General features: G+C 44.1%; 1 protein-coding gene across 1 annotated transcript; it reads right to left on the bottom strand.

Moving 5' to 3' along the window:
* Window positions 1-31392: 31392 nt before the first annotated feature.
* On the bottom strand, window positions 31393-71216 carry LOC126481998 (proton-coupled amino acid transporter 1-like). Its single transcript, XM_050105964.1, has 8 exons — window positions 71139-71216; window positions 64293-64440; window positions 61238-61362; window positions 59651-59735; window positions 57433-57774; window positions 55018-55196; window positions 51530-51753; window positions 31393-31670 (listed from the first exon to the last, which is right to left on the bottom strand). The coding sequence occupies exons 1-8, from the start codon at window positions 71177-71179 to the stop codon at window positions 31393-31395; spliced, it is 1422 nt and encodes a 473-aa protein (XP_049961921.1). The 5' UTR covers window positions 71180-71216.
* Between the last annotated feature and the right edge of the window lie 873 nt (window positions 71217-72089).

Raw genomic sequence — 72089 nt, 5'->3', positions numbered from 1 at the left:
TCAGAAGCTTGAACGTGGTAGGGAAACTAGAAAATCTGAAAAGGGAAGTGCAAAGGCTCAATCTAGTTATAGTAGGGGTCAGTGAAGTGAAGTGGAAGGAAGACAAGGATTTCTGGTCAGATGAGTATTGGGTAATATCAACAGCAGCAGAAAATGGTATAACAGGTGTAGGATTCGTTATGAATAGGAAGGTAGGGCAGAGGGTGTGTTACTGTGAACAGTTCAGTGACCGCATTGTTCTAACCAGAATCGACAGCAGACCAACACCGACAACGATAGTTCAGGTATACATGCCGACGTCGCAAGCTGAAGATGAACAGATAGAGAAAGTGTATGAGGATATTGAGAGGGTAATGCAGTATGTAAAGGGGGACGAAAATCTAATAGTCATGGGCGACTGGAATGCAGTTGTAGGGGAAGGAGTAGAAGAAAAGGTTACAGGAGAATATGGGCTTGGGGCAAGGAATGAAAGAGGAGAAAGACTAATTGAGTTCTGTAACAAGTTTCAGCTAGTAATAGCGAATACCCTGTTCAAGAATCACAAGAGGAGGAGGTATACTTGGAAAAAGCCGGGAGATACGGGAAGATTTCAGTTAGATTACATCATGGTCAGACAGAGATTCCGAAATCAGATACTGGATTGTAAGGTGTATCCAGGAGCAGATATAGACTCAGATCACAATATAGTAGTGATGAAGAGTAGGCTGAAGTTCAAGACATTAGTCAGGAAGAATCAATACGCAAAGAAGTGGGATACGGAAGTACTAAGGAATGACGAGATACGTTTGAAGTTCCCTAACGCTATAGATACAGCAATAAGGAGTAGCGCAGTAGGCAGTACAGTTGCAGAGGAATGGACATCTCTAAAAAGGGCCATCACAGAAGTTGGGAAGGAAAACATAGGTACAAAGAAGGTAGCGGCGAAAAAACCATGGGTAACAGAAGAAATACTGATTGATGGAAGGAGGAAGTACAAACATGTTCCGGGAAAATCAGGAATGCATAAATACAAGTCGCTGAGGAATGAAATAAATAGGATGTGCAGGGAAGCTAAGACGAAATGGCAGCAGGAAAAATGTGAAGACATCGAAAAAGATATGATTGTCGGAAGGACAGACTCAGCATACAGGAAAGTCAAAACAACCTTTGGTGACATTAAAAGCAACGGTGGTAACATTAAGAGTACAACGGGAATTCCACTGTTAAATGCAGAGGAGAGAGCAGATTGGTGGAAAGAATACATTGAAAGCCTCTATGAGGGTGAAGATTTGTCTGATGTGATAGAAGAAGAAACAGGAGTCGATTTAGAAGAGATAGGGTATCCAGTAATAGAATCGGAATTTAAAAGAGCTTTGGAGTACTTACGGTCAAATAAGGCAGAAGGGATAGATAACATTCCATCAGAATTTCTAAAATCATTGGGGGAAGTGGCAACAAAACGACTATTCACGTTGGTGTGTAGAATGTATGAGTCTGGCGACATACCATCTGACTTTCGGAAAAGCAACATCCACACAATTCCGAAGATGGCAAGAGCTGACAAGTGCGAGAATTATCGCACAATCAGCTTAACAGCTCATGCATCGAAGCTGCTTACAAGAATAATATACAGAAGAATGGAAAAGAAAATTGAGAATGCGCTAGGTGACAATCAGTTTGGCGTTAGGAAAAGTTAAGGGACGAGAGAGGCAATTCTGACGTTACGGCTAATAATGGAAGCAAGGCTAAAGAAAAATCAAGACACTTTCATAGGATTTTTCGACCTGGAAAAAGCGTTCGACATTATAAAATGGTGCAAGCTGTTCAAGATTCTGATAAAAGTAGGGGTAAGCTATAGGGAGAGACGGGTCATATACAATATGTACAACAACCAAGAGGGAATAATAAGAGTGGACGATCAAGAACGAAGTGCTCGTATTAAGAAGGGTGTAAGACAAGGCTGTAGCCTTTCGCCCCTACTCTTCAATCTGTACATCGAGGAAGCAATGATGGAAATAAAAGAAAGGTTCAGGAGTGGAATTAAAGTACAGGGTGAAAGGATATCAATGATACGATTCGCTGATGACATTGCTATCCTGAGTGAAAGTGAAGAAGAATTAAATGATCTGCTGAACAGAATGAACAGTCTAATGAGTACACAGTATAGTTTGAGAGTAAATCGGAGAAAGACGACGATAATGAGAAGTAGTAGAAATGAGAACAGCGAGAAACTTAACATCAGGATTGATGGTCACGAAGTCAATGAAGTTAAGGAATTCTGCTACCTAGGCAGTAAAATAACCAACGACGGACGGAACAAGGAGGACATCAAAAGCAGACTGGCTATGGCAAAACAGGCGTTTCTGGCCAAGAGAAGTCTACTAATATCAAATACCGGCCTTAATTTGAGGAAGAAATTTCTGAGGATGTACGTCTGGAGTACAGCATTGTATGGTAGTGAAACATGGACTGCGGGAAACCGGAACGGAAGAGAATCGAAGCATTTGAGATGTGGTGCTATAGACGAATGTTGAAAATTAGGGGGACTGATAAGATAAGGAATGAGGAGGTACTACGCAGAATCGGAGAGGAAAAGAATATGTGGAAAACACTGATAAGGAGAAGGGACAGGATGATAGGACATCTGCTAAGACATGAGGGAATGACTTCCATGGTACTAGAGGGAGCTGTAGAGGGCAAAAACTGTAGAGGAAGACAGAGATTGGAATACGCCAAGCAAATAATTGAGGACGTAGGTTGCAAGTGCTACTCTGAGCTCTGAGATGAAGAGGTTAGCACAGGAAAGGAATTCGTGGCGGGCCGCATCAAACCAGTCAGTAGACTGACGACCAAAAAAAAAATGCTGTGTTTACATGGAATGGACTGGATCCTCTGGTCCAACTGCATCGATCATTGACTGCAAATGGTTACGTGCAGCTACTTGAAGACCATCTGCAGTCATTTATGGACTTCATGTTCCCAAACAACGATGGAATTTTTATGGATGACGAAATGCCCTGTCACAGGGCCACAGTAGTTCGTGACTGGTTTGAAGAACATTATGGACAGTTCGAGTGAATGATTTGGGCACCCAGATTGTCCGAGATGAATCCCTTCGAACATTTATGGGACATAATCGAAAGAGTAGTTTGTGCACAAAATCCTGCACCAGCAACACTGTCGCGATTGTGGATGGCTGCAGAGGCAGCATGGCTCTCCATCTATGCAGGGGACTTCCAGCGACTTGTTGAGCCGAGGTTCTACACTATGCTGGCCAAAAGAAAGACCGAAGCGATGTTTCACGGCGTCCCACGACTTTTGTCTCCTCAGTGTACGAACATTTAATAAAATGATGCAATTTGCTTTATTATTCATTGTATTTCCTGATCCTTACTTGTATTCAACTGTTATTTTACTTGTATCGTTACTATCATATTGGATTTTGTGCTCAGTTCCTGTACTTGCAGAAAATAATTATGAATGAAGGATGTAGCTACCTTTTTGCAAGTAAAAACATTATTGTTTTGCTTCAACATCTAAACATTTTTCACCACAGTTGTGGCACTTCAAGTGTTTTTTTTTCTTTCTTTTATTTTTTTGAAATGCATACATCCAGTTTATACTTGTGTCAGGAAATACATTACGTCAGCGTTTGTTGATATTTAAATTACATATGAACCTTAACTTTTATTTTACATTGCGTGTATACTGTGGGTGCCAACCAAAATCATAAGTGGCTTTCTGAATAACATATTCCTTAATCACTCTGAAAACAAAATCTTTGAAGAAATAATAAAACTAAAAGAGTAGAAAGCAATATAATGGAACCACTTTAGTGATAATACAATTTGCTTGATAGATGGAACACATGACTGGATACTACAGTTTTAAGACACATCAATACTACTCACCCAAAAACACAGTTCATCCTTGAAACTGAAACAGACATAAATATAAATTTCCTAGACGTCACAAAAGAAAAACAGGAAACATAGTTCTCACGATACAGAAGACCTACATCAACCAGTACAGTTACTCACAACAGGGCAAACTATATGACAGTCTATAAGCATGCTAGCTTCAGCTATATCCTACACAGATTGAACAGAATTCCAATAGACAAAATAGCTACATACAAGAACTAAACACAGTCAGGCAGACTGGCACAGAAAATGCGTGCAATGTAAACACTTGTCGAACTATCTATGAAATAAAAACGAAACTAACACCAAACACATAAAACAATATTACAACACAACACGCCAGCAACAACCACACAACAGAAAACACTCCAGGCACACAAGATGAAGAAACCACAAGAAAACAAGAAAACGTGGCTCACCCTGACATTGAGTGTGGCATACAAACCAAGCAACACATTGCAGAAAATATTTAAAATACCCAGCATCACCACAGATCACTTCAACAAAGCATGCATACACATCAGCTAATCTTGAAAGATTGTGATGCAGTACACATTGGACAGACACTGAAATTTCACAATGATATACTCAGAACATTTAAGAGCACTAAGGAGTGACAACGTACATTCCACATTGCAGACTACCTTTTTAAAAATAACCATCACAATTATTGCATAGAAACAGACCTCTAAATCCTAAAATGCAGTAATCATCTGTACAATTGTTTCACAATAGAACCATGTTACCACATCTAAAAAGTTACCACACAGGGCAAAAAAGTTACCAGTGACCATTCAGTACTATGTAACAAAACATTATTCAACACTCTAAACGAACTACCAGACCAAACAAATAAAACACACTCCGCATACACACACACACACACACACACACACACACACACACACACACACACACACACACACAAATGAATACAAACGGAACAGATACAACGTTCGCAGATGTCAAACCACAACAAAAGAAATGGCTATTGGAAGTGCATCGGAATCATAAATTTGTGCAGTGAAATGTGTGTCCAAGCCACAGCAACATAGGAAGGGCAGTATTCATAAACGCACAGGACAAAAGTGAGAAACACTGTCTAAATACGAAATAAAATTCATTAATAGAAAACTATATCAAATAGTTCTCCATACCTCAGCTTCACAAAATTTTTACCTATATCCACAAGTGAGTTCAACTACACTAAAATAACAAAAACAGTTTGACATCCATAAAATAAGCTGTCGCAGCTTAGGACTAGCAAAATAATATTATGCAATGGTAAGACGAAAAATGGACGTATACCACAATTTTACCTGAACATACATTTAAAGACTGGATTATAAACAAAAATTAAGTAGCATCCCTTTTGTTTGCAGATGACGTGGTTTACTAATTTAGACTGATGGCTGTTTTCATGTGGCAGCTACAGGACACACTCATTGTAAAAAAGGGTAAAGTTTATAAATATTTCAAATAACAACAAAATCCTATGTGACATATTCCGTAACCTAAGCATAATCTGGATGTAGGTATTTCAGAAACACAAAAGAAAAAGAAACCACTGATGATACTGTAAGTGTGATGAAACATGTTTGGGTGTTAAAGCAAAACAATAATTTGTATACTTGTGAAAACGTGGACCTCATCGTTAATTCATTATTTAACCTTGCTATTTATTCATGAGAATACTGCTCTAGTATTACTGATACCTCATTAGTGAAGTATAAATATGCTGATGGACAAGGTATACTTCATTTGTAATCTGGCAGCTAAGTTTATACAGGGTGTTACAAAAAGGTATGGCCAAACTTTCAGGAAACCTTCCTCACACACAAAAAAAGAAAAGATGTTATGTGGACATGTGTCCGGAAACGCTTAATTTCTATGTTAGAGCTCATTTTAGTTTGTTCTTCCACCTACGCTCAATGGAGCATGTTATCATGATTTCATACGGGATACTCTACCTGTGCTGCTAGAACATGTGCCTTTACATGTACGACACAACATGTGGTTCATGCACGATAGAGGTCCTGCACATTTCAGTCGAAGTGTTCGTACACTTCTCAACAACATATTCGGTGACCAATGGATTGGTAGAGGCGAACCAATTCCATGGCCTCCACGCTCTCCTGACCTCAACCCTCTTGACTTTCATTTATGGGGGCATTTGAAAGCTCTTGTCTACGCAACCCCGGTACCAAATGTAGAGACTCTTCGTGCTCGTATTGTGGACGGCTGTGTTACAATACGCCATTCTTCAGGGCTGCATCAGCGCATCAGGGATTCCATGAGATGGAGGGTGGATGCATGTATCCTCGCTAACGGAGGACATTTTGAACATGTCCTGTAGCAAAGTGTTTGAAGTCACGCTGGTACGCTCTGTTACTGTGTGTTTCCATTCCATGATGAATGTGATTTGAAGAGAAGTAATAAAATGAGCTCTAACATGGGAAGTAAGCGTTTCCAGACACATGTCCACATAACATATTTTCTTTATTTGTGTGTGAGGAATGTTTCCTGAAAGTTTGGCCATACCTTTTTGTAGCACCCTGTATATGAATAATAAGTACTTACATTGTTATGCAGTATTATCAAAATTTGACATTTTTTTCTTTTTATAGTATTACCTGCATGTGTGTAAGAGAGAATATAGATGTTTTGTATGAAATATGTAGAGGACTTTACCTTATTATAGGTATTCCAAGAAGATATTCATGTCTTTGTAAAAAAAAACTGCAGTTTCTCATCCATCCCATTGACTTACTAATATTTTCCCCATAGTGGACACCATGTTTATCATTCAAATTTATGAAAATCAGCATAGTTCGTCATACACACCTTTCTCAAAAGTTTGTAATGTTTTGAAAGGAATTTTTTTTAAATCTTACCTTACTATTTACTGAAGTAATAAGGAGTGAAGATAATACGGTTTTAGAAGCTTTTGTTGTTGTGGTATACTCGAAACCACACAGGCATGTGCAATGCCACTACACATTTCTCACACTCATATCATGTCTCACTCTTCTTCCTTGCATTTCACACTACACTGTTTCTGAAGGATGTTTTTCTTGATAGGACTGGGTGTATAAATCTAACAAAATTTGCTCAGTTTGTTGCTTGCATTATAACAGGGGGAAATTACTGGTTGGACCATCCATATATAGTGTAGTCTGGTCTTTTGTGTCCTCAGCCAGTTGCAGTCTCATCTGATTGCAACAAAATTGTTTTCCTATCACTTTATTCTGTAGAACATATGAATGTAAAAGTCCAGTGTGTATCAGGTAATGGAAAATTTTCTGATATGCATTGGCATATCTCCTCATGAGAGGGAAAGATGGTAGCTGTTGGTGATGTCTCTCAAGTGCATTCGTTGAATTATTGTCCTGTGTAACTGTTTGGTACTTCTGGACTGGTGTTTTTGTTTTTCTATCGGTGTTTCCTGTTGCTATCGTACTGACATCTGTATGCATAGTGAACGTAATATTTACATCTTTTTTATCCATCCACTTCAGAGCGAAGGGCTTGTGTGAAAATAACACAAGCGTCTCTCCTTTTTTTTAGCTTTGATTTTTGCAGCTGATCTAACATATTTCACTATGTGGATCAAACTGTCCCTAATGCATTTATTGTCATTTCATTGAGCCTTGCCAACACTAATTGGTGAGGTGTACTAGTTGGCAACATATACTGTACGACCATTGTACAAATAGGGTTGCATGAGGCCCATAACAACAACTTCAGTAATCGGAATTTCTTAGTTGCTTGGTTCAGGTTTTTTCCTTGTATAAATATCAAATCCTGAGCAATTACCCACTATTTGACGTAAGAACTTTATTCCAAAACTTGAATTTTTATGGGGGATTGCATTCGATGTAGCAGAGTCTACCTCTTAATTTCACGAGGCATTCGTCAATTACAATTGCAATATCTTCTTCAGGATAATAGAAGACTTTGCAAATCTTGTTTGAGATGACTAGTAATAGGTTGCAACTTGTCCAGACGGTTTTCAGAATCGGAGTTTCCATTAACTACAAAATGAAGGAACATAGAAATATATAAAATATATCTGGCATGATGTCAGAAAAGAAAGGAGTATGAACTAATTTTTTATGGACTGATATGACAGAATTTTGGCTTCTCCACTGCGCCATAAGAATACATAAAGAAAGTTGTGCTTCGGTTTCATCATAAGTAGTAGGAAACCAAGCAATGTTTGATTTAGAAGTAGAATATTTTTATAACAATCTGTTGCTGCTAATTTAATTGTTTCTGCTGCTACATACTCCCAGAAAGACATATGAACCATTTTTCTGTACATATCTAAGGGGATTAGTTGTTGATGGATTTGTCTTTGAACCCTAGGGCTGATTCCACTAGAACTACAAATTGAAGTTTTGGAAGATTCATCCTGATTTATTCCCCATTTCCATTTTTCTACCATGTGGCCTTTAGCAAGATTGGCACCTGTTGCTGCAAAGTCACTGTCACTGTCTGTTTCATTTGGTTTACTGTCATTAGTATCATTTACCTCACTGTCTTCATTATCAGGACTATCAGAAGTATAACTTTCAGAAACAGCACTAACAGTTTTATTCAACAGACTTTCGATTTTCTCATCTGAGAAAAACTTTACCCCATGGCATTTCTCGCTATTACACAGCAGGTGAAAAACCCTGAAAATGATTGCTTATAAGTCGAAAAATATCAAAAGAATTCGAGCGTGTTTTACAACACTGAACAGATTGATTTCTCAGCTTTCCAATGGTATATGACGTGTTATTCTATCTACTGAAGATAAGAAGAAACACTAAGAGCTCAGCCCATCTCACAGCTAGCAGTGCAATAACAGACATGAAACCTGCAGCCAGCTGTATAAATCAAAGAGTTAATGACTGGTAAAAAAAATGTTTTATTCCAATGAATCCTGTGGCCTCTAAACTTAGGGCTCAGCCAAAGATTTACAAAAAAGGCATTCCTGTAAGACCAACTTTAAATACCACTGATAGTCTTAAGTGTTACCTCAGTTAGAAATTACACCAGATGATTAACGAAAACTATTTTTCCTCAATAACTTGAAGTTAAAGAATACATGTAAGTACACTGATACTATCAAAAATGTGTAGAGTACATTCTCGATGGAGCCAGATTTTTCTCCTTAGATGATACAAATCTTTATGAAAATGTACCAGTAAGCAAAACTGCTGAATTAGAAAGAAATTAATTTCACATAAAAGTATTCCCATTATTATGATTATTCACCTCGGAGAGAGTCTTAATATCTTACTATTTCACAACTACTTTACAAGCAACCACATGGGTTGGTCATGGGTTGTTGTCTAGCAGGTACTCCAGCTAACGTTTTCACGGATTTTGTATAGTAATGAAAAATAATGTATAAAGACTGTATAATAATGAACAATGGTTCAGATGTAGTAGATATATCACAAAAGAATGTAAATGACAATAACTTTGATAAATGGCAATAATGCTGCACACACAAAATTTATACAGCATATTGGGTAACATACATTCAAACCTAAAGTTAACATTATAAATTGAAGAAGATGGGAATATTAACTTCCTTGACTTCACAGTTTCCAGAAAGCATAATAAAGATTCCTTCAATGTTTTTAGAAAACCTATGTACCCTATTATAAGTCTCTAAAGTTTGTGTTATGTGTAGCCCAGGCCATTAGTATACGCATAGTTTTGGTTAGAGGGTCCCGGGCAAACAAGGGCTTCAGCCACAAAGGGTGCAGGCCGAACACAGGAAGAACGTAGATACAGGAACCATAGGTGTAACACATGTAAACTGTCGTAGCTGTGTTGGGAAAGTACCAGATCTCCAAGCGCTAATAGAAAACACTGATGCTCAAATCGTTATAAGCACTAAAAGCTGGCTAAAGCCGGATATAAGCTCAGCTGAAATTTTTGCAAAGAACCTAACGGTGTTCCGAAAGGATAGGCTAAACAGAGTTAACGGTGGCGTGTTTGTTGCAGTTGGAAGTAGTTTATCTCGTGGCGAAATTGAAGTAGATAGTTCTTGTGAGTGAGTATGGGCAGAGGTCATTGTTGGCAACCGGAAGAAAATAATTGGATCCTTTTACCGACCTCCCAATTCAGAAGATAGAGTTGACGAAAGGTTCAAAGAAAACTTGAGTTTGCTTTCAAACTCGTACCCGACTCCCACGATTATAGTTGGTGGTGACTTTAACTTACCCTCGATATGTTGGCGAAAATACGTGTTTAATTCCGGAGGAATGCATAAAACATCATTTGAAATTGAGCTAAACGCATTCTCTGAAACTTATTTCGAACATTTAGTTCATTAGTCCACGCGAATAGTAAACGGTTGTGAAAACACACTTGATCTCTTAGCAACAAATAATCCTGAGTTGATAACGAGCATCAAAACGGGCAAAGGGATTAGTGAACAAAGGGTTGTAGTAGTGAGACTAAATATTGTAACCCCTAAATCTTACAAAAATAAACGAAAAATATACCTATTAAAAAAACAGATAAAAATTCAGTTGACGCCTTCCTGAGAGACAATCTCCACTTCTTACAAATTAATGATATAAACATAGATCAGATGCGCCTTTAATTCAGAGCAATAGGATCAGCTGCAATTGAGAGATTTATACAAAATAAATTAACAAACGACGGAGCTGATCCTCCTTCGTACACTAAACGGGTCACAGCACTGTTGCAGAAACAACGAAACAAAGATGTCAAATTTAAACAGACGCAAAATCACCAAAATTGGCGATCTTTTATAGAAGCTCGAAATTTAGTGCGGACTTCAATGCGAGACGTCTATAACAGTTTCCACAACGAAACTTTTTCTCGAAATCTGACGAAATCCAAAGAGATTCTGGTCGTATGTGAAGCATGTTAGTGGCAAGAAACGATCAGTGCCTTCTCTGCACGATAGCAATGGAGGTACTATCGAAGACAGTGCTGCCAAAGCAGAATTACTAAACACAGCCTTCCTAGATGCCTTCACAAAAGACGACAAAGCAAATATTCCAGAATTCGAATCAAGAACAGCTTCCAACATGTGTAACGTAGAAGTAAATATCCTCAGAGTAGTGAAGCAGCTTAAATCACTTAATAAAAGCAGGTCTTCTCGTCCAGAATGTATACCAATTAGGTTCCCTTCGGAGTATGCTGATGGATTAGCTCCGTACATGACAATCATATAAAACCGTTTGCTCGACGAAAAATCCGTACTCAAAGACTGGAAAGTTGCACAGGTCACACCAATATTCAAGAAAGGTATTAGGAATAATCCACTTAATTACGGGCCCATAGAATTAACGTCGATACACAGCAGGATTCTGGAACATATATTGTGTTCGAACATTATGAATTTCCTCGACGAAAACGGTCTATTGACAAATAGTCAACATGAGTTTACAAAACATCCTTCTTGTGAAACAACTAGCTCTTTATTCGCATGAAACGTTGAGTGCCCTTGACAAGGGATTTCAGATCGATTCCGTATTTCTTCATTTACAGAAGGCTTTTGACACTGTACCACACAAGCAGCTTGTACTGAAATTGCTTGCTTACGGAATATCGTCCCAGTTACGTGACTCAATTTGCGACTTCCTGTCATTAGTAATCGACGGAAAGTCATCGAGTAAAACAAAAGTGATTTCTGGCGTTCCCCAAGGTAGCGTCGTAGGCCCATTGCTGTTCCTTGTCTATATAAACGATTTGGGAGACAATCTGAGAAGCCGTCTTAGGTTGCTTAGGTTGTTTGCAGATGACGCTGTCGTTTATCGACTAACAGTCATCAGAAGATCAAAACAAATAGCAAAAATATTTATAAAAGATATCTGAATGGTGCAAAAACTGGCAGCTGACCCTAAATAACGATAAGTGTGAGGTCATCCCCACGAGTGCTGAAAGGAACTCAAACTTCGGTTACACAATGAATCAGTCTAATCTAAAATCTGTGAATTCAACTAAATACCGAGGTATTACAACTAAAAACGACTTAAATTGGAAGGAACACACAGAAAATGTTGTGGGGGAAGGCTAACCGAAGACTGCGTTTTACTGGCGGGACACCTAGAAAATGTAACAGATCTACTAAAGGAAAGGCGTCTTCCGTTTCGGCGGAATATTCTCACCAAGTTCCTATCACCAACTTTCTTCTCCAAATGCGAAAATATTTTGTTGACACCGACCTACATACGGAGAAGCAATCACCACTATAAAATAGGGAAAATCAGAGCTCGTACTGAAAGATATAGGTGTTCGTTCTTTCCGCATTCTATACGAGATTGAAATAACAATTGTGAACGTGGTTCGATGAACCCTCTGTCAGGTACTTAAATGTGATTTGCAGAGTATCAATGTAGATGTAGATTTAATTTTTGTGATCAGTTATACCAAAGGTTTATGTCATCTGTGGCGTAGTGTCGATTCAGTTACATCAACGTTTTATGTCATCTGCATCACAGGATTTACATCTGTAACCTGAGGCCTAGGTCTGTTGCATTTATGTTTTATTGGTGACCAGTAATCCATGTCTATATTGTATACTATTGTCTTTGCTTGTATGATTACTTGCAATACTTATGGCACAGATTTACGTTTTATAATCTGTTATACTTAATGTTTACATCTTGTACATCAACTGCAGCCTGAGGCCTAAGTTTTCGCTGCATGTTTTATTGTTCACCTGTAATTATTTTAGCTTATACAATTTTGCTAATATGTTTCATTGTTCTTGTAATTATAAAAATCACGTTGTCTTACATAAACAGTGTTAAACCTGTTTCTATCATTCGACGATTATGTTACTTTGAACTTGTAACCTTGATTTTACAATGTATATCCACTGATTCTTAATCAAAATATAGATTTACATTATTTAAGTTTATAATTGTCTTTTGTATTATATAAAACCTAGCATTCAACCACACTTAGAAAGACAACCAGTGTCTTTAACATGTATGCTGAAAAATGGGTTTCAATATGCTTATTAATTTGTCCTATATACAAGTCAGTACTACTAGTAATTTTTATTTATTGACTGTGTTTCGTATTGGTTCAATGATAAATTACGTGTAATAGCGACCGGATGATGTAACTTATTGTCACTATACAGTATGGTCGTTATGAATGCTTTGCGATAAGATTACCCTTGATATTGCATCATAAATATGGAATTACGTCATTGCATCAGATGGGTGACAAGTTCACTCACTGTAAATGATACTTACAAATGTCTTTTATATGCCCTTTGTGTAAGGGACAGTAAAATGAAGTTAAGACAAATGATAGGAAAGTAAGTAAATTTCAAAAATTATCGCTATGACTATTAATACATTTGTCACACTGAGGGACAAGATGGTCAATGCTTTCATGGAAAACGTTTGCTGTCGTCTACACACCTATAATTGTGCCCAGCATGCACATCATCATCTGAAGTAAATGGATAGTCACAGAAGTTTTTCTACTGGACTCCAGAAATATCGAAATGTCATGAGGAGAGATTGTGACTGTGCCAAGACTGTGTAATGGGCTTTCAAATGAAATTTTTGCAGCGTAGCTGGAAAACTTTGCAGCATGTACGAACAAAGGGTTTCATGGTGATTGATTTGCTTCAGATGAAGAGGTACACGTCTGGGCAAAAATCATGGTTCTGTAAGCCACAGCAAACATTTTTTCAGGGATCCATTGAACACCTTGTGGCACAGCAGGAAAACTGTAATAACCTTCGGATATTTTACTCTAGTGATTTTAGGTTGTATGTCTATAATGGCTTTTACCTGTAAGTTCTCAGCAGTTTAAGCATCTTGTTATGTACTGGATTTTTCCTGCTTGTTATTTATGACATAGCCAAATTATGTGTATTTTACATATCACTATGTAACTGTTGTATCTGGTATGCTGAGAAGACATTTTAGATCAGTACGCACTTTTTACGCATGTGATATACTTCTTCATAAAAACTGACTGGGATTTAATGTTTGCAGTGTAATTCTTACTTTGTCATCTGAATAGCTGTAGAATCTGTTCTTACTAGTGTAGGATCAACATAAGACAAGTTGTGGTGACAATTTATGTACACAATACTCTTAGGTCATAAATCAAAGATGTAACTGAGTACTGTTGCAATGGTTTTGTTTTATATAGAAATTTTGGATATGAGACAGAAAGGTTAAGCTTCGATAGGTAATAGCGGGCACGGAGGGGGGGGGGGGGCGTAGGGGTGGCTTCTTAACTTTTGCATTGCTAATCACTTTTCAAGAAATATGAGATCAGTTACGATCTTAAATACGAGCTTAACTGTTTCCCTAATCATGAGCTCAGCTTCATATTACCTCCCAGACAAAATACCCCTAAATACATGTAATATTACCGGAGAAAAAAAACATTAACGACTTTTACCTGTCGACACCTCTCTGCAGTATGATCTGAGTAGTTTGACATACTCTCTGTAGACAGATTATGTGCTCTGCTTTTCTCTAATATTTTAGTTTATTTTTGTGTATTGTTATTGACACTGCACATTTCATTTAGTAACCATTTGGTATTTTTCTTTCCGCATTTCATTTGTGATTTTTGTGTTATTTTGTCTTTCAAATTTTTTTTTCTTTTGCTACAATAATGGTCAAACTGCGTACGACCACTAACAGTAAATCGCTATGTTCTAGTGCTACAAGAACTGTTTCTGAGCAAAATTCAGGTACTGACAGTAACTTAATTTCCGAAATTTCTACTTGCAATTTAGTCACGAACATTAGTGCAATAATGCAGCAAGCGCCTGCATCCACTCCCCCCCCCCCCCCCCAAAAAAAAAAGTTAATTTTCAGTACAGTTATGCAACCGATTACTGATTACAACATTTTTGTCAATGCCGACATTAAGTTGTCTCAGGACAGCTCAAAACAGATTTTAGACAAAAAATAAAAAAGAAACCAAGGATGTGACAAACGACTCAAACACACTTTTATATGGGTTTGCACACTGTTAATGTGCAAATCGAAGAGAGAGCAAATGACCAGTCAGATTGAAAATATCAAGTCACAGAACGACAGACGGTAGTTGGCGAAAAATCACAAAACATTACAGACGTTCATGAAGAGGCCAAAACTTTATTGATTACCATGATGAATAAGAAAGTTCGAAACGTTTTGATCACTTAGGTCCACCTAAAGACGCAACTGCAGTCCCAACAGATCAAGCACATTCAAGCCGACGTGCATAATGTTAAAGAGCAATTTCTCACAGCACAATCTGAAATTGAGGACGTAGCCAATAACGTTGCACAAATTGATATACATACTAAAGTCAATTCCAACTCAACAGAACCGGCAAATTTTGGAGAATTTGGTGGATTAAAAATGTGCAAAACCCGACGAAAATCAATCAACTGAGAACGACAGACTTAAGCAGGAGATATGCAACATAAATTCTGAGATTGCAAACATTAACAGGATGCTTGCTTCTAATTTTTTGTACAACCGTTTTCCAAACTTGTTCGACGATATACACGCCTCACAGCAACATCAAAAATTAGGCCCATCAAACGTGAGAGTGGCTTTTAACATCGGCTACTCTCAACTTGATTTCAACAGACCAGTATCTGGTAATTCACCGAAACATGACGGCTTTGGCTCCAAACTCTTCATCTCAATTCCTAAGTTCAAAGTTTTACGGAATAGTGCAAATGATTTACACCCATACGATTAGATGCATCAATTTACTTATTCCTTACCATCTCAACAGCCGGTAAGTTAATAAGTGGAATTAATATGTAGCCATTTACGAGGCGAACTAGACATTAAAATGCCACTAATTGCACGACAGGCTGGAAGAATTTCGAAACGATTTTCTAGATACATATTGGTCACACAACACAACTTAAGGTCAAGCATAAGCTTCATTGTTTACCACATTTCTGTGGGTCACAATTTGCTACCATTACACATTTTTTCAATACATGGTACAGTAAAACCAAAGCTTAACGGATTCGTATAGTCCATCCGAGCTTATACAATTTTGTATTTCAAAACTGCCGAAATCTTGACGCACTCCTTTACCTACTTATCACCAAAAATATAAAAAATGCTTTTCAGGATGTCTTATAGCTTCTCGAACTTAATGATTTCCATGATTCACAGTGAATAAATTTTTCTTCACGTAATTATCAAAACTGACTTCATAGCCGTAACTGGAGACAGCAAAATTCTGTTTACAATTCTGATCATCGCCATGTTAACAATGGCAGAATTACAATAATCAGAATCTCTGTGATGACCAGTTTTCAGGTAACATAGGTCAAGACTGGAATCATGAGGACTATCAGGATCAGCAGGCTCCCCCGCGATCTTTTTCACAGCCGAATAGTTTTTGCAACAATTTTCGCAACAGAATAGTTTTTGCAACAATTTTCGCAGCAGAATAGTTTTTGCAACAATTTTAGGAACAGAAACAGCAACTGGCCAAGTAACATACAACAACCGTAACATCGCGAATAGTACAACAGACAGCAAAATTTTAATCACCAAAACAGGGGTATTTTAACTGTAGGACAAATTATGACGGATGATGACAATTATGGCAATCACCAAAATTTCGCCTTAAATGAACGATCTCGTTTCCATCCACCACAACAATATTCCAACTGTTCTGAACCACAAGCTTTTCACTGAATTCTCTTTTTTCCCTTGGTGATCACCAACACTTGTTTTTCTATTTCTTCTGATGTTTAGCACTTGTTTAGGTTCGCAGTTTTCTTAGCAGAATGTCTTTAACCATTTTGCATTTTTTCTGTGATATCTATAAGTATCATCAATACATTTATAACACAATGTCATTTTAAGTATGTTTTCTATAAAACGACCAATTATGCTTTTGTACTGTTTCTTGCACTTATATGATACCACTTTACTGTTGCAGGTTACCAAACGTTATTAATAAGACACTGAATTTAGTTTTTCCTGTGCACAATATAATTCAGTGTCAACAGATAAGAGAGATGTACAAGGATGTATGAAAATCAATAATTATCGGTACCGTTGTGGACCATAAAGAAGAAAGGAATAACTGCAGGCAGTTTTTGACTACGTTGGTGATGAGTTACAGTGGTTTTAGCCCTTTTGTGTTGAACTGTAATGAAATATGAAGAGAAGTCTATATTTTCTGGTGATTAATTGCACTAGGATGGTGACATTTGATTACTTGCAATACATAATAGTTGACTATGGATGGCGGAGTTTTCGTCCGATAATGGCTCATACGTGCTCGATTGGAGACAGGTCTGGTGATCGGGCACGCCAAAGCAACTTGTGGACACACTGTAGAGCATTTTGGGTACAAGAGTTGCGTGTGGGCAAGCGTTATCCTGTTGGCAAAATGTCCGCTGGAATGATGTTCCTGAATAGCAGCACAACAGGTCAAATCACCCGAGTGACAAATTTGCAGTCAGGGTTCGTGGGATAAGTACGAGAGTGCTCCAGCTGTCACACGAAACCGCATCCAGACCTGAACTTCAGGTGTAGGTCTAATGTGTTCAGCACACAGAGTCCAAGCTATAGAGCGTCTGGCTCGATGCTGTCTTTGAAGTAAACTATTTTTTATACATTTCAGTGGGTCACTATGGTGTAAACTGCTGCTCAAATTGCTGCTTCAGATATAGTACTAAGCGCCAGAGCCATACGCCTAACACGCTAGTCTTCGCTGACCGTAGGTGCGTCCGTCCAGAGGCCGGTCTTCTTGCGACCGTACAGCCTCGTGACCACAGCTGTCAGCAATCATGTGCAGTGGCTACATTTCTGCCAAGTCTTTCTGTAATACTGCAGAAGGAACATCGAGCTAGTTGTAGCCCTATTTCACGATCCAGTTCGAACTCATTGAGGTGGTGTTAATAGTGTATCTGTCACCTTAAAGACATTCATGACTAACAGCAACTCACCACGTCCAGTTCCTAAGGTAGCTAACGCTCACGACCGTTACAGCGTGCCCTGTGAGCAAACCTGATTTGCGTCCTCTTAGTGGGGCTACTAGCGCCACTCTTGTGCGACTGGCGCTAAATGTGTAGAGACATTTTTCAGGTATAGAAACACGCCTAGCAACCCAACTTTCGCATACGTCTCACAAATCTTTTTTTTTTTTCCGTCAGTGCAGGCATATATTTTCCCTGGGGAGAATTCTTACCCACTAAATTCATCAATGAGTGCGTTCACCAGGCAACGAAATAACGCCAGTGGGCCGTCACTGCCAGAGTGTCGTCTCCCACACAATACACCACCTTGAGATGGGATAAAGTATGCCACCACGAGCCGTTACCGGGAACACCTCACCTCAGGCTTCCAGTGATTTTTTGGCTAGCTAATTGGAAGAATGAATTTCAGTGTTGTTGATTATTCCAGTTAAACCGAGATTCAGAAGTATCCACTGTGTGCTTCAGATCACTTGCATTCTGAAGATCATACTTTTCATGGCAAGAATCTACTTTTAATATTAACTACTAGCGGTCTCAGGGTGAAATGGTTCCCTATTGGCTGTGCGGTATCACAATGTTTCAGTCCTGATGGTAAAAGCTGTACTGTGACTACCGCTTTTAGGAAGACGCTTGGTTGATTCAGACATTTGTCAGATAGCTACCAGGCTCTTGGCTCTGACTCTTCTAGCGATCTCTACTCGCAGCGTCACAAAATGGCTGTCGCACACAATCTGCAACTACACCCGCTGCGACAAATAAATCGTTAAATTAAAACTGTTTCCCCGTCATTGAAACTTCTTGTGCGGTCGATCTTTTGCTTCGAGCAAGAAGTAAACGTTGCAAACATATTTACTGGGTTCATCCAATAACAAATCATTGCCAATTGCTGCTTCAGATACAGTAATACGCGCCAGAGCCATACGCCGAACACGATAGTGTTATGTCAATATTTATGGGAGCAATCTGAGAAAAAAACTTATCAAAAAAACTTCTCAGCTTATGCTCTATTACATGAATGCCAAACAGCAGTTTTGACGAATTGGTGGGAAATAATAGGTCCGTGAATAATATATTACACGATGTAGAGAAAGTAAATACCACCAAAGAATGTTTGTTAGGGACTAAGTGAAGAATAGTATGATAAACTATTCTTTTTTCATGCATCGACCTAACTTCTTGTGATACATAGTAAGTAAAGATATTAGCAACCTATTTAATGTAGTAAAATACAATATTACTGATTCGCATTAATGTTTAATTATATTACTGGTTTGTCAGATCGAACATATCACTCCCACTTGCGGAAGACTGTGACAAAGCTGACCGGAAATTCACTGTAAAATTTCTGGAACGATCCATACCCTGCGAATGCAGATTTAGAATATAACTTTGATCATGCGTGTAGCAATTTTGACCAGGAGCTAGTTCATAATGACGAGATGATTCTGGATAAACTGGTTGCGAATTGAAATATCTTGCGCTCTGCATGATGTTTAAAATTACAATTTTTGCGTAATGTTTTGGCTATTCATTTAGTTTTCCTAACATTGGAACCAACATTAGTGCAAAATTTATATCTTCATTGTGGGTTTTCACAGTGTATGATGAAAGGATGAGGTGCGGCCCCCCTACTACGTACCCTCCGACTCAACATTGCAATATTGCAAAGTTTTGGCTGATTTCGTTGTCTAGGGGCTGGGATACATAGTTGCCACATTACAAGGCAAATACTGCTGAGTCTACAGTATACAAAATGAATAGACACATGAATGGAATGGTTGAAGGTTCTGATCACTCAGAAACTGCGAATTTTGAACGTAATATAGACACTGTAACAGTATCAGACGCCAGGTGTGGCGTAAGACACCAAATGTAGTGGATGGGTTCCAGGAGGTGCCACATTAAAACTCTGCAAGAACTTTCCAAACGATTTATTCGTTTCCACTACAGTGCTTCAATCACCTCGGTGCACAGCACAGGCCCTGCAATGCTGATGCCGCTGCCCCAGTGACCCGTGCGAAGCAACGCTGTGTCGTGCCGGCCTTTTTCACCAGCTGCCGTTCCGATTACGTCAGGATGGCTGCGCCAGCAGCTGACTCAGTGACCACTGTTCTCGTCTCCGCGGTGCTCCGCTGGGAGCCGTAGGCTGGCCCCATTGCTTTTTCCTTGGCTGGTGTAGCTGGGAATGCGGCGACAATGACCGCCCGCAATCCGAACCTGTGGCCCCGTCTCTAGAGTCTCCGGCGTGTGTCGGGAGCCGAGATGACTGCCCGCAGTAGCGAGCTGAAGAGTGGCCCGCTCTGGCTGGCTGCAGACCCCGCGTCGGCCTCAGACGGTCGAACCAACTACCCTCCGTCGAGTGGGACGTTGTCGCCCAATCTGTTGCTGCATGTATCCCGGTGGAGTGACACGGCTCACCGTCCAGGAGAGCTGCCACACTTGAATGATTCTCGTTAGATAACAACGCCTCTGGTTCGCTAACGCATCGCTTCGCGTCACATACGCACCACGCCCTCGTTGCGCCAGTGGGCCTCTTCTGTTTATACCTTGCGCCATGCGAACCGCTGCGTTTACTCTTTTCAGCGGTTCGACGGCTTTGTGGCCTCCATTCCACTTCGCAACGGCGGGTCAGCGTAACTTACTGCAATCCAACCCGCACTTTGCTGTAAGTTGTGCTCAGAATATCGCACAAAACTAACTTCCCCTATCCTAAACGGTGGTGCCGCTACTACATTTATAAGTGAAAGAATGCAATTTAATAGAATCTGCATGTTCTATCCTAACGACTCTAAATGAATACAACATTGGTAGTACTTTTGACAATGCGGTGTATTTCTGGCAACCACTTATTGGTGTTAATGGTCCTGCAATTAAATAAAATATAAGTTAACAGGGAAAAAAAGGATTCCTACTGCACATAATTAGTTATGAGCGATAACGTAGCTCGCGAGATATTCACTTCTAAACACACACTACGTGTTCACTGTAGAAGCCACAGAAATCTCACGAGTGCACAGGTCGGCACTCTGAAGTATTTCTATCTCTCGCGAACACGCGCAAACCGCTCCACATTCTCCGATTCTCTCCCAAGACCGTGCGTCCCTCGCGCCGTACCGTCCCGGCACTTCCCGTGTCCTGTGCCGTACTCTCCCTCCACTCACTTCGGCAGTTGCCTTCCTTAGTAACGAGCGCTGTGATTGGCTAGAGCGCTCCCTCCATGTCTCCAAGCAAATTTACACTCACAAACGTATTGGAACACATTCGAAATAACGGATTTACATTTAAATAACTTGAAATTAAATAAATATTTCTACGGTTGGACCATAAACACGCTCAAACACACATAATTAAATACATAAATCAAACATATATGCAAGGAATAGAAATAAAGGTAGACTAGTAGCCTAATGCCTCTGTGCTTTCTAAAACACAGTAAATATGTAACCACTTTCTTCATGAATAGTATATCTCGGATATAAACAAAGACGAATAAATGTATTTATAAGCGTGCTGCTAACATTGTTTCGTGTCACTGGAGTACCTACGGGCTGACGCCATCTGTAGTAATCAGCCACTTCGACCTCCAATAACTCACGTACTATTCAAGTTACATGCCTGTAATTTATATTAATTTAGGTTTACACGTCGATCGAGGAAATCTGAAGAACCGTTTAGATTTTGGAAATTCGTTGCTAGGTTTTACTTCTATAATTTACCGTCAGATATTAGCCTGTATACTAATGTATTGAAAATTGATTACACCATCAGAATCGTCAAGCAAATAATAGTAATGTACATGTTTCTTTTTACGGTATCACGAGTCATCTGGCTACTATTAATTTCTATACAAACTCTGAAATATCTGCCATTAAGGTTTCACAAAGTCCGCCATCTTTGGCACTCTTGGCATAGAAATCTCCTTCGACACAAAGCACCGTCCTCATCACCAAGAAATTCCCAGCCACGCCACGCTTGGACCCCGGCTAACGTTCGGCACCACGTGGTCCAGCGACTGTGCGGCATCACGCGGTTGTTAACGAGCCACGGGTTTGACGAGCGTCGTGTGCGGCCTCACCGACTCCGAACAGAGTATTTCCAGGGCGCCACAACTCGCCCCTTACCTCGTATCACTGACTTCGTAGCTCTGTTTCGCTTTTAATATGTCCAATAATGATGCTTCATATGACGTTACAGTATTATGCTTTCTTTCTTTTTGCTGGGCAGTAAAGATGTGGTCTGTTGGTCAACAGAACTGGTATTGGCATATTGATCATGATGGGTGTATTTACCTCAATAAGCCCTTGTTCTTGATTTTCATTGCGGGAAACGTTGCTGCTACTTTCTATACACTTTAGAACTGGCACCAAAATAACTGTAAATTGAAATCCTTTCTTCGGTTTTTTTCTCACTTTTTCCCTGATACTGTTTTCTGTTGACTCTTAGAAAGCAGTTCTTTAAATTTGTCCACTTTTTCCGAACCTCTGTTCTTGAACCAATAGTAAAATATTAATTGTAATTATTATGTCTGTATGAAAAACTTAATATTTTAACTATTCGATTTTGTAAGCTGATTTGCGGCTTTATTTCCAGGTACCTTGCGAAAAAAAAAAAAGTTTTAATGTAATGCCCTTTTAGTAGCTTTTGGGCGCCAATACTACTGGAAGCCTTGCAACATACTTGTGCACAATTTTGGAAACGTGTACAATCACTTCATACATCTGCCAAAATCGGAGAGGGTTGGGGGGCTATTGCGACATTATTTTATCAATTTGCTTAACTGCGTTGGTGCAATTGACGGCAAACGCATCAGACTGCAGAAGCCTTTTATCTCTCGACCTCTGTTTTTCCAGTTATTTGTATTTTCAATTGTATTGCTTACTATAGCTCATACTGACTACTGCTTCACATGAACTGTTGAAGGGTCTTAGGTGATACAAACATCCCGAAGACTTCAGCACTTGGTGATAAGTTAAATGCGGCTGATGTAAATATCCCTCGAGCAAAATCTATGCTTGATGATGAAACTGGGAAGCCAATACCTTTAGTCATCGTTGGTGATGAAGCACTTTCTCAGTCAAAACATAATGAGCCCCTGATCTAGAAAGAACTTGTCCACGAAACGAAGTGTGCAATTACAGAATAAGCCGTGGTCGAAGGTTGTTTGAATGCCCCTTTTGGCATTTGGACAATGGTGCATCTGATGCCGTCCCTCGGATGTACAAAGTTAGCAGACGAAATTGTAAAATCATGTTTATTGCACAACAGTCAGGAGGAAAGATGGAGTACGCGTTGGAAATTAATGCTTTGGATGTCTATAGTTTAACAGGAATTAACACTTCATATTCTCCCTAATTTTGCTGTTCCTGAAGTTATATCTCTCAGTAGATTTCATATTTTTATACACAAAAATTAACGCAGAATTGCCCGAGATATAAATAAATCCTGGTCAGTGTAGTAATGATCAAGTCTGCATAAAATCAAAACACAGGCCTAGCACACTATTGTCTTTCTAGCGATGTTCTTTGTTTTTTTTTTGTGGTTTTAGGGCGCACAACTTCAGTGGTCATTAGCGCCCTGACTACTCTAAGAATGCACCGCGAAGCACAAGTTGACAACAACAACTAAAAGGGAAAACACAATAAAAGACAGACTGACAGGCATAGGACTAAAAAACATCATCAAATGTCCTTAGCGAGGTTTGTCAAATTGATAAAACAAAGAACACGAGCAGCTGCTCGTGGGTCATCCGCTAAAATGGCATCTAAAGTATTAGGCAGGTTAAGATCGAGGCGCAGTGTGTTAAGATCTGGACAGGACATTAAAATGTGTCTAACCGTCAGCAAGTGCCCACATGGGCAGAACGGCGCCGGCGCCGCCGTCAGCAGATGGCGATGGCTGAACTGGCAGTGTCCAATTCGTAACCTTGCTAAAACGACCTCCTCCCGCCGAGAAGGGCGTGAGGAGGACGTCCAAGCCACGGGAAGAGGTTTTAAGGCCCGAAGCTTGTTGTCGGTAAGTGCAGCCCAATCGGCATGCCACAGCGACACAACGCGCCGACAAATGACCCTGCTAAAATCGGACGAAGGGACACAACAAGAAGCTGTCCGAGGCTGGAGGACCGCAGCCTTGGCCGCGGCATCTGCAGCTTCGTTCCCAGGGATACCGACATGGCCAGGAACCCACATAAAGCTAACAGGCGTACCGACGTCCACCAGCTGCTGAAGAGAGCGTTGGATCCGGTGTACGAAAGGGTGAACCGGGTACGGATCACTGAGGCTCTGGATGGCGCTCAGGGAATCTGAGCAGATGATATAAGCAGAATGTCGGTGGCGGCAGATGTAAAGAACAGCCTGGTAGAGGGCAAAGAGCTCAGCTGTGAAGACCGAACAATGGCCATGGAGCCGGTATTGGAAACTTTGTGCCCCAACAATAAAGGAACACCCGACCCCGTCATTGGTCTTAGAGCCATCTGTATAAATGAAAGTCATGTCGATGAACTTCGAACGAAGTTCCAAAAAACGGGAGTGGTAGACCGAACCGGGGGTGACCTCTTTTGGGAGCGAGCTGAGGTCGAGGTGAACGCGGACCTGAGCCTGGAGCCAAGGTGGCGTGCGGCTCTCGCCCACTCGAAAGGTTGCAGGGAGTGAAAAATGAAGGTGTTGAAGGAGGCGACGAAAGCGAACTCCAGGGGGTAGCAAGGCAGAGACATACAACCCGTATTGAAGGTCAAGAGAGTCGTCAAAAAAGGAACGATAAGACGGATGGTCGGGCAATGACAGTAGCCGACAGGCATACCGACAAAGCAGTATATCGCGCCGGTAGGTGAGTGGCAATTCGCCAGCGTCAGCATGAAGACTCTCTACGGGACTGGTATAAAATGCTCCGATCGCAAGTCGTAAACCCCGATGTTGTATGGAGTTGAGGCGGCGTAAGATGGATGGCCGTGCAGAGGAGTATACGAAGCTCCCATAATCCAGCTTGGAGCGGACGATCGACCGATATAGACGAAGTAGGACGGTTTGATCCGCTCCCCACGACATACCACTGAGAACACGGAGGACATTTAAAGAACGGGTACAACGGGCGGCCAAATATGACACATGTGGAGACCAGCTAAGTTTACTGTCAAAGGTAAGGCCTAAAAATTTGATTGTCTCCACGATTGGGAGAGCAACGGGACCGAGTCGTAAGGACGGTGGGAGAAACTCTTTGTAGCGCCAGAAGTTAATACAGACCGTCTTCTCGGCAGAAAAACTGAAGCCATTGGCGACACTCCAGGAGTAAAGACGGTCAAGAGAACGCTGAAGACAGCGCTCCAGGACACGTGTACACTGCGCGCTGCAGTAGATGGTAAAATCGTCCACGAAAAGGGAGCCTGATACATCAGCTGAGAGGCAATCCATTATTGGATTGATCGCAATGGCGAAGAGAGCGACGCTCAAAACTGAGCCCTGTGGCACCCCATTCTCCTGGCGAAAGGTGTCTGACAGGACAGATCCCACACGTACCCGAAACTGTCGATCCAGTAAAAAGGAACGAATAAAAAGAGGGAGGCGACCGCGAAGGCCCCATGTATGCATGGTGCTGAGAATGCCCGCCCTCCAACAGGTGTCATAAGCCTTCTCCAAATCAAAGAACACAGCCGCGGTCGGGCGCTTCCGCAAGAAGTTATTCATAATGAAGGTCGACAAGGTAACCAGATTGTCAACAGCAGAGCGGCGCCTACGAAATCCACATTGTACATTGGTAAGTAGGCGTCGAGACTCGAGCAGCCAAACCAAACGAGAGTTAACCATTCGCTCCATCACTTTACAGACACAGCTGGTAAGCGAGATGGGTCGATAACTGGAAGGCAAGTGCTTGTCCTTCCCCGGTTTAGGAATCGGGACAACAGTAGACTCGCGCCAGCATGCGGGAACATGTCCCTCAATCCAGATGCGATTGTATGTACGAAGAAGAAAACCTTTACCCGCAGGAGAAAGGTTCTTCAGCATCTGAATATGAATAGAATCAGGCCCTGGAGCGGAGGACCGTGATCGGCCAAGTGCGGTTTCGAGTTCCCGCATGGTGAATGGGGCATTATAACTTTCACAATTCGAGGAGCGGAAGTCAGGTGGCCTAGCCTCCTCTGCCTGTTTGCGGGGGAGGAAGGCAGGGTGGTAATGAGCGGAGCTCGAAACCTCGGCGAAAAAGCGGCCGAAGGCATTGGAGACAGCCTCAGGGGCCACAAGGACTTCATTCGCGACCTTCAAGCCAGAAACTGGGGAGTGGACCTTAGTGCCAGATAGCCGGCGCAGGCTACCCCAGACAACAGAAGAAGGAGTAAACTGTTGAAGGTGCTTGTGAAAGCAGCCCAGCTGGCTTTCTTGCTTTCTTTAATAATACGACGACACTGAGCACGTAATCGTTTATAAGTAATACAATTCGCCACTGTAGGGTGGCGTTTAAAGGTGCGTAAAGCACGTCGACGAGCACGTAAAGCGTCTCTACATGCTGCAGTCCACCAGGGGACCGGTACGCGACGTGGAGAAGAAGTAGAGTGAGGGATGGAATATTCAGCAGCAGCGAGAATGACTTCCGTGAGGTGTGCGACCTGACGATCGCAGCTTGTGAAGGTTTGATCCTGAAAGGTCGCCCTGGAAGAGAAGAGCCTCCAGTCTGTCTTGGAGATGGCCCAACTAGAGGAGCACGGAGAGGGAGTACGCTGCAGGAGATGGATAACACACGGGAAGTGGTCGCTCGAATATGTATCAGCAAGTGCATACCACTCAAACCGGCGTGCAAGTTGGGGAGTACATATAGAGAGGTCTAAATGGGAATAGGTGTGAGATGTGTCCGAAAGAAAAGTAGGGGCGCCAGTATTGAGGCAGACAAGATTGAGCTGGGTGAAAAGGTCTGCTAACAAGGAGCCCCTCGGGCAGGATGCTGGAGAGCCCCAAAGGGGATGGTGGGCATTGAAGTCTCCAGTTAACAAAAATGGTGCAGGTAGCTGAGCAATAAGTTGCGTCATGTCTGCCCTGGTAACGGCAGATGACGATGGAGCGTAAACGGTACAAAAGGAAAACGTAAAAGTGGGGAGAGTAATGCGGATGGCAACTGCCTGCAGGCCGGTGTGCAACGTGATGGGATCGTAGTAAATATCATCCCGGACCAGCAACATAACCCCTCCATGAGCTGGGATACCTACCACAGGGGGTAGGTCAAAACGCACAGAGGTGTAGTGTGCCAAGGCAATTTGATCGCATGGGCGTAGCTTCGTTTCCTGGAGGGCTACGACGAGCGGACGATGCAAGCGGAGCAGCAACTTCAAGTCCTCTCGGTTGGAGCGAATGCTGCGAATATTCCAGTGAATAAGTGCCATCGTAAGAAAAGGAAGATGATAGAAGTGGTCACCTCGAAGGCCGCTTAGGGCCTGGCTTCAAGCGAGCACTGCCGCCGCTATCAGGAGGCGGACAGTCATCGTCCATGGGGTCTATAGGGTCATCGGCCATCTCGGGAGGATGGCCGGGAGGGGGAGCTTCCTCCGCCGGTGAACGGCCAGATGTTCGGCTACCAGCGGTGCGGCCAGGCGAAACGGATGACGGCCTGGGGCGGCAACCGCTGGGTGGCGCAGGAGAAGAAAGGCGCCGCGGCGGAGAAGGAGAACTGTGCTTCCTATGCGCCTTTTTAGAAGGACGTTTGGTGGAAGTACCGGTCGAAGGCTGGGAGGTCGAAGTACGTAGGAAGTCTGCACGGGATGGTTCCTTCTTGAAGGCCCGTGCATCTGACTTCGGGGTCTTCGACTTAGCAGAAACTGAGGAAGTGGCTGGTGTCTGTGGGGTGACGGGAGGAAGAGGAGACGTCGACAGCGCGATCTTAGCACTGGCCGAACGGACGACCGTGGTGCTGAAGGTCAGATCGCATGTCTGGGTTGCTACCTCCCGGGTAGTCCGAGGAGAGGCGAGGACAGTGCTGTATTTCCCCGCTGGGAGCAGCGTGGGCTTCCTACTAGCCAATAGCTTGCGAGCAGCCGAGGTGGACACTTTCTCTTTGACTCGAATTTCCTGGATACAGCGTTCTTCCTTATAGACAGGACAGTCGCGGGAGGATGCGGCATGGTCACCCTGACAGTTCACACAACGAGGAGACGGAGGTCGACAGTCACCCTCATGGGCATCCCTGCCACAAGTGACACATTTAGCCGCATTGGAGCAAGACTGTCGAGTGTGATTGAAACGCTGACACTGGTAGCAGCGCGTAGGTGTCGGGACATAGGGGCGAACAGAAATAACCTCGTAGCCCGCCTTGATGCGCGATGGCAGCTTAACACTATCGAAGGTCAAGAAAAGTGTCCGGGTCGGTACAAGGTCATTGTTGACCTTTTTCATGACCCGATGGACAGCCGTCACACCCAGCTCAGCGAGGAAAGATTGAAGCTCCTCGTCAGTCAATCCGTCGAGGGAGCTACTATAGACTACACCACGAGACGAATTCAAAGTGCGGTGGGCCTCCACCCGGACAGGGAACGTGTACAAGAGTGTGGCCCGAAGCAGTTTTTGCGCCTGAAAGGCACTCTCAGTTTCTAGTAATAAGGTACCGTTACGCAACCTGGTACAAGATTTGACAGATCCGGCTATGGCATCTACGCCCTTCTGAATGACGAAAGGGTTGACAGAGGAAAAATCCTTTCCGTCCTCAGATCGAGAAACTACGAGGAACTGTGGGGCAGGCGGTAGTACTTTTGTCACTGTTGGCTGGTCACGTTTCCGTTTTTGGGTCGAAGTCGAAAGCGATGGAGTAGAATCCATTGCGGAGGAATCCCCCATGATTGCCAGCGTCTCCGATGGCGCGCTCCTTCCTTGTGGGGACCCTCTCAGAGGGCACTCCCGCCTTAGGTGAATGTTTACACCTCAGGTCACACCTCCCGAGAAACAGACGGAGGGACCAATCGGCATGGTCAGAAGGTATCAGCTCAGGCAATCACCCCTCCCCGGGCCTGGCCTTTACCAGGGGGTCCGCGCGTGCGTTACATGTCTACCCAGGGCGGGGACTTACGCGTTACCCCGTCACCGGCTACGCGTGCGAACGCGTGGGTCGGCCTTCAGACACGCACAGGGAGGAAGGAAGAAGAGGAAAAAGAAGAGAGAGAGGGAGAAAGAGGACAGACTGTCTCAAACGCCGAGGCGGAGACCAGAGAAGGCAAGGAGAAGAAGGCAATGAGAAGGAAAGGAGAAAAAGGCAATGAGAAGGAAAGGAGAAAAAGGCAATGAGAAGGAAAGGAGAAAAAGGCAATGAGAAGGAAAGGAGAAAAAGGCAATGAGAAGGAAAGGAGAAAAAGGCAATGAGAAGGCAAGGAGAAAAAGGCAATGAGAAGGCAAGGAGAAAAAGGCAATGAGAAGGCAAGGAGAAAAAGGCAATGAGAAGGCAAGGAGAAAAAGGCAATGAGAAGGCAAGGAGAAAAAGGCAATGAGAAGGCAAGGAGAAAAAGGCAATGAGAAGGCAAGGAGAAAAAGGCAATGAGAAGGCAAGGAGAAAAAGGCAATGAGAAGGCAAGGAGAAGTCAAGGGAAAGAGTAAGGAAGACAGTGAAGTGGAAAAGAGCAAGGAAAGGAACCAACAAAAGGAAGGAAGAAACGAGAAGTGAAAAACCAAAGAGACCACGATTATAGGCCGTGAAACCGTCCGTCTCCGGACGCAGGCGCTAACTATCCCCGTGAGGGGGATGGACTCCTTTTAGTCGCCTCTTACGACAGGCAGGAATACCTCGGACCTATTCTAATCCCCGGACCCGCAGGGGGTGCGATGTTCTTTGTTTTTTCCATTGCAGAATACAATTTTTTTGCTACGACAGTGATAAACCATTGATTGAGCAATAGCCGCGCGTTTATCAGCTTCACTAAAAAAGGAACTTTTTCACTTTCAACTCTTCACATGTTAACTAAGTAACCACCTGAGAATAGCCGAAGTTAAGACTAATGTTCTCTCTGAAGTACTTAGCATAACATTTATAGCTAAGTCCTGATTCAGGACGTTTCTCCGGTAACACATAATGCCAATCTGTAGCGAGAAAGATGTGCTGATGTACTGGAAAGGAGTCTGTGGTCATGTACTGGTTTCCACCGTTTTTGTTTTTCTAAACGTCTCTTATCTTGACATTTACCTTTAAGAACAAGGCTCTGTAACCTTCGTACTCTTTTTCCCATTTATTTGCAGTAAGTGAGGAAAGCTTTTCTGCAGACTTCAATACGTCTAGCATTAACTGTCACAAGAAAACGTAACCGGTACAGTTGTTTTACGATGACATTGTGTCCTGGTGATATTAATCTAATTACACATTTACATTTAACAAGACTAGAAAAGATGTCTTTTCGTCGTCTGTATTGTAATTTTACAATTTTGTGAGCGTACTAAGTTGTTCCTTCTCTGAAATCCTGTTAAAGCATCATCTTCGGCTCCCAAAAGAAAATAAGGACAAACGTTAGTGTGATTGTATGAATAATAAACTCACATTTTCTTAAGTTCTATTGTAACATACCCGCGAAGCTCCCGGGTTGCTTGATGCTTGTTGCATTTCTACAATAATTACATGTTTGAAAACATTACATTTATTTTCATTACTACTCCTCTACCCTCTTACTTTTTCGGCATCTGAAGCTTGTAGTAGAAATCCCCTCCATTTTGACGAACTGTAGGTACAGGAACTACTTCTAGGAGCGTTTATTATAGAAAAGGCTTTATTACGCGAATCAAGACCTTAAAGTGAAGCCTGGAACGATTTTGGCACTGACTCCATTATGATGGGTGGAATGAAGTCCATTCTATACAAAAATATGCTATTTCTTTGTACTTGTAGCAAGCATTACAGATACTTTAACAATGCGCTATAGTCCAGATGTCACCGTATTTTTTTTTATGGGATGCTAAGACCATCTTAATAGGCTTAAGCTACAATTTGTTCAGTGCGTAACGTGACATTTCTGTTACACCGTACAATTTCACCTCAGTAATGACATGTTTTAATTTTTGCTGTAAGATTTTTATCTTCAGATTTTAACTTAATAGGTATGACGATAGAACTTAGTACCCAAATTTGTGTGCAACTTTTGTAATTGCTTCCAAATAATTTAATTTGGTAAAAAACAATTTCGTAATACAGATTTGTAAATTTTGCCAAACACTTCACGAACTTGCGACACCCGAGTTTCTGAATGTTTTCGAAACATTAAAAGCAACTTATTTTATGTATCAAATAGATGTTATGGATTATGTATCACTTGTTTACAGGGCATGAATGAAAAGCCTTAAACTTAGAAATAAAGTCAATAACACTGAGTTAACTATGAGCTATGTAAAAATGCTTACATAAAAATTGAGGAGATTAAGCCTTTACGCTTTTAGCGTACCACAAAAAAATGATTATCTTATACCAATATTTTTTTACAATTTTCAGCTTTAAACGTTAGATCAATTTGAAATACTGATAGCTGCAGTTTTACACAATGAAACTTCCATAGCTGAAATATTTCATCGTTATCAATTACTCAGTAACTGCATTTAATGATACAGGTTCTTGACTTAACTCATTCAAGCTAACGTAGGTACCAGTAACTAAGCCTAGAAGACCAATAATGACTATAATCACGTGCAAGGCCATTCGCGACCATACCGTCGGTTCTCTTATGTTCTGAGATATTTCCTCCCAGTATGTGATCGCATGAATAATCGTTGGGAGTATAAGCCCGAGCATTGACAGGCACACTGCGCCAACCAGTGAAATTGCTGGACCCAGTCTCGGTACTATAAGTGGCAAACAGGCTGAAAGAAAAATGCGAATATTAGGTTTTCAATTCAGTTCCACCCAGTAACTGGGTATTAATATTTGGGAAACTATTCTTCCTAAATGCGAACAGGAATATTACAGAGACAGATCACTATAAAATATCGTTTGACAATTCCATCTCGAATAGCTAACTATTTTGTCATTACATTGAAGAAAACTGAAGCACAATTGAAACTTTAGTTACCGTCTCCAGAGTATAGGGTAAGAGTGAGTGGTTGTTGGAGTTAGAGAGACCCAACTGTGAAGTCATCAGTTCCTTCATCCTTTATGTATCGAACCAGCATTAATCCTCGGAAGGAGGATACGAAAGGCAAATCCTGAGAAGCCTAACTGTAAGCAAGATACAATAAGGCAGAGATAAAAATCTAGAAGAAGTAGTTGGGGAGAGAGGAGTAAGGTGGGAGAGCCTCTATACCCAGAAGACATTTGGAAGTACCCAGAGCATGGTATGAAGGGAGAGACGCACCCTCTGCCACACAGCAGCGCCACCTCACAGTCTATTACCCAAAGGGAATGAGCAGCACAGAAAAGATGAAAGTTTAGGAACGATAAAACATTAAAAACTGCTAATACAAAACAAGGGAAATAAAAATGCAGGAAGGGTGGAGGCCAGGCCTGACCTCCAAGCAGAGGCCGCCATGGGACTCCTGGGCCAGAGCAAGCAAGTGGTGCCCCTCCAACCCCTAAGGGGGTCAATGAAGCCAAAGTGCTGTATCTTACAGATAGCAGAAACCACCTTCACAGACCGAACGTAAACCCAGGTCAGCCACTTCTGCATCTTCCAGTAGCACCAGATGTAGCGTGTAAGGAAGGTTGAGAGATCGCCGAAAAGCAGCCAAATTTGGGCAGCCTAGTAGGTTGCGGGCCACTGTCAGGCAGGAAACACACCTGCAGTAAGGTAGAAGCGCGAAGGGAAGACTGCCACATGATTATGGTGTCCTTTTTTGCCCTCTGTTGAGTCCAGAACGAACTCTTTTGAGTTCCAGACATCCAACAAACTGAGTAGAGTCGACGAAACGTCGATTTCTGGGTGCCTTCCATTTCTGGAATTGGCATCCTGGTATCCAACTTTGCCAAACGGTCTCCTTGTTCATTCCTGTTGCAAATTGGACCCCACAGTGGTGAATATGGTCCAGTGACCACAATGTTGAGGGCGATTCCGAATCCATAATCAAGAAGACACAGGTTCTGGCTTCATAAAGCGGTAGAAGGGTGTTATTGAGGCAACGAAGAGTGTTAATGCAACCAGCACCTTTGCTTAAGATGGTGAAGAAGGGGAAGCCACGTCAGCCAGTCATCAAAGACCAGATCCAAAAATCGTTAAGTCTCTATCACATTGAGCAATTTGCAGTCCAGGTAAAGTTCTGGTTATGGATGGACAGTATGATGGTGACAAGGGTATGACCCGAATCTTTGCGGTGGAACACAAACCCACGGATGAGCATCCCTGAGTGGCTTTGAAATGGCACTCTGCAGCCTGCTTCCAGTAACACCTACACTAAAGCAGCGATAATAAAAGCAAAACTCGTCAACATACAAGGAGGGTGTGATACTGAGGACCTCACAGCAGCTTCAAGACCGTTGATGGCCATTAAAAAAAGAGGGAGACCTAATACAGAGCCCTATTGCACTTAATTCTCTTGGCTATGAGGGTGTTACTGTAGGAAGCACCACTCTAACCACGTAAGCACTGTGCGACAGGACGTTTTACACAAAAATTGGAAGCAGTGAAAGGTCTGTTGTATTCCTTTCATGTTAATTTCTGAAATCTGTTTTCATTTACGGCATAAATTCCTCTTCTAAATTTACTGTGGCGTTTCTATCTGGGAGGAGACTGAGCAGTGAAACGTGTTACTTTTACACATAAACAAGAACGATCTGTCACAATACTACACTTTAAAACACAGCTTATATGTAATTCATGTCACACAGTCTCATACGGAACCTACATCCGCTTTCTTTTGTATGCTGTATATGATAAGATACTGTCATCCCCCTTCCCCTCCGTGTGAGAGGATGAATCAGCAAATTTATTTCTAGTTGCATGCTTGAGGGTAGCAGACAAGTCTGTCTGCTAGGTAACAGTAGGACCAACGTCGGAACAGGTAGCTACGCTTTCTAAAAGCAGAGAGGTTTCTATTCTTAGTATGGTCCTGTCCATCCCTTGTCATGTTGGTATAGGAAGCTGCCTCTCTGGTAACTTCTGTTTGTATTTGTGAGCCACCCTCAGGAAGGGACCACGTCAGTCTGTCCGCGGCGAGCGTCTGAAGTGGCAAGATCTCCGGCTAAGCTCGTGTCTTTTAAGTCCGTAGGACAAGGGCTTTCTTAAGATCAGCTTAACTGAAAATTTAATCACCTTTATTTCAGGTTTAGTTCTAAAATATCTAATGTTATCTTAAACTGCAACGCAGTTTAATTCGAGTGTGAAGTTCAGAATATATTCCGGTAGTTGCTTTGTCACTACTTTGTGAGTAAAGTGGAACCACGTGTTAATCAGTAACTCTAAGTTCATCAATCTTAAATGCGAATGTGCGTGAGATTATAACTTCTCGTCTTGACAATATTTTTCAATATAGCAACTTTTCTTTATGTTCAACCCACGTGGGGTCTACTTTGTGATACCAGTACCACATGCTTATACAATTGTTTGACCCATCAGTTTAATAGTAAGACGATAGTAATCAGTTCGAGGTTTTTTCTTTTGTAAATTGCTTTTCGATCTAATTTATTTTAATGATCAAAATTATTGTAGAGTTACACTCTTTGTGTAAACCAAGTTGACCACGTGATGCATGTGGTGTAATCATCAAAGTAGCCCTAAGCTATTCTTTTCGGGAAGATTTCACAGAGTTAGTATGAATTTAGTATACCAGTGTGTGGTAATTACATGACGGACAGGATTGTGCTACGAACGTAACTTCTTTGGGTGAAAATTGAATCGGTTGGTTGTGGTTTATTTCCTCTTGCATATGTTTCAACGTTCTTCGTGTGTTATTTTATGAATGCAGTGTTGTATGCAGTCTCCCAATCTTGGCTCCATATTTGATGTGTTCCGTAAGATTACAATCTCACATTTTCACAATCCTAAATAAGGCACCAGTTTAGTTATGAATCAAGTTTAAGATGCTGAAATTTCAATGATCAATGTTAAAATAAATTTCCATATATAAACTGATTTATTTCTTTTTATTTAAATTCTCTTATATATATATATATATATATATATATATATATATATATATATATATATATATATATATATATATATATATATATCACCGGTTGTCGTATGACTATTAAAAGATTATAATTAATGTTAGTCTGGTTGGGAATTTGGTAAGCTAGACTGGATACCTGGTGAAACAGTTGCGCAATGATGCAAGGTTAACTTCACCAGACAGCTCACAGCTTTTAACCCGCTTTTATTGACCATCAGCACCGTAATCAGAACAAATTAAAGCAACAACATTACAGCAGGTCCTCGAAAGCCGAGTCATGTAAGGTAGCTAAGCTTTTTGTAGGTTGAACACAGCAACATGGTATTTAAGTCTATAAAAAGCTGTCTCGACTTCAGACAAATCAAATTATAAGATGTGGAACAGCATTGGTGGAAACCGCCCTGGGACAAAGCTAGGTCTTGAGGCTCAAGAAGCCAAAACTGGCGTCGGCTCACCATACGTTCAAGTAACTTACAGATAACATTCGTAAAACTAATTGGGCGATAGCCGCCCATCTCTAGGGGATGCTTACCCAGTTTCAATACCAGGACAATGGTGTTTTCTCGCCATTGAGATGGGAACTCATTCTCTCCAGATACAATTGAAGATGGTAAGGAGATAACGCTGACAGTCCGTTAATGGACATGGTGTGGCCCTGGGGCTGCATCATAACAAAAGACTAGGGCACTGAAGAATTCTTATTCGCTGAATGGAGCTAATAGAACTCCAGGTAGCATGTAGTGAAAGGTAAGTGCAATCGCTACATCCTCTGTTCAAGGACACAAGAGGAAGGTAGATAGTTCTCAGACGCAGATACCTGAGCGTAATATAGAGCAGAATGTTTGGGTACAGCATCTAGGTCAGTGAAAATAGCACCATTCAACGAAATATAGCTGCAGATGACTGGTATCCATAAAGGTCTGATCATTCAGACCTGCAATGGATGTTACATGACCCAAAGACTGAAATGTCCCATTCCCAACGTTCTTGCTTCCATTGTTTTATTCATTGGCGGACCTGGGCCTGTGGCTACTTAAAGGCAATTAGGCACTCATTCAATGGATGACACTTAGGGCGTTTGAGAGCCTGCCTACAATCCCTAATGGCCTCTGCAAATTCTGAAGTCTACCAAGGTACTACCGTCCCTTCCTATGAGGTGATCGTAATAGGGGATAGCTAAGCCGACTGCTGATAGAATGGCTGCTCTTGCATTCTGGGCAGCCTCAGTAATGCTTCCATTCAGCGGAGAACTCAGAACGACATTGGAGTTTAAAGCATCGCAGTCGGCATTTTGAAGAGCCTATGTAGATGGGCATCTAGGGAGTGATGCTGAGGAAGGGACAGGAAAATTGGGAACTGGTCATAACCAACAGGTCTTATGGACGCTCCAGTGGTTGGTTGGTTGGTTTGGGGGATTTAAAGGGACCAGACTGCTAGGGTCATCGGTCCCTTTTTCCAAAGACAAAAAACACCCACAGAGAATAAAAACGAGTGACAGAATAGAGCACAGACGACACGTAACAAGAGAAACTGAGACAAAGACCAGACAAAACGAACTAAAAGCACACAGAGTGTGACGGTGGTTGGCCGACCAGAGAAATAAAAAAGGAAAAGCCAACCACTAGAAACACATTAAAAAACAATTTAAAACCGGAGGCCAAAGGCCAGAATCAACACAAAACAATAAGAGAAAAACAGAAACACTCAGATTAAAGAATAAAAACCCCCTGCCCGAATAAAACGTAAAACTAAGTCAGCCATAGTCGAGTCATCTGTTAAAAGGGCAGGGAGCGAGTCAGGCAGTGCGAACGACTGCCTGAGCGCGGCTAAAAACGGACACTCCAATAAAACATGAACTACGGATAAAACGGAGCCGCAGCGACATAGAGGCGCGTCCTCACGGCGCAGTAAGTGGCCGTGCGTAAGCCGAGTGTGCCCAATGCGCAGCCGGCAGAGGACAACAGACTCCTTGCGAGAGACCCGCATGGAGGAGCGCCACACACAGGTAGCCCCCTTGATGGCCCGAAGTTTGTTGCGTGAAGGCAGGGCCCGCCATTCAGTGTCCCAAAGGTCCAGAATTTTGCGGCGTAGGAACGCTCGCAAATCTGTCTCCGGGAGGCCAACGTCCAGAGATGGTGCACTAGTCGCCTCTTTCGCCAGCCGGTCAACATTCTCGTTGCCGGGGATCCCAACATGGCCTGGGGTCCACACGAAGACCGCAGAGCGGCCGTAACGCGCAAGAGTATGCAGGGACTCCTGGATAGCCATAACCAGACGGGAACGAGGAAAACACTGGTCAAGTGCTCGTAAACTGCTCAGGGAATCGCTACAGATGACGAAGGACTCACCTGAGCAGGAGCGGATATACTCTAGGGCTCGAAAGATGGCGACCAGCTCAGCAGTGTAAACGCTGCAGCCAGCCGGCAAGGAACGTTGTTCGAAATGTTCCCCTAGAGTGAGCGCATAACCGACTCGACCAGCAACCATCGAGCCGTCGGTGTAAACAATGCCAGAGCCCTGATACGTGGCCAGGATGGAATAAAAGCGGCGGCGGAAGGCCTCTGGAGGGACCGAGTCCTTCGAGCCCTGTGCCAAGTCGAGCCGAAGGCAAGGGCGAGGAACACACCACGGGGGTGTACGCAGAGGCGCCTGGAAAGGAGGCGGAACAGGGAAAAACCCAAGCCCGCAGAGAAGCTCCTTGACGCGTATGGCGATCGGACAACCCGACCGGGGCCGACGTTCCGGCAGACGGACGACTGACGGCGGGAACAGGAGACGATAGTTAGGATGCCCGGGCGAGCTTAGAACATGGGCAGCATAAGCGGCTAGCAAACGTTGGCGTCGGAACCGCAGTGGAGGGACACCTGCCTCCACGAGTAAGCTGTCCACAGGGCTGGTGCGGAAAGCACCAGTGGCAAGGCGTATCCCGCTGTGGAGAATTGGGTCCAGCACCCGCAACGCAGACGGGGATGCTGAGCCATATGCCAGGCACCCATAATCCAGACGGGACTGGATTAACGCCTGGTAGAGCCGTAACAGGGTAGAGCGGTCGGCTCCCCAGCGGGTGTGGCTCAAACATCGCAGTGCATTGAGATGCCGCCAACACGTCTGTTTGAGCTGCCGGATATGAGGCAGCCAAGTCAACCGGGCATCGAAAACCACCCCCAAAAACCTGTGCGATTCCACCACCGAAAGAAGTTCGCCGTTAAGAGAAAGCTGCGGCTCCGGGTGGACAGTACGTCGCCGGCAGAAATGCATAACGCAGGTCTTGGCTGCCGAAAACTGAAACCCATGCGCTACAGCCCAAGACTGTGCCCTACGGATAGCGCCCTGTAGCTGACGTTCAACAGCTGCAATGCCGGGAGAGCTGTAATAAAGGCAGAAGTCGTCAGCATACAGGGAAGCGGAGACAGAGTTTCCCACGGCCGCAGCAAGACCGTTAATGGCTATTAAAAACAGACAGACACTTAAAACGGAACCCTGTGGCACACCGTTCTCCTGGACGTGGGAGGAACTATACGAGGCCGCGACTTGCACGCGGAAGGTACGACACGACAGAAAATTGCGGATAAAAATCGGCAGAGGACCCCGAAGACCCCATCCATGAAGCGTAGAAAGAATGTGATGACGCCACGTCGTATCGTACGCCTTCCGCATGTCGAAAAAGACAGCGACCAGGTGCTGACGGCGGGAAAAGGCAGTACGGATGGCCGACTCCAGGCTCACCAGATTGTCGGCGGCGGAGCGGCCTTTACGGAACCCACCCTGAGATGGAGCCAGAAGGCCCCGAGACTCCAGTACCCAATGCAAGCGCCGGCTCACCATCCGTTCAAGCAACTTGCAAAGAACGTTGGTGAGGCTAATGGGACGGTAGCTGTCCACCTCCAGAGGGTTCTTTCCAGGCTTCAAAACGGGGATGACAATGCCTTCCCGCCATTGCGACGGAAACTCCCCCTCGACCCAAAGACGGTTGTAAAGATCGAGAAGGCGCCGCTGGCAGTCCACTGAAAGGTGTTTCAGCATCTGACAGTGGATGCCATCTGGCCCAGGAGCGGTATCAGGGCAAGCAGCGAGGGCACTGCGAAATTCCCACTCACTAAATGGAGCATTGTAAGATTCCGGGTGGTTGGTGCGAAACGAAAGGCTCCGACGTTCCATCCGCTCTTTAATGGAGCGGAAGGCCTGGGGGTAATTCGCAGAAGCGGAACTCATAGCAAAATGCTCTGCTAAGCGATTTGCAATGACGTCGGAGTCAGTACAAACTGCTCCATTCAGTGAGAGCGCAGGGACGCTGACAGGTGGCCGATAGCCGTAGACGCGTCGAATCCTGGCCCAGACCTGCGATGGAGTGACATGGAGGCCAATTGTGGACACATACCGCTCCCAGCACTCCTTCTTGCCTTGGCGGATAAGGAGGCGGGCCCGCGCACGCAGCCGTTTGAAGGCGAGTAGGTGGTCGAGGGAGGGATGTCGCTTGTGACGCTGGAGCGCCCGCCGGCGATCTTTAATCGCTTCAGCGATCTCAGGCGACCACCAAGGCACAGCCTTCCGCCGAGGGGACCCACAGGAATGGGGAATGGCAGATTCGGCGGCAGTAACGATGCCGGTGGTGACCGATTGAACCACCGCATCAATGTCATCGGTAGAGAGAGGCTCAAAAGCGGCAGTGGAGGAGAACAAGTCCCAGTCAGCCTTATTCAGAGCCCACCTGCCAGGGCGCCCAGAAGAGTGGCGCTGTGGTAGTGACAAAAAGATCGGAAAGTGGTCACTACCACACAGGTCGTCATGCACACTCCATTGGACAGACGGTAAGAGGCTATGGCGACAGATTGAAAGGTCAATGGCGGAGTAGGTGCCATGCGCCACACTGAAGTGTGTGAAGGCACCATCATTTAACAGCGAGAGATCGAGGTGCGACAATAAATGCTCAATGATGGTGCCTCGACCTGTTGCCACTGACCCACCCCACAGAGGGTTATGAGCGTTGAAGTCGCCCAATAGCAAGAAAGGTGGCGGCAATTGGGCGACCAGTGCAGCCAGGACATGCTGCGAGACATCACCATCCGGTGGAATGTAAAGACTGCAGACGGTAACAGCCTGTGGCATCCACACGCGTACAGCGACAGCCTCTAAAGGCGTCTGGAGAGGGACAGACTCGCTGTGCAGAGTGTGAAGGACATATATGCAGACGCCACCAGACACCCTTTCATAAGCTGCTCGGTTCTTATAATAACCCCGATAGCCACGGAGGGCGGGGGTTCGCATTGCTGGAAACCAAGTTTCCTGGAGAGCAATGCAGAAGAAAGGGTGAAGGCTGATAAGTTGACGGAGCTCAGCTAGATGGTGGAAGAAACCGCTGCAGTTCCACTGGAGGATGGTGTTGTCCATGGCTGGGAAAGGCGTGACGGGACTGGGAAGGCAGATTACGCCACTGGGTCACCTGCTGCCTCCGATGGAGCATCCGTGCAAATGCCATCCATTGCGTCCGCGGGACCGGCAAGAGCGAGGTCCTCAGCGGACGCCAGAATCTCCACCTCGTCCTCAGAGGCAGAGCTTGTAGGAAGCGGCGGGATCGGTGCCACCGCATTACAGTTGGTCTTGGGGACTTTCATCTTTTTGTGCTTGTCACACTGTGCCTTCGGCGCTTCAGGCTGCATGGGCTTCACTGGGTCAGTCTCAGGGACAGACGACGACCGCGAGGCCCGACGACCAGGGACTGGCGGTTGTTTGAACCACTTGCGGGCGTCCGCTTGTCCACTGGTCGGAGCTTGCGAAGGGAGGTCCCCAAGGGATCCCTTCCTGGCGAGAGCAGCCGAAGGAGTCTTACGCTTCTCCGGCTGGGAAGGGGGAGCTGATGTCCCCGAAGGTTGGGAGGGAGTTGCTCCTGAAGAAGATGGAGCAGGAGCAACAGGGTGTGAAGTGCCCCCCACAAGCAAGGGGGCCGGTGGATGCTGACCGATCTTAGAGCCGATTCGTGACGATGGGAGAACCGTCGTTGCAGCAGCGGCGTAGGTGGACGGCATTGCCACAGGATGGAGCCTCTCATATTTCCGTCTAGCCTCGGGGTAGGTCAGCCGGTCCAAGGTCTTATATTCCAGTATCTTCCGTTCTTTCTGCAATATCCTACAGTCCGGCGAGCAGGGGGAATGGTGTTCTCCGCAGTTAACACAGATAGGAGGCGGGGCACATGGAGTATCGGGATGCGAAGGACGTCCGCAATCCCGACACGTCATGCTGGAAGTACAGCGAGATGACATGTGCCCGAACTTCCAGCATTTAAAACACCGCATCGGAGGAGGGATATATGGTTTCACATCACAACGGTAAACCATCACCTTAACCTTTTCGGGTAAGACATCACCCTCAAAGGCAAAGATGAAGGCACCGGTGGCGACCTGATTATCCCTCGGACCCCGATGGACGCGCCGGACGAAGTGAACACCTCGTCGTTCGAGGTTGGCGCGTAATTCATCGTCGGACTGCAGAAGAAGATCCCGGTGGAATATAATACCCTGGACCATGTTCAGACTCTTATGCGGCGTGATGCTAACGGAAACATCCCCCAACTTGTCACAATTGAGCAACCTCCGTGACTGGGCAGAGGATGCCGTTTTTATCAACACCGATCCAGACCGCATCTTGGACAAGCCCTCCACCTCACCGAACTTGTCCTCTAAATGCTCTACAAAGAACTGAGGCTTCACGGATAGAAAAGATTCCCCATCAGCTCTGGTACAGACAAGATATCTGGGCGAATACGTCTCAGTGTCACGCAATGCCTGTCGTTCCTCCCATGGTGTGGCGAGGGAGGGGAACGATTTGGGGTCATAAACGTTACCTTTAAAATGGGCTCTCGAACGCTTAGAGACTGCTGACGGCTGGCCGCCAGCGACAGATGATGTACCACGCTTCATTGCGGGTCATCCGCCCTGATGCCACCTACTCCGACCAAGGGCCCTCCCCACGGGCGCCACCCAGCCACAGCAAAGGCCACCTGGCAGGATGGCCAGTGCCGGGAGTCCTGATGCCCCAGGGAGATGGGCATCTACTCCTTGGCATACGTGGGGAGTGAACGGCGCAGGCATCAGTAGAGCGATCCCTGTGTTGTCAGGGGGCTACAACCAAGAGGGTACATGGCGACCCCACCACAACGGACTGGCTACCGTGCTGGATCTTAGGTGCAAAAATGGCCAACGTCGTCGTCACAGTTAAAAGAAACACTGCAGAGTGTAACGTGGTAATCGCCCAAGAGATCGAAAACGAGCGGGACACCATTGCAACGACGAGAAAGACGGCTATAGGTCTAATTGCACGAAGGATACAGTGCACCATGTAAGGTGCCCTTCCCCAATTGGCTCGCTCTTCGGAATAATTTAGATAGATGGAGGTCAAACCCGAGAGGGGACCATCACATAAGGCCGAAACGTTTGAGACTCCTTTTAGTCGCCTCTTACGACAGGCAGGAATACCGCGGGCCTATTCTTACCCCCGAACCCGCAGGGGGAGACGCTCCAGTGGATGGATGGGAGAGGACCAGAGTTGCAAATAGAAGGATCAATGGCCGAGTAAGTTACATGTGCCACACTGCAGTGTATGGAGGCACCAGTGTTCAAGAGACAGAGGTCGAGCTCTGCGAGCAAGTTTTTGATGTCTACCGCAGCCAGTGATTGTGTTTACACCCCACAAGGGGTTATGGGCTTTGAAGTAGCCCAAGATTAGCAGAAGTTGGGATGGGCGCTTTGGGGAGCTGAGGAAGCAATGAAGACTATGTTCTGCGATGCTCCACCATTAAACTTTACAGATGATAAAGTCCTGAAATACCCTTACCCAAACAGCCACAGCCTCTGAAGTTGTATTAAGGGGCGAGTTCGCTATATATCCAGAATTTAGTATGTATGTGAAAACTCCACCTCATACTATAAAATGAAAACCCAACACGTTACCATCATCAGCAGTATTCTTAAAATATCCTCAGTAACCATAAAGGGCATTGGTCTATGTTGCTAGAAACAAAGTTTCCTGAAGGGAAATGCAAAAAGCAGGCGGAGCAGCTTAAATGTCATAGCTCAGCCAGGTGATGGAAAAACCGCTTCAGTTCCATAGAGAAACGTGCTGTCTGTATATCTTGAGGGCGTGAAGGTTCCAAGGAGGCTAGTTATGTCCCAGGGTCACCTGCTGTCACTGATTGAGACGGTATGTTATCAGCAGAGACAGGTTCAAGCATGTGAGCTGCGATATGGAGCCTCAGGGGCCACCTGGGTCGCTGTCATGGCCACAGAAGCAGAAAGTCTGGAGCCTTGTGGTGTAATTTATCTTGGAACGTTTCGTCTTATCTTTAGGGTGTTCTGTTGACTAGGAGGGCTTCCCTGAATTAGTTTCAGAGATTGACGATAGTGAAGCCCTATGACCAGCAGCCTGTGCAGCCACTGGCTGGTATCCAGTTGCAGACCAGGCGAAAGCTTTTAGGGGAGTGATCTGAGGGACCCTTTTTCTGGGATGGGAAGCCATGTGTGGGTGATGTGTTTCCAGCTAGCAGATCGAGATCAGCGTCCCATGTGGGTGGGAAGCTATTGGTCATTGCCTCCAAAGTGGGTTTGGGGGATGTAGCAGGAGGAAAGCCAAATATCACTGGGACATGCATAGCCTAGCAGCTCTAAGCGCTCGCTGTAGGAGCTGTAACAGGCGAGAGTACTGTCTGCAAAGAGGTGGACACCGTCATAGTTGTGTATGTCATTGTCATGTGTGCAGGTTGTAGACAATTTTTCTTGGTGTTTGGTATGTCAGTAACACCCGAGTCTCATATTTATCTCATACTTTTCTCTATTGAAGACATTGCAGTCTGGTGACTAGGGAGAATGGTGCTCTCGCTAACAGATGCAGACAGGGGAAAGATCACAAGAAACGTTTTCATGTAAGGGTCGTCCACAATCTCTAACCATTGGGCTGGCGTCTAACACGAAGACATGTGCTCAAATTTCACACATTTTAAGCACTGCAGGGGTGAGGGGGACAGTTTTATATCAGATCGATATTCTATCACGTTTACCTTTCAGGCAACGAATCAGTGTCAAAGACGAAGATGAAGGCCCTAGTAATAACCCTAGTGTCCTTTGGTCTCTACAGACAAGTGTACATCCCTTTGATGTTAACCAGCACATAACAAGAACGCAACGCCTATGGATGGGCAAGGATACTGTTTCAATCAAAATTGACCCACTCTTCATTTTGGTGATGACTGCAACTTCCCCAAAGTACTGTATAGTCTCTACAAAGGATTAATGTTTTGCAGCCAAAAAGGAATCCCCATCCATTCTTGTACAGACCAGGTATTTGGCAGAGTTTATCCTCTAATTGTTGTTTAGCCTGACCTTCCTCTCACAGCATAGCCAGGTGAAGACATTTTAGTGTCTTATTTGTCTGCACTGAACAAGTTCTTTCCTTATCAAGGGACTGCAGGGGCTGTATGTCCACCAGGTGAGAAAGCTTCCTCCGACTCACACCAGTCATCTGCCATGATGTTTCCCATTCAGAACGAGGGCTCCCCATATGGGCGCCACCCAGCTGCAGCAATGGCTGGGTGACCAATAATCAATTGCTCACAGTCGCAGTGCCCAAGTCATGATGTGCACATATTCCTTGGAATATACAGGGAGGTTTCACAGCTTAGGTACCAACAGTGTCATCTCTGCAATGTCTGGGGCAACAACCGTGAAGGATCTTTACAATCCCCCTGGCTAGGGCGGATTTTGGGCGTACTGCCTTACTGGAAAGTAAGTGTCCGAAGATGAAAAGGCACAAAGGTGGAACAGACACCACATTCAGCAACCATCCCTGCATGATCTACACTTCTGAAAAATTTGGTAAAGTCATGCCACATCAAATACAACAATGAGGTCCATACATTTATTAATCCAAAGCTGTAGAAAGTGCTGGGAGTGAAATAAAAATAAGGTCCTAAATCGAATACCACATCCCAGCGAGATCTATGCCAGGAAGACCGTCTGATGGGAAGACAGAGGAGAAATGGGATAGTGGATGTATAGGCTTGCTGTATAGAAAGGGAATTAGTGCTTCAATGGCTGTGACCCTGTTGTAATCAAGCACATTCTCAGCAGAGTTCTGACCCCATTGGCAGGAGAGCTTGGGGAGGGAGGAAAGAGGTGGGAGTGGTATTCTTGCAAATATGTAGGGAGTGTGAGCTAAGTAGTAGAAAACATTACATGTCTCAGCTACAACCTGCAAGCTACCTTAAGGTGTGTGAATGAGGGTACTTCGGATGTTCTATCTAGTCCATCTGTCCTATCCTGTTCCTTTTACGAAGGCTGCACTGAATAACCATTACAGTACACCGTTAATGAACTTTCGTGTACACGATGCGTAAGAGGATTATTGTGAACTGTCAAGTGTAACACCCCAAGAAACCCAAAAACCCAAATAAGAATGTCATTATTATTTAAAGTAGGGAACATTGTTATCCTGACAGGTAAGACAAATTTGACAATATAACACCTTCAGGTTTTGATGAACACCAGTTTCAATAATTACTGAGTATTTAATTATATAAAGGTAGAAAGAAGGGTTATTTGTAGCTCGCTATCAAATATCTCAGTAATAACTGTAAATCAGTACGATGAAAGTTAACTCCAAAGTAATGTCTGTCAGAGATAACATTTATGAGAGAGAGCGAGAGAGAGAGAGAGAGAGAGAGAGAGAGAGAGAGAGCGCACCGTCACACAAGGTTGGCGCCGGTGGCGACACCTACAACGTGCTGACATGAGGAAAGTTCCAACCGATTTATCATTTCCTGGTGAAACGTCGTTGTGACGCCTCGTGTAAGGACGTGAAATGCCTACCATCACGTTTCCGACTTTGATGAAGGTCGGATTGTAGACTATCGCCATTACGGTTTATCTTATCGCCACATTGCTGCTCGCGTTGGTCCAGATCCAATGACTGTCAGCAGAATATGGAATCTGAGTTCAGGAGGGTAATACGGAACGCCGTGCTGGGTTCGAGGCCTCGGATCACTACCAGTCGAGATGACAGCATCTTATTCCGCATGGCTGTAACGGATCGTGCAGTCACGTCTCGATCCCTGGGTCAACAGATGGGGACGTTTGTAAGACAACCATGTACACGAACAGTTAGACGACATTTGCAGTAGAATTCACTATCAACTCTGAGACCATGGCTGCGGTTACCCTTGACGCTGCATCACAAACCGGAGCGCCTACGATGGTGTACTCAACGACGAACCTGGGTGCACGAATGGCGAAACGTCATTTTTACCGATGAATCCTGGTTCTGTTTACGGTGAACGCACAATGGAAGCGTGTATTCGTCATCGCCATACTGGTGTATCACCCGGCGTGATGGTATGGGGTGCCATTTGTTACTCATCTCTGTGACCACCTGTTCGCATTGACGGCACTTTGAACAGTGGACGTCACTATCAGATGTGTTACGGCCCGTTGTTCTACCCTTCATTCGAGCCCTGAGAAACCCTACATTTCAGCAGGATAATGCACGACTGCACGTTGGAGGTCCTGTACGGACCTTTCTGGATACAGAACATGTTCGACTGCTGCCCTGGCCAGCACATTCTCCAGATCCCTCACCAACTGAGAACATTGGGTCAATGGTGGCCGAGCAACTGGCTCGTCACAACACGCCAGTCACTAATCTTTATGAACTGTGGTATCGTGTTGAAGCTTCGTGGGAAGCTGTACCTGTACACGCCATTCTTGCTCTGACAATGTCCAGGCGTATCAAGGCCGTTATTACGGCCAGAGGTGGTGGTTCTGGATACTGACGTCTCAGGACCCATGCTTCCAAACTGCGTCAAAATGTAATCTCATGTCAGTTCTAGTGTAATATATGTGTCGAATGAATACCCGTTTATCATCTGCATTTCTTCTTGGTGTCGCAATTATAATGGCCAGTAGTGTAGTACTACAATCTCCAAATGAGATTGAAATTTACGTTCACATTTAGAGTAGAACTGCCAAAACGATGCTCCAGCAAATCAGGTTCATTCAAATCGGTACCAACAGGGCTGATGGCATGGGGTTTTGTGTTTATAACTTTCCAATTCACCGTTTGCTTTAGCTTCAAGCGCTCACAGAATAGCTGTTTTTATGAGTTGGCGCATAATATTCTGGGGAATAATTCTTCGATGTATATACGTCCGAATTCCGTAATTTTTTTCGACTGTCACCCTGTGGTTTCCCCCTTACACATTGGGGAATAACTTTAATTGTACCAGAGGGAACTGTGGAGAGTGGACACTGTAGACGAGGACAGAGATTGAAATATATCCAACAAATAACTGAGGAAGTAGATTGCAAGTGCTACTCTGATATGTAATGTTTGGCAGACGAGAGGAATTGGTAGCGCGCCTCATCAAACCAGTCAGATGACTAATGACTCAACATTTTTGGGCAGTGTGTAGGTTGGCTAATATCTCTTAGTGCGCAGGGAACAAGCAAGGCAGAAATGTTTGCTTTATCCTGGTCACCAGATCAGGCATCAAAGTGTGGACACGTAACAGTTCATAGTGACAGGCATTGTCAACTTCACAGGGAAATTATGACCGTGTAGGAAACATCAGGTTTTAAATTATTGTTTATTGTTTGCGCGTGAGTGCAAAGACGCATATAAAAGAGGGAAGAACACTGAAGTTCGTAAATACTGCAGTACTAATTACCACAATAGCTGTATCTATACGCTTTACATCCCCGTATACGTGAAAGAATTATTTCTAATTCATGAAAATTAAATTTTGAGACAGTTTCTCAAATATCGTACTTCTAATTAAGTTAAGCAACATCACATCCACTTCATATTAATCTTTTCGTTTTTACAGCACAAATCTGTGTCTGTGGTTCTAGTAGATTTGTCATATAAAACGCCGGAAAGATTAGTTCAACTTTTAGACGATTTCAGTTCAGCCAAGTTGCAGTAGAGGATATGGAGTACATGAAATTATTACATTTACAGATGAATTGCAGAAGTGGTTGTGAGGTACCAGGTATCGACCCATTCTGGCACGCACGTATCAGTATGTGGAGCAGCCTCCACATGCGGCAATGCAGGCGCTGGCTGACATCCAGTCGATCGTACATATGCACAATACTGTCCTGGTATACGTTATTCCACGCCTGCCCGACCTATTCACGTAGTCTAAGAGCTGTTGGTTGACGAGTCGTACGATTGACTGCTCGTCCAGCCATAACCCACACACGCTTCCTTGGAGACAAGTCCGGAGATGGCGCCGGCCACGGAAATTGCTGCACGTCCTGAAGAGCGCATCGAGCTCCACAGGCAGTGCGTGGGCCGACATTATCCTGTTGGAACAGCGCATCACCTTCCTGTTGAAGGAACGACAAAAGAACATGTCTAGTATCATTCCGTGTGGACCGAGCGCTGATTAGCGTCCCCTTCAGAACCACCAAAGGTGAGCGAGAGTTTTAACTTTTTTCTTTGACAAATGCACACTAACAGACCGCGCTCACCAGGTCTTCGCCGTAAGCTCAAACGACCATCACTTGCGTTCAGGCAAAATTTGCTTTCATCACTGAAGGCCACAGCGCGCCATTTACCAAGTGCTCCTCTGATGATACTAGCCGGGTCGTGCACTGGATGCTGTGGTGTGAGTGGAAGACTCACTGGAGATATGTATGCCCGTAGTCCCACTGCTAATAATCACCTCGCAATAGTTCGCATTGCCACGTCTGGTGAACACAGGCCCTCTTACCTGTGGTAGCTGTACGATCTGCCACTGCTGCCCTTACAGTACAACAATCCTGACAGGTGTGTGCGGCATGGGCATCTAGAATCTCGTCTACGGATGTGAACGTTCCGAAGACCACTGATACCAGTATCTGTGCAGAACTGAAACGACACGTCCAGCTGGTGTGGCAATTCTCCGAAAGGCCCATCTCGCTACTCGGAAGGTCACACTTTGACCTCGCCCAGTTGGCTATACGAAGCGCGAGTGCGTTTCGGTAGAATGGTTGTCTGCTTGCACCACAGAGTTCCTTCTGACTGAGCATTGCCTATTTAAGGGCAGAGAGAAATCGTGGTCTGGTAGCTACGTCATTACACTATTGGTGGATGACGTTGAAACCAGTATCAGGGCCACTACTCCCCCCCCCCCTCCCCCGCCCAATTGGCAGAAGCCGTCATCTGACCAAAATCGACATCGTCTGTGCAAGTGTACTAACTTTTTCCGACAGCGTAGTATTTTAACTGTTAGTTTTCAACCTCTTGGAAATACACTGTTTGGTTGATTTTCATTTCTAAGCTCCGTACTTATTTCACGTGAAGTCTGTAGAAGTAAGCAGTTTTATACTTCTAGCAACGTCTTGCCCCTTAGAACGTCTTCGGCATCTGACGAGGTTTAACTGGTAATCATCACTCTCACTCAATAAGCGAACATGTGACCAAGGGTTTGGGAAGTACCTCGCGAGGCAGAACACTTCCACAGGCCTCTTGCAGTGAATTTCAGTATGGTATCTCTCCTGCGATTAGTTTTAAGTGCTCGCCTTAATTGAAACACCTCTATGCACACTCATTTGTATTTTGACTGTTCGGCAATATCAGTCTTGTAGTAACAGTTTCTCCCTGTTTCTACATCTACATTCATACTCCGCAATCCACCATACGGTGCGTGGCGGAGGATACCTCGTACCTAAACTAGCATCTTCTCTCCCTGTTCCACTCCCAAACAGAACGAGGGAAAAATGACTGCCTATATGCCTCTGTACGAGCCCTAATCTCGTATCTTTATGGCCTTTCCGCGAAATGTAAGTTGGCGGCAGTAAAATTGTACTGCAGTCAGCCTCAAATGCAGATTGTCTAAATTTCCTCAGTAGCGATTCACGAACAGAACGCCTCCTTTCCTTTAGAGACTCCCACCCGAGTTCCTGAAGCATTTCCGTAATACTAGCGAATTAAAGGTAAAAATTCCTGTACCTCGTTACGACTTTCTAAAATTATTTATCTATACTTAACAGCATCGCTTAATCTCCCAAAGCTTTCGTCGTTAGCTCACCGTATTATATGGTCGTAAAATTATACTGTTTTCAGCAATATTCCCTCGGAGTACACTCTAATACAGTTTTACGAAGCCGATGTCACACGGACCGTGCTTTCGAACGTCAACGATGGGCGTGGCCAGTTCAACGTGCTTCTGAACGCTGAGATACGACGCCACTTGTTCGTACGGTACGTGTGTCTACGTGTTGTACGCTAGCGCAGGGCGCTCCAGATGCACTTTTCGTCCTTATGTGGATCGCAAATCACATTTTATGAAATGGCCGGGGGTAAAATTCCTACGTTAGCCCAATTACAAAGCACATTTCCTGCCTTATCCATATGCTGGTCATGTATTTCTGTCTGTAGCAGACATAAATAAAACCAATGTACGTTTTCCAGTCAGTAAGAACATCGGCTTAAAGTTCCATTAGAAACACTGCGATACAATTTTGCAATAGTTATTCACGTAAGGTAAAAATTATTTTATCTTTCTCACTTTTTAGTAAAGCCCTAAGGTCATTCTTACTTTATCATTGTTCCTTTTCAGTAGCAGACTCTTCAGAACGCGTGAAACAAATCCCGAAACAAGAATACACGAAATATCTTGTGCAAGTAATGCAAGCCGAACACTAGGTAGAGCAAACTAGTATTTACCTAACATCGAATTTATAGAATCTATTTTGTTAAACTAATAGTAAAGTATCAAAATCCATTCGAAAACACGAAAGTTACTAAAAAACATTTGAATCCAATAAGACGCGAACCAGCAACACACCACCTCTTACTTTACCATTCTGCATATCCACTCATTCATTACGCTGCATTGAGCATGAAAGACACGACCGTACTTATCGTCTTACCGTTTTCTGAAAGCTTTATGGTAAGTATGTTTTTAACATTTAATCATAACCATTTGTTAGAACAAACCTTTTTATGGTGCCTCAATGTGAAGTTGCCTTCAAACTGCGTGCTTCCGTAAAACGCAAATTACAGCAATTCTTTAACGGCCAATATGACGATTCCCGTCTTATTGCAACCAATCACGTAATTAACAACGGGTTTTTGAGAGATCCTAAATTCTATGGTGTCTATAAACGCGAAATACACATATTGGCTGTAACTGAAATCCCATACAACCTAACGTTGTGTGTGAAATCTTATGGGACTTAACTTGTAATGTCATCAGTCCTTAAGCTTACACACTACTTGACCTAAATTATCCTAAGGACACGCACACGCACCCACCCGAGGGAGGACTAACCTCCGCCGGGACCAGCCGCACAGTCTATGACTGCAGCGCCTAAGACCGCTTGGCTAATCCCGCGCGGCGTCTACATTCAAACACGCCTTCAGAATGTAGGACATACTGAATACCCAAACGTGAATTTTTCACGGTATGACGTCAGACACTCGGCACGCTCAATGTTCGAACGCACAGTCCGTTTGCAGACAGTTTAAGATATCCCCGTTAAGAATAATGTTTTTATCTCTCTGCTAGAATTTTGATATTTAGGTTAATGTACGCACCCGCACTTGGTAACCAAATACCATTCTACTGCATGCTTGAGTGGCCTTACCTGTGGCCAACATGAGGAGTACTTTGAAGAGGAACCTGGGCGCTTGACCGACCTCTTCGCGCCTTCCGGCGCAGTGCGTAAAGCGCTGTAGTGACACCACACGGAAACAAGACTGTATTATCACGTTCATCCATTTCCATAGGATCTCTTCCGGGACGTAAAACTGCAGCGGGTACGTCAGAAATATTGCCAGCGTCACCGTTTTTCTCACCCACAACGCCAGGCTGCAAAGGAAAGGCGTCATCAGCGGCGTATACGCAGAAGAATCAGCTATTGTTGATAAGCTCTAAGTTTGATTTTACCACTACTATTTCTTCCTTATTTCTGAATTTTGTGACTACCGTGCTGTATCCGTACTAGCGACAGTTTACTGAAAGTAGCTGAAAATCCAATAGAAATAGCCAAGTCTAATCTGTATTGTACATACTATTTTCAATTTTCGTCCCCAAAATCGCCCTCAGTTGCGTGTGTAATATTCATGGAGCTACTACAACCTGTAAGATTATTAAATGCTTGAATATAAGGATGAAGGTCTGCAGATTGATTTCATGACTGTATTATAAATGTTTTAGAAGTTTTTCACAATTGACATGCTTGGTGTTTTTACATGTGCCCTGCTGTTTAAGCTACCTTCAACGGGATCATGTCAGATGTGTTTTGGACCTTAGGGCGTTTCAACACTGACGGAAAAAAATCAACACCAAAAAATACCTTAGAGTAATGAAATTTCGGAAATATATTTGTCTAGGTGGCATATTCAAGTGATTATCATTCCAAGATCACAAGTTACTGTAAGCGCGACATAAACCATCGCGAATGTGAAATACTGCTACATTAGAAACGGGCGTAACCGTCAAAGTTGAATACAAACAGGCAAAGGGCATGCATTGTTTGCACAGAAGCAGGATTTCGGTTTGTTGATTGGAGTTCCACGCTTATTGCACCTGATCTGTCAATACAGGGACGGTTAATGTTGGTTGTGGAGACGGACCATGTGATGGAGAAGACCAATGCAACAGTCGACGCTGCAGAGCATGTTGGGTTATGACAGCGGTCTGTGGGAAAGCGTTGTCCTATAGCACCCCAAGGAATACTATTGTTGAATGGCAGCACGACAGGTCGAATCTCCAGATTCACATAGAGTTTTGCCCTCAGGACGTATAGGATAATCACGACAGTGCTCTTTCTGTCGTTCGAAATCCAGACTAGAGCTCCAGGTTTATGTCCAGTGTATCTAGCATGCGAACATGTTGGTTGGAGGTCCTCAATTTTCTCCTCATAAGCAACACACTGCCATCGCGGCACCGAGGCACCGCCAGTTTTCACCTGAAAACACAACAGACCACACTGCCCTCCAAATAGCTCTAGCTTTAAAGCACTGACGTCGCAAATGGAGGTGGTTATGGGTCACTAGGGTGCCCGCTACAGGGCGTCTGGCTCTGAGCTGTCCTTGACGTAACCCATTTGTAACAGTTCCTTTTGTCAGCGTGGTACCACTGCTGTTCGAATTCCTGATTCAGATGCTCTACGATGTGCCGCAGCCATACGCTGAACATGGTCTTCCCTCTCAGTAGTGCCATGTGGCCGTCTGGAGCCCAGTCTTCTTGGGACCCTACATTCCTGTGGCCACAGATGCCAGCTGTCAGATGTCATGTACAGTGGCCACATTCATGCCAAGTCCTTCTGCATTATCGCAGAAGGAACATCCAGCTTGCAATAGCCCTATTGTTGCATATTTGAGAAATGCCATGTCTGGAAGGCGACAGATCAGCAGCCAGAACGAATAAGTTTCTAGAAAGTACTCAGAGTACGAACGAGACGCCACAGGAAGGGTGTTGGTTTGGGAGCTGGCTGCGAATGTTACACAGACTTACAAGGTATCACATGAGCTCTTGTGTCTAGCAGCGAGGCGCGGCAGTGCGTTGCCAGTGACCATATATAGTTATACACGACGCCCCGCAGGGCAGTGTGTAAGCACGAACGTGAAGAGGGGGCGTGGCATGCTGCACAGTAAAAAGGTGGAGGCAGCGTAGCCCATGAGAGTGTTCAGTGCAGACTTGTCCAGGATGGATGTCCGTGTAGGTCAGGCCCGGTTCCTGGACAAAGTATTCGCTCTGGCTCTGCTCGCACGCATACTTAGCTGCGTACCACCATGAGATTCTACAATCAGAAGTACTGTACTTTCATTCAAGTCAGTATCCAATTTTTGTCGAGACGAGCAATTAAAGGTCGTAGCTATTCAGGTCTTGTCTTTGTTCGATTATTTCCCCAGGGAGTTCCATAACTCTTTGAAACTCCCAGTTAGCCGTCTCCACGTTGGCTGACTGGGCTTTTTTGAGTGTCATTGAGCGTCTGAACCGCTTGCTGGACGCGACACTATTGCACGACCTCGTTCAGACTCAATGGGGTGTTCTTGATGACGTCTCTGTTGCCTTTAAGGCATTCTGAACTAGCATCAGCTCACCACGTCCAATCTCAAAGGTAACTAATGCTCACGACCGTTACGTGTATTTAAAGCGAACTATGTTTTTCTTCAGCGGAGTTCCTAGCTCTAAATCCGAAACACACCTACCAACTTTAGATTATGTCGCTCAACCCATCGGTGTTTTTTTTCGCTATCATTGGTTTCAAGACCATTTTCACTAGAATGGAAACCTAAGCGGAATAAATATTCATGTTATGACGTCATCTGACAAACCTCTTAACACTACTTAAACTCCTTTTTTGCGCTACAATAGTTATCAGAATGCATTCAGATAGTGAAGATTATCACTATTTAGTCGACAGCGATGAAAATAGGTTCCAAGTAGTTTTGCACTTCATGCAAAAATTATAAATCCGTCTTAAAGATGGAAGAGGTTTTCGTGGTTTGTGTCTTTCAGGTACTGTCGGACTATGCAATTTCATTTTGCACGATTCTTTGCCGCCGGAGAACAATTTAGGAGGTGTGTTTAATATGAAACACTGTTCAGCCCATTTAAGTTTTAGCGTGAGTACACCGGGGAAATGCAGACAAATTGGTAGACTAGTTCAAATCCCGAAGTTAGTCCATGTTCTCTCTCTTAACAGTATCAAGACTCCTGGAACTGCCGCTGGTTGTAAGTCTGATTAACTTAATACTTTCCAATTAATCCTGCTAGTGTTCTAATAGCTTACAATGGTGTGTCTTCTATATATCTTGGATTCAGTGCCGAAGAAAATACAGAAAATTGTAATGCAACGTAAAATTATGAACTTGTTGCGGAATCACAGGCAATATGTTAGGCTAAGTGGTTTGCAATATGTTCCCTCGTTATCTAGCTTTCAAATTAGACCTGCGCTAGACATGTTGCGTCAGTAGTGGAATACCACATATTGTTACTGCATTTTCTCTTTGGACCACTAAAACTTTAGCTTTTCTCCAATTGTTATGTTTCAGTAGGTATACACCATGCACGCCCCGACCCTCTTCGAACTGAAATCTACGAAGCTTAAGAAGATTTACTCACGTGTTATTTGGTGGAAGGTTCAGTGTGATGCTTCCTTTCGTTTTCTCGCCGTATGCCAAGTAACCCAAGGAGCCCATCAGAATGTACAGGATAGTAATTATGGCCATAGCAAAATTCAGAACGCCACAGCCTTTCAGGAAATTAGTAGGATCCTTCATCAGATTTTCGAGCGTCAATACCTGTCAACAACGAGCAGTTAGTCACCTCTAAACAGAACACTATTATCTAGTAAGTTTATGCTTCCATCACTTTCTATACTAACTTTGATGATGGAGATTTCTCTAGCTGTGGAAACTAGACTACAGTTTTGAATGTAATTATAGAAAAAAGTGGTGTTACGATGTTCCAAGTAGTCCACCAGTGGATAGCTCACTGTTTTACGCATTGGTATTTTTCTTAGCGAATACTTAAACAGGAACCAGAAAATAGTGCTATGTATTTGTCATGACTAGCTTGCCAGCCTGCTCTATGGCCTGAAATGGACGCGTGGATACCTTTAATTTCCCGAATAACTGAAAATTTTCTTGAGAAAAAGCAACGTATATGTTCTGTTCGTTAAATTAAGGAACATCTGTCTTTCGCGTGTCTGACCCAGCGTATAGGATTGGAGACATACAGGAATCTCACACGATTCTGATCATTTAATGATGCGGTGAATTTAGCTTAATTACTTTTTTATAGATCAGATTGTTTCAAGTGGGAGAACTGTTTACGCAATGAAAACTACATGCATGCAGAGCACTCAGCCCGCTAGAAGTAAAGTTTCCACACAAGTTACATGAAAATGGGAACTTTGAAGTAATCTTCGTTGGTTGGTTGGTTGATTGGAGTTGAAGGGACCAAATAGCAAGGTCATCAGTCCCTTTTTCAAAGGTGGTCCATTCGGATGGATTTACGTATCAGAAGGGTCATAACGATAAATGGTAAAAGGCTAAAAAACGTAAAAGTGGAATCGTGTTGTCAATGGTGAAAAAAAGGAGGGAAGTCTGCCAGTGGGCAACCCCAAGGTTATGCTAGAGGCAGGAAATATCCCACCTTTGATGCAGTACACTGAAGACCACCTGCTATTCAAAAGCGTTCAACCGCTAGAACATAACAAGTGCGTAATGTAAAAGGAGACTAACCAAATTTAAAAAACGATAGAAACAGTAAAAAGGAGAGAAGGAAAGATCTTGGCCAGGGAGGGGAGTCAGGAATCTCCCAACAGCTTTTGAAGCAAACTCGGTATTGGCTAAATCAATATTCATATTTAACGGCTGCTGTGGTGTTACTAACCATTACTGATTCTTCAGCTGTATTGGCATTGACTTCCGTCTCTTTATACGGTGACCGCGTGACCTATAGTTGGTACTTTTAAGTGTTTCCTTTCTTCATGTCCACGGGGCTTCCATAGAACCTGATTAAGTTTCCCACTCGCAGCTGCGGGCAGAGTATGAAGTACTGAGATAACGATTATGGCAGTCTGAACAGTTACATCATTCTAGTATGGTTTCACAAGCACACACCTCAGTTTTTCAAGTTCCTCTGACAGCGGGAGCCTTGCCTGCACTCTCGGATTATACATCTATCTTATTAAAACCAGTTCTAACACTCTAAACTTTTAGCATTGTGTGTGTGGCGACAGATTTATGTATGGAGACTTTGTTCTCTAATGGCGGTAATACAGGAGAAATTTTTTAGACAGGTAGTCAAGTAGTTTTTACTATTCATATTATGCGATGCTGAGAATGTTTCGCAAAGGAATACAAAAATGGATGTGATTTGTGAGAATAGCGACACGAAGTACAAATATTTACGTACGGGGAATTGGAAATGTAGGACTCGGCATGTCCTTTAGGTTACAGTGTTTAGCCATTACAGACTAAATTTACGAGGCAGTTTCTTTCCTCTTACACATATGAACGAGCATGCATGAACGAAGCCCTATTACATTGTCTAGATTAACAGTTGAACTGATCCATATTATATGAAGCCCGGGACTGCCCTATCACGGGCTACTTCCAATGTGTGTGTCTGCTGCGTAGCCTTCAAGGAAGCGTTTGATGACTTCACAAGACTGAGGTCTCACATAGCTTAAGTTACTGGATTTTTTTTATCTTTCACCCTATTACTACAGAATTTTAAAAGGAGCAACTTATGTTTTATCGAGAAAGCTCGGTCAGCGAACGACACTCATTTGCTACTGGTGGTCTCATTTAATATGAAAATTGAGATTTATTAGTTTGGACTACTTTAAACAAAGGCTTTCGCGAGGCTACTTTGGAAAACCAAGGATTATCACTCAAATCAGTTCCGCTGTTACGGTTGCAACAGTAGACTAATTTATGCAGTTTTTAGATTTGAACAAAAGCTGCTAAATTATTGAGTGATTATATACTATAATTGAAAATAGTCGTCAAAATCGAGACTACTTACCACGCCTATTCCTTCGAGTGCAAAGACGGCGGTCCCAAAGAAAAGCGGTATTCTATCCCAACCAGCCCAAGCTTCGACTGTAACGTTATATATTGTTACATTCGTCCATGTATCCGTTTTCCTTTTGTATTCCACTGATGCAGCTTGGTCAACGTATATTTGGTAACAGATGATGCCTAGACACATCACCACGCCAACAACCATTGTTATGTTTGCAATAGAAGAGACGATGCTGAGGCTACTCAGGTTTGGTATAGCAACCAGAACCATTAGAACCAGCGCCAGATGCAGAAAATAATCAATTGAACTCCACTCATTTTCTTTGCAGGACACGTCGATGAGCTGTAAAGTAAGTTTTAGTTATTGTTTACGCTACATGAAATGCTTAAAACATTTAGTTTTGTTTCAAACAGTGTGGTTTTATTAGGAACTTACTGTATGCTAGCATGATGCGTCTAACTTGTTTTAGAAATCCCATTTCCTTTTATATCAGCCCTATTTTTCTGGGATCTTCGGGGAAATGTCACAGTCCTCAGCGGATTTGGTATACTTATTTGAAGGCCATTAAATTTTTCCATTGTTATAATTTCGTAATTTATAACGTTATAGACTTCATAACTTTAAAGTTATATCGTACCGACAGTCATGTCTCACAGAACAATGAGCAAATGCAAATGACTAGGGCAGTGTTAAGGTAGCTTCATTTATCAGTAGTGCTCTAACACTTAACTTTTAGTGAGATTAGACATTTCCTCAAAACAAATTAGGAAATTCCTATAACCAATAGCCCGTTAATGAAAATTAAAAATTAGTTTCAGTCGTCCAGTGAGTTCGCGTGAGTTGAGTATTACATAAAATCAGTTATGGTTGCTTGGCCTTTAGGAACCATTAAATGTATTGTAGAAACTGATTGCCTAGCAGTCATTGCTACTCCAGTTTTCTTCAAATGCTTAACTTAGCCCCGCAGTAATATACTCATCCTGTCTTGAGTAAATATCATCCGCTAGAGACCATATTTGTTGACCATCTGCAACACGTGGTCTATCATTGATTCCACTGATATTTAAGAATTTCCACGCTTGCACTAATTACTAGGATTCTGTCTTCTCTGTTTCTTAAGAAGTTGTGCTGAATCAGATATTCTAGTTAGTTTCATTTTTTATAGATGAAACATTTTGCTTTAGCATTGCCTCTGTTTCTAGACATTTTTGTTACTATCTTCTTCTCCCATACGGAAACCTACTGCTGTTGTGCCACTTATTTTTGAGTGAAATTATTTGTTCCTTAATAGTTCACATTTAAGTCTTAGGGCTTGTTTGGTCATTACGATTTTTGTGATATTAGGCTGTTAGTTACTTCATGGTGCAGACAGTTCCCATAGCAGTTTAGTCTCTTGATTTTCTTCGTTCTCAGACGCCATTCAGGTTTGGACATTTACGGGCTCGTCGTTTTATCTGTATTTACATCTCAATGTTACAATGACCAAAAGAGCTTCCCATTTAATAAACTTTCACGCAAAATCCTTACGATTAGCAGCGTTCAACCTGCTTGAAGAGAGGAAACCCAAACTTCACCACCCCCATCCTTCAGATTACTTTACTGTACCCAAGTCCAGCACGTCGATATTCTATCACAGACACTAGTTTACTCAGATAGGTTTCAAAGTTTTCGTTGAGTAATAATAGGCACTTTGTCAAGTACTTCAAAATTTTGTTACATTTGCTTATTAAAATCCTTTGAAGTTCCCATTAAATTGTTACGAAACTTTTAATAGCTCTTAAGTTATTTCATGATAGGGAAACCTGAAGGCAATTTGCAGGATTACTTCACAATGAATTTTTCTCAGGAGCGAAGCCTATCATTATGCGAATAGTCATCATTCAACCAATGAGACTGGGATGATACCACGACCAGAACGAAATGTTAGCTTTAGTCCTCGGTTTCCTAGTTAAATAGATTAACGTAGCTAATTACTATGGCTACAAGTGCTGAGTGTTTTGGGGGGAATGATGGGGCTGTTTATCATAGACTGCTGCTGTTCATTTCAGTCAAATTGTTTAGAAGTACTTTGCTTCTCTCGTTAACCATCCCTCCTTCAGCGCTCCCAAACGGCTATTCATTTTTATGCTAACACTAAAAACAGATACAAGTCATGTAGTTTCTTGCTAAAAAGACTTATCTGAACAGGTATCTCTTGACAATCTACTTGTCTACTCACCTGTTTTAAGTTTTCTTTAACGAACAGCACGTAGACACTGCAAACTCCTATCATGTAAACCAGTAAGACGACTTCCGTGAAACCTCTGGAAAATAACAAATTTTTAATCAAACTTCTGCTCTGCTTTGCTATTTCTAAGTTTCAATTTATGTTTTGAGACTACGAGTAAATACTAACAAATCGTCACGAACAAGCTAATTGCTGTTCAAATGGACAGGTTTGTCTTGGATCGTACGTAGCGGAGCTGAATTAGCTGGAACTCAAATTAAGTGGAAAGATTGAGTTATCCAGTACTGCAGTATCTTTTTGTTTTGTTGTAGGGCACAAAAAAAAACTGAGGTCAAACACCCAGGTCATGACCATAGAACATCAATAAAGTCAAGTGACTATGTCAAGCCCAGCCGCCGGACGGAAAGAGCTAAAAGCAAGGACGTCCCCTTTGAGAAAGGTCCACGAAGCACGCTGTAGAGACAGCGGAGGCCCAGAACCAAAAATGTAATGTCTTTCACCATATTGCTATCAGTAGCCCGTCCCTCGTATTCTAAAACTACCGATAACACACTGGAAAGGAAGAGATTAAAAAAGGGCATTGAATCAGGAAACGGCGAACCGTCAAAGGTTGATAATGAGCACGAAGTGGTGAAAGGATCACCACGGAACAAATGGCGCTGGCTAAAATGGCAGTGCCCAATACGCAACCTAACTAAAATGATGTCCTCGCTACGAGACGGCCGAGACAGAGGCTGGCTAAGCCGTCGGGACAGGTTTCATTTCCATAAGCTTGTCCCTGTTAGGATAAGACAAGTGGTGACGCCAAAGTGACACCGTCTGCCTACAGACGGCCACACAGAGATCATCCGAAGCATTGGAACACCTTTATCAGGCCGAGGTAGGAGGACTGCAGCCTTGGCAGCAGCCTCATTTCGCGTCGGACCGACGTGACCGGCAACTCACATTAACATCACGGTGACTCCCTTAACAGAGAGCAAGTGGAAGCTTTCTTGGACCCACTGCACTAAGGTTTCGACTGTGTGCTGCACACACAGGCTCTGAAGAGCACAGAGAATCTGATCGTGTGACAATTAAAAAGCCTGTATCTCGGGATGTACTAGCTGGTCTGATAGAGGGCGAAAAGCTCTGCTGTGAAAATCTAGCAGTGTTCTGGAAGCCGATACCGAAAATGGTCGATGCCAAAGACAAAGGCACACCCGACGCTACAGTCCGCCTTTGTGCCATCAGTGTACACGAAGGTGCTATCGCTAATTTGACCGCGAAGGTAGAGAAACTGACAGCTATGGATCGAATTCGTAGCAGTGTCTTTGGGAAGCGAATGAGATCCAAGATGAACACGGGCTGCCGCACGAGGCCAAGGCGGTGAAGGGATCACACCCACTACTTCATGGTGGCACATCTGCCGTGGATTTTTCGTAGATAATTCGAACTACTGTCACCGTACATTTATTTTCGTTACAAAACCTTAATAAACACGTCAGCGATTTCAGCCTCGGGAGCCAAATATTTCCGAGGTACTTCGCTTTAAATGTAGGTATATTTCAATTTAGTATTTTGACAGCTGAGTTCACTTACCTGGCGAATGGAGCAATTCTCCGCAGGACGGGTGACCTCGAGGTCTTGCAAGCTGCAGCAGCAGTGTCGGCGTATTCCAAGGCTGGAACCATTAGTCTTCTTCTGAGCGTACGGGAAGACAGCACCTATTTAACAAAAGGTTCTGTTGCCTAGTTGGTGTTCGCAATTCCACTAATAGCCGTAATTTTACTGTGAAGTAAATGTGCTAGTGCACTAATATATTGCAACACTACCGAAAAAGAACGCTTAACATTCAATCCGGTTATTTTCGATTACCCCCTATGGCACTTTAATCATTTTAATCTTTAGTTGTTCACTCTTCTCGTATGAAGTGGTTGCGCCTAAAATAACCAACCTTTTGACGTTTTATTTGATTGACATTTAAGTTTTCCCGTTGCGGTATTAACATTTTAGTCTATGGACTAGGTCATAATTTCTTACAAGTTGGTTTTATTTCTTTTTGAACTAAGGATGACAGTTATCGCTGAAATAACCGGTTTACGACTATGTTTTATTCCACCTTAGTTTAACTTGACTTAAAACCGCTCAAAATAACCGGTTTCTGAAATAAACGATTTTCGGTTTTTATTCCATTATTTTCTGTGTCAGACCTGGGAGTCTCAGTTTCAAGATAGACTCAAATTTAAATAGGTAGGTAGAAGTACACAGTCCCTCGACTGATCGCTGCTTTTCTCTAGAAGTGACAAGTGGTTCAGCACAGCAAAAAAGAATCCCCACTTTATACCTACTGTTGGTAATTTTATGAAACTGCTCAAAAATAATTATGTATTCGGTGATCATACCACTATTTGGGCATTATTAATAGTCGACGCTAAAGGGTGAAAGCTGAGATGGTGATAATTTCTCCGTATTCAAGGGCTACAAACAGATTATGGCATTTTATGTTGACACAGGTAGCAGATCAGATACTTTTTATTTTTATTGTAACCTATGGAAGAATTAAGTTTGTAATTGATTACTGTTACGGTAATTCCTTTCTCTTATTTTGCAGAAATGAGACAAATCGAATACGTTAAACCAAATAACGCATCGTACTTCATTGCTATGCCACTTCATAGAAGTATTTCCAGACTAGCGTTTGTGCCATTCAGAAATACAGTGGATATCCCGCGAAGACAGCGAGACACTACCATTTAAACCAGGCGGGCGTTAGCTCTTTAGCACTGCGCTGTCACGTGTACATTAAGCCACATCGCTTCGCAAGAGGGACATTGTCTCAGCAATGCGGTACCAATTCTTATGCCATTGTGTAGCTCGTTTAGAGTGTCAGGACAGTTTATAAAACAAAAACACTGATCGGTTTTCGTATTTTCATATTCCAAACCAAGGCAAATTTTAAGAATTGCACCTTTATTTTAAGAAAGGTTTATTTAGAAACGAAAAATTTTTGCGCTGCTGTTATGGTTAAATGACATTCCGGTTTTCTGCTCTTATTAGTAAAACAAAACCTATTAAAACCGAGACCGAACAAGCACCAAAAAATATCAGCTATTCAGAACTAAAATACCAGTGTCGGTTTTAAAAAGTTCATCCCTATTTCCAACAGGAGGCCTTACAACCTGAAGTCGCCTACTGTACAATCAGATTCGAATGAGATCTAATTTTATGGTGATACTGAAAGGCGGCTCTTTATTTGCTATTATAGTTCTGCTTATGTCATGGGCCACAAACAGAATTTAGTTCGTAAGTTTTACAAATTTTCTCAAGCCTTCTAGTATCACTTTAACAGCCTTTGTAATTATATATTTTAGAGAGGTTAGCTTTACTTCGTCAGTGTAGAATCAGAGTGGACAAATAGCAACTGTGTGGTGACGCTTGGCTTAGAACTGACGGAACGCTGGTCTGCCCTGGAGTGGAGGCAGCATTATTTGGAGCAATTTTTTGTAATATTCTATTTAAAGAGAGATGGTAAGCAGAAGGATTGTAATACTGGATCAATGAGAAGAGGTAATGTTTGGAGATAACATGGTTTATTATGTTTATAATTACTCAGTACACTGATTGTTATGACAGTGGTTATGGTTTGGATTTTCTTTAAGTTCCTTTTGTAATTAGGTTCCATGGTTCTTTCACTGCAGTGACAGATCCTAAAGACATTTTGCTAATTAGTTGATGTGTGAGAAGTGTGGAAAGCCATTACTGCTATGACTTAACGAAGCTCAGTTAAAACTTGAAGTGTCGATAGAGTTATTTCCTTGTCGATGAGATTAGTTCATTTGCGTTCATGGTTTTATTTGACTCCACACTCATTGTACAACACGAGTTGTGTGCTGAGTGACATTTGAGTACTCATGAAATTCCGTCTCCTATTGCACATCGAGGAAACGGTGAGTAAAATTTAATTGACAGCCGGCTCATTATTTTATAAACAAGGTTGCAGAGCAGGCGAGAGGCCCATTACTCAGGTAAGCCATTAGTGGTGTTTTGACGGTAAGTACATATTCAGAGTCAAGCACAGTATTCGTGAAAATGCATTTATGACAAGAATATCAGCATACCTTCAGAGATTTAATGCGAGTAAAATTTTTTTTATGTGTGCCACATTGTGATTTCAAACAGATTTAACAAAGTCCGATGTGTTTTATTCAGTTATAATCTATTGTGTAGTTACGATTATAGCTCCGGTACCGCAATTTCTAAACAAATCGGCTACATTCGGGGTCAACCTTTAACACAATCATTTTGTGTCAGACTCAAATAGCGTAATAAATTTTTTTGAGAACAGATGCCTTTCTCGCAGTTCTATTGTTTGATCGACCGATTGATCTGGATTTAATTTTCAGTCAATCCCTGTTCCTCAGCATTATAAAATTCACAATCTAACTTCACAATTTTGAGTATTAAAACACGGTGATACTTTTACCCTATTTTGGCTGTCACTTCTTGCGCTCTCCATCAACACTTCCAAGTACTTCTTTGCCTAGTAATCTACTTTAGGCAATTTTATGATCGCAGTCGGATTTTAGGACCCTATACTTCTTGCATACAGTGCAGACAGAATGCTATGTTAACAGAAATTCAGAAGCATACGTACCAGTAGATGGATGCAGTAGACACAGACAACTGCTATAGCTGCAAACAAGGGAAGTCCTATCAAACCAGCGTTGCGTATAGCCATCGGCATAGCAAGTATGCCCGTTCCCATGGAGGCTTTCGTAAGATTCGTGAAAACCATCCAGTTCCTAAAAGAAACGATCATTTTAATCCACACCAAATACGCTACCAGGAGTGTTTAAAGCTTCATGTGTTTCTAACAATCTGTTATAATGGTTATTTCGTCAACGAACACAAATGGTTTAATATTTTAAATATTAAAAACCCTTTTGTAAGATCTTCCTTGTTGGGAGGTGAATTTCGCGTTACTTTACTGCAGCTAACGTAAGGAGCTGAATTCTTTGATTATAGAACCGAAGTTTTGATTCTGGGCAGGTATAATATTGGGTATTCTCTGCGCTTAACTTCATAGCTGTTACAGTGGTATAGGTACATTGGCATCAGTGCTTTAATGGTTGGTTGGTTGTTTGAGGTTAAAGGGACCAAACAGCAAGGTCATCAGTCCCTTGTTTCAAATAGACTCCATTCTGCTAACGGGACATCTCAGTATAGTCAGAAAAATAAAACGGATAAAGGGGAAACGTAAAAGGGCAGTCACGTTGTCATTAGTAAAAACAAATGAGGGAAGTTGGCAAGAGAACGAACCCAACACTATGCTGAAACAGCATAGGCAAGACCACCTGTGACTTAAAAGGTACAACTGCTATAATGCAGAAAGTACGTATGGGAATAGAAAAACTAACCAAGCCTTAAAAAGAAGGGGTGAAAACAGAGTAAAAGGGAAAGAAAAGAGGATTCCGGTCAGGGAGGTGAATCGGGAATCTCTGAACACTGCCTACAGTGGGAGACACTCAAACACTCACCGCCCTGCCCCAACACCAGAGGGAGATTAAAAACTTTAAAACTGAGAATAAAAACCACTCTCCCGGAGGAAACCTAGAACCAGAGAGACCATCCGGGAATCGTCAGCCAACATCAAAGGTAAAGTGTGGGGGAGTCTGTACTTAGCACGCAGAGCCAAAAGAAGGGGGCATTCAACCAAAATGTGAGCCACTGACTGGAAGGCTCCACAACCACATAGCGGGGGTGGCTCATCACGCAAAAGGAAACCATGGGTCAGCCTGGTATGGCCAATGCGGAGACGACACAGTGTGGTCGAGTCCTTGCGGGAGAGGCTAAAGGAAGAACGCCATGGGCCTGTATTCACCTTAATGGCACGAAGTTTATTAGACAGTGGAGTAGCCTCCCAAGAATTGGCCCATGACTGTGCAAAGTGGGATTTGATGTGAAGCCGTAAATCCGCTGCAGGAGGGGTTACAGAAAACGGGGGGTAAGTAACTGCTCCCCCAGCCAAACGATCAGCGAGCTCATTACCCAAGATACCCACATGGCCCGGGACCCATAGGAAGTCAATGGAACAAGCAGCATGGTGAAGATCAGCGAGATGGTCATGGATGGCAGAGACCAAGGGATGGCGCGAAAAACACCGGTCAATAGCAAGAAGGCCACTCATCGAGTCCGTACATAACAAAACGCGGTTGTGTTGGGATTGTTTAATAAAGGTAAGGGCCCGGGAAATTGCCATCAATTCCGCAGTAAACACCCCACATGAGGGTGGCAGTAGATGATTTTCCGTTCCAACAAAGGACGTGAAGGCATACCCAACATGATCAGCAGATTTAGAACCATCAGTGTAAAAAACAACAGCATCCCGAAACTCCCATAAAATTTGGCGGAAAAAGGAACGGAACACCACCGGGGAGATGGAATCTTTCGGACCGCGGCGGAGATCCATCCGAATTCGAGTCCAAGGAACTAACCAAGGAGGGGTGGAGGGGAGGGAGCGAGGAAGACAGGACAAAGAAGGAAGCCGAAAAATCACGGGTAAGAGACGCAAGGCGCAGCCCAACCGGTAAACCCGCCCGGGGGCGGGAGTCAGGCGGGCGACGCCCATGGTCTGGGAATAGGATAGAATAGGAAGGATGAGCGGGAGAAGAACGGATAGTAAGGGCATAAGACACCAGAAGCTGGGACCGCCGAACAGAAAGGGGGGGGATCCCAGCTTCAACCAGGAGACTATCAACAGGGCTAGTAGGGAAGGCACCGGTGGCCAAACGGATACCACGATGGTGGACTGGATCCAGCACGTGCAGCGTGGAAGGAGCAGCTGAACCATAAACTTGACAACCATAGTCCAAACGTGACAGAACTAGAGCACGATAAAGACGGAGGAGGAGGGAACGGTCCGCACCCCAGGAGGAGTGGGCAAGGAAGCGAAGGACATTGAGTTTACGGAAACATCCTACCTTCAGGAGTCTGATATGGGGCAGCCAAGTGAGCTTGTTGTCGAAAAGAAGACCTAGGAAACGAAATTGTGGAACCACAGGCAATCTTTGTGCAGCGAGATAGAGCTCTGGATCAGGGTGGACCGTAGTACGGCGACAGAAGTGGACCACCCGCGATTTTAAAGGAGAGAATTGAAACCCGTGGGAGAGGGTCCATGCAGAGGCACGCCGTATAGCCACCTGGAGCTGCCGTTCTGCAGATGGCATCGAGGAGGAACTAACCCAAATGCAGAAATCATCCACATACAGGGCAGGGGCGACCAAGGGACCGACAGAGGCCACAAGTCCATCGATAGCAATGAGGAAAAGAAGGACACTCAAGACAGAACCCTGTGGGATGCCCGTCTCCTGGGTCCGTGGAGAACTAAAAGCAGTACCAACTCGAACTCTGAATGACCGATGGATCAGGAACTGGCGGATAAAAATCGGGAGTGGGCCCCGAAGACCCCACTGATGAAGGGTTAGTAAGATGTGATGGCGCCAGGCCGTGTCATATGCCTTGCGAAGGTCAAAAAACACTGCAACCAAATGGCGGCGCTGGGAAAAAGCCTGCCGAACTGCGGATTCCAAGCGAAGCAAATGATCGATTGGAGATCGTCCCTCTCGAAAGCCACACTGGTAAGGGGACAATAGATCCCGAGATTCGAGGACCCAAGTGAGCCGACGGGCTACCAGCCGTTCAAGTAACTTACAACCAACATTGGTCAAACTAATTGGCCAATAGCTGTCAACAGATAGGGGGTTCTGACCAGGCTTAAGGACAGGAACCACAATGCTATCCCTCCACTGAGAAGGGAAGTCACCCTGGAGCCAGATACGGTTAAACACCCGAAGAAGATGGTGCCGTTGTGGAGCACTGAGATGTTGAAGCAGCTGGTTATGAATGGAATCTGGGCCAGGAGCCGTATCATGAGAAGCAGATAGAGCAGAAAGAAATTCCCATTCAGTGAAAGGTTCGTTGTAAGATTCTTACTCACAAGTGGTGAAACATAAGGTGACAGCTTCAGCCTGCTGTTTTTGATGAAGGAAAGCAGCTGGATAGGAGGCCGACGCTGATGCCACTGCAAAATGGGTCGCAAGATGTTCTGCGAGAACTAATGGGTCCGTACAAATGCCATCTGGGAGGTGAAGGCCTGGGAGGGTGGACTGCCGATGGCAACCTTGGAGAGAGCGAAGTGTAGCCCATACCCGTGACAGAGGGACAGTGGAACCAAGGGAAGAAACGAATCGTTCCCAACATATCCGCTTGCTCTGTTTGATTAAATAACGGGCTTTAGCGCGAAGGCGCTTAAAGGTAGAAAGGCTGGCTACAGATGGGTGCCTCTTAAAGTGTTGCAAAGCTCGACGGCGATCACGGATGGCAATGGCAATGGCCGTACTCCACCACAGGACTTGCCGACGACGAAATTGTCCAGATGAGCGCGGGACAGCAAGGTTAGCAGCGCGAACAATCGCGTCAGACACGTCACGTAGGACGTCATCAATACAACCCGACAAAGAGGGAGAAAACTCGACCTGTGCAGTATATAGAGGCCAATCGGCGCGGTGGAAAGACCAACGAGGTAACCTCTCCATCGGGGAGCGGGAAGGGAGCGTGATAATCAACGGGAAATGGTCACTATCACAAAGGTCGTCGTGTGGCGACCAGTGTAATGAAGGGAGGAGAGAGGGAGAAGAAAGAGAAAGATCAATGGCAGAAAAGGTACCATGACCAGCACTGAAATGAGTAGGGGAGCCATCATTAAGAAGGCACAGGTCGTGGTCTGCAATAAATTGGTCGATAAGAAGACCTCGTCTAGATGGAAAGGCACTGCCCCACAAAGGATGATGAGCATTAAAATCCCCAAGGAGGAGGAAGGGAGGAGGAAGTTGCTGAAGAAGGGTGGTTAAGGCAGCAGGTGTAAGAGTCCTGTCAGGAGGGAGATAAAGATTGCATACTGTGACTGCAGAGTCTAAGTGGACCCTAACAGCAACTGCTTCCAATGTAGTTTGGAGAGGAATCCACGTGCTAGCAATGTCTGTACGGACCAACGTACAAACGCCACCAGAAGCCCGCAAGGGTCCGACCCGATTTCGACAGAAAACACGGAACCCACGGAGGGTCGGTGAGTGAGCATCAGTAAAATGAGATTCCTGGAGAACCACACAAGCTGCTGAGTAGGACGAAAGAAGGGATTTCAATTCCGGAAGGTGACGATAGTAGCCATTACAATTCCATTGGAGAACCACAGAACGATGGTTTAAATGAGGGCTGAACACGCTAAATCCAGTCATACCGCCGGGTCCCCACCTGTCACCGACAAGGAGGGGGGCGACATCCATAAACGACAGGTCAGAATCCGGTTGTGAAGCCGGGGAAGGGACCTCCGGTGACACCAGAGGCTCTTTGTCCCGGGACTTATGTTTCTTCTTCTTTTCAGGCTGAGATCGAGGAGGGCTGTGTGGCATAATGGAGCCAGCTGCAGCAAGATCAGGAACAGAAAGAGACCGGGCGACCTGGGGGCCGATAGACCGCGGCTCTCGCGGTCGCCGCGCTGCAGCAGACCTTTGACCTGGAAGGTGCCGGGAAGGGGCATCCCGGGAGAGGCGCCCTTGACCGGCAGACGCCGAAGGAGTGGGACACTTCTCCGGCTGGGGAGGGGGAGCGGCGCCCAGAGGAGAAGGTGTGGGAGCCGCAGGGGAGGGGGGAAGGAGAGGGGTCCGGGACGGGGGTAAGGAAGGGGGAGGAAGGGATGAAGATGTAACCAAGGCGTAACTAGATGTCATGGACACAGGGTGCAATCGTGCATATTTCTTACGGGCCTCTGTGTAGCTTAAACGATCAAGAGACTTATACTCCTGTATCTTTTTTTCTTTCTTATAGACTGGGCAATCTGCTGAACGTGGAGAATGACTACCATGACAATTTACACATACAGGAGGGGGAACACAGGGACTCCCCTCATGGAGTGGACGTCCACAGTCACGACAGAGAGGGTCCTGGGTACAGCGAGAAGACATGTGGCCAAAACGCAAGCACTTAAAACACCGCATAGGAGGTGGGATGTACGGCTTCACATCACAGCGATAGACCATAATCTTAACTTTCTCAGGAAGGGTATCCCCTTCAAAGGCCAGGATAAAGGCACCAGTATCAATACGATTATCTTTAGGACCCTTCTGAACACGCCGAACAAAGTGAACACCCCGCCGTCCGAGATTGTCCTGAAGTTCCTCATCAGTCTGAAGGATGAGGTCTCTGTGAAAAATTACACCTTGTACCATATTTAGAGACTGGTGAGGGGTAATGGACACGGGAATTGTGCCAAGATGGGTACAGGCACGAAGGGCGGCAGATTGGGCAGCCGAAGCAGTTTTTATCAGTAATGAACCCGACCGCATCTTGCTCAGGGAGTCCACTTCGCCGAACTTGTCTTCAATGTGTTCCACAAAGAATAAAGGTTTGACACCGGTGAAAGTATCTCCATCAGTCCTGGTGCAAACTAGATAACGGGGGAAAGGTTTTGCCCCTAGACGACGGGCCTGACCCTCCTCCCAGGGGGTAGCCACGGAAGGGAAGGCCGAAGGGGCAAGAGAAGCAGCACTTGAGGAATCAGTACCACGCAGAGAGACGGCCGCAGAAGAGCGGCCAGAGGTTTGGACCCTTATGCGTTTCATCTGCATAGCGTCCGCCCTGATACCACCCACTCCGATCAGCGGCTCTCCTCACGGGCGCCACCCAGCCACAGCAAGGGCCGTCTGGCACGGCGGCCATTGCCGGGAGTTCCGATGCTCCAGGATGACGAGCAACCACTCCAAGGCATGCATGAGGTGGTCACAGCTCAGGTATCAGAAGTGTGATCCCTGTGTGTTCAGGGGGCTCAACCAAAAGGGTACATAGCGACCCCACCACACGGGCTGGCTACCGTGCTGGCTATGCACCCTAGCATCAGACAACGACGTAGAAGAAAAGGTGGAATATACTAGGAGGGCACACGTTGGAGACACTAGGTAAGGTGCTCTTCCCCAAATGGCTCACACTACGGAAAGAGAAATTTTGGAATGGAGGTCAAACCCCAGAGGGGGACCAAGGAATGCCAAAAGGAGGAGATGATTACGCAACAAAGCCAGAGTGTAAAACCAACAGACCCAGGAGGATAGCGGGGGCCAACATAAGCAAGGACACCAATAGAGGGAGAGGAGAGGGCGAGGGGAAAGGGGTATGGAGGGGAAAGGAGGGGGAAGGGAAAGGAAATGCAGCCCGGGAGAGAAAGAAGGCTGCAATGGCTCGGGGCCCCGTGCTCGCCACGCACGTATCCACGAAAGAGTTGTGGACCCCCTGGGGGGCAGTGCTTTAATGGCAGTAATTACGAAAGCTGTTACGACATGAGTCGTTCTACACGATACATACAGAACCTAATATCTGTATTAACTTTGAAATATCTAAAATTCATCCTGAATGCGAATCAGTATTAAATTACTTCACAGTAAGGCATACTCACGACAAGTCCGGATTATTCGAAGCACTACTGGGCAGGAGCATCGCTTCCTCATTCTCCGTCTCTGAAGTGCTGCAAATGTTTTCGGATCTGCAGAGAAAATAAAAGGACTTTTTTAATCCCTTGACAAGAGTAACTTATCAAATAGCGATAGTAATTGCTCGTTTGCTCACCAAACTTCATTCGCTAACTCAGCTTTGTGTTATGAAACAAGTAGAGTTTGATCACCTGTCAGTACGACTAAGTTTTACTACATTTTGCATTGCACATGCATAATCTCTGAAGTTGGTGCGATACTGTACAGAAGACGAGAGTTATATACACACCAAAAATGTTTTGCATCACCTCGGTTCCGAGAATTCCAGAAAATTGGAATAGAAATCAACAAACATCATTTCCGCACTTTATTGCTCATGAAAACCATACATTGCATGTTTTACCACCATACAGCATGACGTTCAGAGGTGGTGGTCCAGATCGCTGTACATACCGGAATCTTTAATACCGAGTAGCACGCACTCTTGCACATTTTTTTTTTGTGGTTTTAGGGCGCACAACTTCAACGGTCATTAGCGCCCAGACTACGATAAGAATGCACCGCGAGTCACAAGTTTAAAACAGCAACGAAACGGAAAACACGATAAAAGACAGACTGACAGGCATAGGATTAAAAAAGAAAACAGCATAATCAAATGTCCTTTGAGAGGGTTGTCAAATTGATAAAATGAAGAACGCGAGCAGCTGCTCGTGGGTCATCCGCTAAAAATGGCTTCTACAGTACATGGCAGGCCAAGATCAAGACGCAGGGTGTTAAAATCCGGACAGGACGTTAAAATGTGGCGGACCGTCAGCAATTGCCCACATGGGCAGAACGGCGCCGGCGCAGCCGTCAGCAGATGGCGATGGCTGAACCGGCAGTGTCCAATTCGTAAACGGGCCAAAACTACCTCCTCC

The sequence above is a fragment of the Schistocerca serialis genome, chromosome 5 (genome assembly GCF_023864345.2).
Source record: "Schistocerca serialis cubense isolate TAMUIC-IGC-003099 chromosome 5, iqSchSeri2.2, whole genome shotgun sequence".
NCBI lineage: Eukaryota > Metazoa > Arthropoda > Insecta > Orthoptera > Acrididae > Schistocerca > Schistocerca serialis.
Note: the sequence above shows the minus strand (reverse complement) of the source record. Positions and strands in the feature narration are given on the sequence as shown.

What these genes read in the sequence shown, in the direction of transcription:
- LOC126481998 (XM_050105964.1), bottom strand. Translation starts at nt 71,179, where the DNA reads ATGCTCCTGCCCAGTAGTGCTTCGAATAATCCGGACTTGTC. An exon ending in TTAAAGAAAACTTAAAACAG is followed by an intron (nt 57,775 to 59,650) that starts GTGAGTAGACAA and finishes CTTACTTTACAG; the next exon opens with CTCATCGACGTGTCCTGCAA. An exon ending in AACCTTCCACCAAATAACAC is followed by an intron (nt 51,754 to 55,017) that starts GTGAGTAAATCT and finishes TTTCCTTTGCAG; the next exon opens with CCTGGCGTTGTGGGTGAGAA.